The sequence below is a fragment of the Zootoca vivipara genome, chromosome 3 (genome assembly GCF_963506605.1).
Source record: "Zootoca vivipara chromosome 3, rZooViv1.1, whole genome shotgun sequence".
Taxonomy (NCBI): domain Eukaryota; kingdom Metazoa; phylum Chordata; class Lepidosauria; order Squamata; family Lacertidae; genus Zootoca; species Zootoca vivipara.
Genome location: NC_083278.1, coordinates 105,537,011 through 105,609,099, shown reverse-complemented (window position 1 = coordinate 105,609,099; position 72,089 = coordinate 105,537,011). Strand labels below are relative to the sequence as shown.

Sequence of the window (72,089 nt, the reverse complement as noted above, 5' to 3'; positions counted from 1 at the left end):
CAAGTGCTGTCACAACTAGAACCAGAAAACATCAATCTCTCCATTCTCCACACAGTGAGCTGTGAGGACTGCAGCTTGTGACACCTTGGCAGCAAAGTGCTATCTGGGTCTGGTTTCTTCAGTAGCACCTTAAAGACCAACTAAGTTTTTATTTTGGTATGAGCTTTTGTGTGCATGCACACGAAAGCTCATACCAAAATAAAAAACTTAGTTGGTCTTTAAGGTGCTACTGAAGGATTTTTTAATTTTTGCTTCGACTCAGACCAACACGGCTACCTACCTGTAACTGGGTCTGGTTTGTCACTGCCCACTCATGTCAGTCATTGGATTCTCCAATACAGGAAGGGATCTCGAAAGACTTCCTGTTTGGTTTGGGACCTCACCTAAGCAACAAGTTATTCCTGGCTGCTGTGTGTTCTCTGGCTCTCGCGCTGTGAGGCCACAGTCACTTTTATATCACTGTGATACCACTTTAAACAGCCATAGCTTCCCTCTTGGAAGTGTACAGTAGTTTGTTCAGGGTGCTGAGAATTGTTAGGACACCCCATTCCTCCCCCAAACCAGCAATGGTCAGAGTGGCTTAGCAATCGCTTCACAGGCTATATAGCTCACTTGGTAAAGCACGGCACTCCTCATCTCAGGGTCACGGGTTTGAGCCCCACGTTGGACAAAAAGATTCCTGCATTGCAGGGGGTTGGACGAGATGCTCATCAGCCAAAAGCAGAAACTAGATGTGATATGGGTACAGGAGACATGTATTAGAAAAATAGCCAGAAAGTATTTGGTAAATAAAGCCTTGGGACAGGAGATTGTATCCTCTGATTTTTTTTAAAAAAAGGAGTGGTGTTTTATATTAAACCGCGATTTGAGCCTTAAGCTAATCTTGAAGTATGAAGAAAGAAAGTTGCTGGCCAGAGAAATTACAGTAAAAAGGTAAAGGGGCCCCTGACCATCAGGTCCAGTCGTGTCCGACTCTGGGGTTGCGGCGCTCATCTCGCTCTATAGGCCGAGGGAGCCGGCGTTTGTCCGCAGACAGCTTCCAGGTCATGTGGCCAGCATGACAAAGCTGCTTCTGGTGAACCAGAGCAGCACACGGAAACGCCGTTTACCTTCCCACTGGAGCGGTACCTATTTATCTACTTGCACTTTGATGTGCTTTCGAACTGCTAGGTGGGCAGGAGCTGGGACTGAACAACGGGAGCTCACCCCATTGCAGGGTTTCGAACCGCCGACCTTCTGATCAGCAAGCCCTAGACTCTGTGGTTTAACCCACAGCGCCACCTGGGTCCCATTACAGTAGCTGGAGTTAAATCAGTGATTGTGGGAATATATGCCCCTAATGAGAAAAAAGGCATAAAATTATATTTTCATTAGATATACTTGCCATTTCCTGGTCCAAATGTTTATGAATGAGGAGAGGGAGAATAAGGTACAGCACCTTGAGCTTCTTGGAGAAAAGGGTGGGGAATAAATAAATAACTTTCCAGAATTAGGCTTGAAGCCAGATGTCTTGGCTGAGCAGAGAATCGAAGCTGGTTGCCACTGTTTTTACATTTTCATGAAATTATTTGGGTCTTTTATATGTTGGCATGCAAAGAGCACTGCATCAGTGCAGATGGCATTGGGGGTAGCTGCACAGCTTCCACCAGCATCGCTCCTCCCACAGAGCTTAGTCCTTATTAATATTTCAGGGCTGGAGCGAGAATGATAGGACCCCACAGGCAAAGTTCTTGGGTGTGAGTCAACAGTTTGCGAGGCAAGGGGGGCGATGAAGGGGAATTGTAGCATCCTGCCAGCAAAAGTAGTGAGTCAGCAGCACCATATTTGAGGCAAGAGTCTTGGAGGGAAGCAGAAACTGGACGCTCTGGGATTTTGCAAACACCTAGTCTCTGGGAATGAGTCAGCAATTTGAGGCAAGACGATGTTGAGAATTCATTGGGTGAATCGAGTCTTTCCTGTGTTTTGGCTCCATCAGGAACAGCCCCATCATGCTAGGAACTCTGGCTAAACCTACAGTATCTGCAAGTCCACATTGCCTCCCTTCAGCCGAGAGAGAGAGAGAGAGAGAGAGAGAGAGAGAGAGAGAGAGAGAGAGAGAGAGAGAGAGAGAATATGAGTTTGCAATCATTGCGATTCACTGACTGAACTCTACCAGTTCCATGGCAGGGCAGAGTTAAAACGCTCTGGTGACATGACAACCTTTCATTATTCACTGCTGATGTTTGCAAAATGCTGGGAAACAAAGTGCCCGCTGAATGTTGCTCAGGAATGGTCATGATGGAGAAGCTGTGCTAGCAGCTATAGCGGAAACTTCTGTGTCAATCAATTTGCCCCTGTCAATCAAGATCAGGGGTCAGCGATCTTTTTCAGCAGGGGTCCGGTCCACTGTCCCTCAGACCTTGTGGGGGGCTGGACTATATTCTGGGGGGGGGGGATGAACGAATTCCTATCCCCCCACAAATAACCCAGAGATGCATTTAAAATAAAAGGACACATTCTACTCATGTAAAAACACGCCGATTCCCGGACCGTCTACGGGCCAGATTTAGAAGGTGATTGGGCTGGATCTGGCCCCCGGGCCTTGTTTGCCTACCCATGATCAAGATGAAGTGCTAAGTATGGTACACATGCCCCTTGGAGGCCAACGATGCCTCCCTTTTCCCCAAGCAACAGGAGTTAACTGGGCAACTCTTATTTGTGTCTCTAACATCAGAACAGATTTCAGAGTGCGCTGTGGCTCAGTAGGTTTGCAGGACATGCGAGTCATATTTAGAAGTGCTCCTGTTCCCATTATGAATCTTGAGTTAATTTAGCTCACTTTATGCAAACTAGGAATTGCATGAATGGTTTTGAAAGAGTAAAACGGCAGGCAGGGGTGATGGTGGAGGTTAGGGCTGCCATGTTTTGAAGAGCAAAAAGAGAACACGATTGCCAACTTTTACATATCCGTGGAAAAGGAGAACATACGGCAACCCTGGAGGTGGTGGTAGGGCACCCAGGTTTGCAGTCTGTTAGTAGCCAAGGAGGTGAACACATTAACAGGATGGGAGGGTGAAATATACTTGGAGTCGAGAGTGAAGTTCATGCTCTTTATTCAGCTTGTAGTAGCAATAGAGGAAGAAGAGAAGAACCATTCTTTCCCCAAAAACGTCTGCTTATATACATTATTTACACAATGGGCCTTGCGTGATTGGCTACTTCAGGGCTGCACCTGTGGGCCAATCAGGTTGCAGATTGACTTCTGCTAGCAGCCTGATCGGCTGCTCCTGCAGGCCAATCAGGTTGCGGATTGACTTCTGCCAGCAGCCTGATTGGCTGCTCCTGCAGGCCAATCAGGTTGCTGATTCACTTCCACCTGGAGCTGGATTGGGTGGCTCCTGCGGACCAATCAGACTGCTGCATTCTGGATCCTATTGTTCTAGGATTCAGCTCAGCACATACCGGTAACAGATGGGGACACCTACTCCACCCTATTTCAGGAAATGACCAGTCGCATGAGTCACTTCTTCAACACTGAGATAGGATAGAGTGACAGGGCACGACATTTTTCTGTTCAAGAACTATGCCTTGTTTGGGGCCATGGATGATGACGGTGGCCCTTTGCATTGTGGTGTTTAGCTGGTCCCACGGAAAGGAGTTGGTGCTTCTTTTGATTTTGGGGTGGGGTCAGTGGCAAAGCTGCATGCTCCGGCACTGGGGGCGGAGAGCAGGTGGGGCGTGGCACGCTGACCGTGGGGGCGTTGCAGGCATCTTGAGGGTGTGGCGCGCTGTCCGCGGTGGTGTGGCATGTGTTCTGGGGGCGTGGTGCCCGGCATGGTGGGGGTGCATGGCGCATGTCTGGGGGGCGGCCATGATGGTATCCCCTCCCCAATGGTGCCAGGGCGGTGCGCTCCCCTGCGCCCCCCCATTCCTCTGCCAGTGGGTGGGGTGGATCTGCATCTCTTGTCTAGCTGCATCAAACCATTTATTTATTACTTATTTAAGTAGGTATATCTTGCCTTTCTCCCGAGCTGGGGTTCAAGGCAGCTTCCTACATTTAAGAACATACAAAGTACAGTAGTGAAAATAAACAAGTTAAAAGCAATAGTTAAAATACATCAAAACACATTTGGAACCAGCCATTAAAATATAGCAACAGTCCAGTGAACAACAACAATGACCTGGCTGAAAGGAAGACCTTAGCCTGCTGGCAGAAGGATAAAAGGGAGACCATCTCACCTCCCATGTGAGGGAATTGTGCAATTTGGGAGCAGCCACAGAAAAGATTCTCTCTCATGTCACCACCACCTGTGCTTCTGATGTTGATGGGATCAAGAGAAGGTAGGTTTGCATATGGAGATACAATCTTCCAGGTAGCCTGGGTCCAAGCTGTGCTAACCCTCCAACTGTGTGTATTGTGGACCAGACTCCAGGACTTTTCTGCATTTTGGTGGTTTGGCAAGGAAATAAATTCCCACAGATGGGGATCATTCAAGAGGACCTTCCACCTTCAGGCAGAAATCACTCAGAAGAAAACCACAGACAGAAACAATAAGAAGCTGCCTTATATTGTGTCAGTTCAACGGTCCATCTAGCTCAGTATTGTCTGCACTGACAGGCAACAGCTCTCTGGGGATTGCACTTGGGACCTTCTGCCATTGACCCATAGGTCTTCTTCCCTAGATAGAGAAGCGTCCTAGCAGTTGCTGCCTGATGAAATGGACACAAGGCTTAGGAGTGGGGGGGGGGAGATCCTCCAAATAGGTTAGGAAGCACAGTGTTAATTCTGCTTAAGGGCAGCACGGAATCCAAGTTGCTCATTAAGTTCTGTATGATGCTATGATCTGTTCCATCTCTAAGCTATAAGATTAGATAGGTTTCAGAGTGAAATGGCTGGACGATCCAATTGTGTTTATAATTGGGAAGGCCAAACAGGGATCAAAAGGTATGCGTATATTCTAAACCCATGTAACAAAGCAGGACCATTTGCTGAGGAATAATTTATCCCAGCATTGCTTCGGCCATAGCTGAAATCATTACTGCAAACCCACAGCACATGAATCACATAACTCCAAGGAATGTACATCACAGACTCTTTGAGAAAGGCTTCTGGTTGTAATGAGCTCCTCTGGAAAAAGGGCTTCTGGGTGTTCTAAGGCTTGTTTGCCAGTGGGATCTAGCTGTATGAATTTTCCTTTGCTCAGCTGCTTGTAAACCAGAGCCCATTCCATGTTTTGTTTGACAACTCAGACGTAATCTCAATAGCAGGTATCCTAGATCCATTATCGTAGAACAGCAGATATCCTAGATCCAATTCAATTGGGGTTTAGGCCTGCTTTTGGCACTGAAACTGCCAACAGCATGCACTGAAACTGAGCCCAACATCGCACATGTGACATCACACACACACACAAGGCACACATGTGATGTCATGTATGTGACACTGCCCCCCCCAAAAAAATCTGGGAGACAACTCGATGCCTCTGGTGAGGATGTACTGCAACATTCTGTGGCAGGTCTCACTTTTACATTCCTGAAACTGAATTTGTGTGTGCATGTTATTAAATACACCATATTAAATAAACAAGCCATTTCATAATACAAACATAAAACAGTTTTAATACAGCACAATCAAACACATATTCTCTCAGTTGTTTACAAAATGGGCTTGTGAGAATAAATAATCCACACCATCTTCTGATATCTTTAATAATCTTTTCACATGCACTGTTTACATTTATCTATATCCCTATTCTCAAATATTTCTAACAATAGAAATGCATTTCTAACAATGCATGAGTCTCGTGGCCTCTTCCAATGCTACAATTCTGTGATTCTACGATTCTTTAGTTGCTTTGTGGATATTTTTCCAAGCTCTGGCATATAATAACCTTGCAACAGTTAAGACAGGCCGGACCTGGAACTTGCATGATTGTTGCTGGGGTCTAATGGCCTCCACAGTCACTTACAGAGCCATTGTTAAAACCATGTTTATGGAAGACAATCTTACTCGGATACAAGTGATCGCCAAAGAAGAAGAAGAAGAAGAATCTTGACATGGTTTCATAAGCAGATCAGAGGTTATAATGGAATTTCCACTTGCAAACTTTCTCATATTATCTCAACCCTTTTGTTCAAGAACTGCTTCGCTTTGACTCACCCTCCTACCTCGGATGGAAACAATTTTTTTGCACAAAATATTTCTTTGCGGTTCAAGACAAAGCACAGCAGAGAGCCTTCCAAAACAATTGCTGAGAATCCCGTTAAGGCACGTCCAGAAAAGAACTGCCCACTTTTGCTGCAGTGGGCGATATCTTTTCATTCCGCATTTGCCCATAGAGAGCTGTAGGCGGCAATTCACGACAGACACATACATGGAAGTAAATCTCTTTGGGAAAACTAGCACGACATAATTCTGTTAAGGGCTGGGCTGGGATAGCTAACATAGGCAAGACAAGGTGGGGTGGAGGAAATGCAGGCTGTAGCTCAGCGGGTGCAGCATTTGTTTGTGTGCAGAAGGTCCCAGGTTCAACCTGTGACATTTCCAAGCAGGGGTGGAGGTAGGGGTGTGGGGTGGGGGCAGTCCGCCCCAGGTGTCACCACTGAGGGGGGTGACAAAACGCCAGATGGCACTCACTGCGGGGCCTGCAGTGTGCCTGAGCCATGCGTCTCTCCTGGGAGAGACACGGTGGCTTGGGCATGCACAGGATCCATGCTGCCCAAATGGTCTGCCTGCTGCCTGCTGCCCCCCCAACCCCCCCAGCTCTAGGGCGGCTGAGTGGGAGGAGGCAGGCAGACGGAGAGGCCCCACGGTGCACCCTGCCCCTATGGACGGCTCGCCCTGCCCCGAGTGGCTTCCTCCGCCGCTGTCTCCATGTAAGGCTGTGTGAGTGTCCCCCGTCTGAAATCCCAGAGAGCCACTTGCAGGCAGAGTAGATAAAACACAACAAGGCAGCCTTTCCTATACAAGAGTAAGAATTCTTTCAGCTAAAGCAAAGCGAGGTGCTGCCGCATCAGCCTGGCAGTGACTGTATAATAACAAAACAAGGAGAAATGGATTTCCAAGGCCTGATGAAAGCTTTATGGCTTTGTGGCTTTTGCAGTTCTTTATACAATGCATTCAGCTAATAACTTCTCTCTCCAAGACAGTAAAACATTTTTTTTGCAGCATCAATTCAAATGGTACATAATAATACCAATGCAGAGAAATGCTGTCTCCAACCTGTCTCATCCGCACTTGGTTTCTGTTTTGTTGTGTTTTTTCGGTGTGGGTATGTGTTTACCATCTTCTTCTTTGCTTCCTCCCCTGGAACTATTCCTCTTAGTGAACTGCCGTTGCGTCCCAGCCACCTGCTATCCCAGTATGATACCGTAGTACTTGGCAACTCCATCTGTAATGAAAGCTTGCCCAAAATGCCAGCTGATGGTCAAAGCCTAAAAAGTCCTACAGTGTGTGTGTGTGTGTCTGTGTAAACAGCACCTGATATAGACCTGATATAGAATCATAGAATCATAGAGTTGGAAGAGGCCACAAGGCATAGCTGCCAAGTTTTCCCTTTTCTCGCGAGGAAGCCTATTCAGCATAAGGGAAAATCCCTTAAAATAAGGGATAACTTGGCAGCTATGCCACAAGGGCCATCCAGTCCAACCCCCTGCCGAGCAGGAAACACCATCAAAGCATTCTTGACATATGCCTGTCAAGCCTCTGCTTAAAGACCTCCAAAGAAGGAGACTCCACCACATATTGATGAGCCCACTCAGGCCTCTAGTGCAGTGCTGCCAACTTTCCCTTTTTTTGTGGGAAATTCCCTTATTCAGCACCCTTACTTTCATATCTTTGACAGCCCCATAGGATTCCTTACCTTCAAATCCAGGAGTTGACAGTTATGCTCTAGTGACAGCTGTGGAATTCAATGCAGTAATTTCAATTAAAGCATCCACGACAGGTGACCATCCAACCTCCATGAAGGAGAGTTCACCACCTCCCAAGGGAGACCATTCCACAGTCAAACAGCCCTTACTGTCTGAAAGTTCTCCCTGACGTTGAGGAATCTCCTTTCCTGTAACTTGAAGCCATTGGTTTGGGTCCTACCCTCCAGAGCAGGAGAAAACAAGCTTGTTCCTGGGCCATGTTGAGAATGTGTTGGTGGGGGATGAGTGTTCAGACCCCTGGGCTCTCACTTGTGGGGTGCCTCAGGGCTCTGTCCTCTTTCCCCATGCTTTTTAACATCTACATGCAGCCGCTGGGAGAGATCATCACGGGGTTTGGGCTGGGTGTTCATAAGTATGCGGATGATACCCAGCTCTACCTCTCTTTCAAATCAGAACCAGTGAAAGCAGTGACGGTCCTGTGTGAGTGTCTGGAGGCGGTTGGAGGATGGATGGCAGCTAACAGATTGAGGTTGAATCCTGACAAGACAGAAGTACTGTTTGTGGGGGACAGGATGCGGGCAGGTGTGGAGGACTCCCTGGTCCTGAATGGGGTAACTGTGCCCCTGAAGGACCAGGTGCACGGCCTGGGAGTCATTCTGGACTCACAGCTGCCCATGGAGGCGCAGGTCAATTCTGTGTCCAGGGCAGCTGTCTATCAGCTCCATCTGGTATGCAGGCTGAGACCCTACCTGCCTGCAGACTCTCTCGCCAGAGTGGTGCATGCTCTAGTTATCTCCTGCTTGGACTACTGCAATGAGCTCTATGTGGGGCTACCTTTGAAGGTGACACGGAAACTACAACTAATACAGAATGCAGCAGCTAGACTGGTGATTGTGAGCGGCCGCCGAGACCACATAACACCGGTCTTGAAAGATTTACATTGGCTCCCAGTATGTTTCCGAGCACAATTCAAAGTGTTGGTGCTGACCTTTAAAGCCCTAAATGGCCTCGGTCCAGTATACCTGAAGGAGCATCTCTACTCCCATCATTCTGCCCGGACACTGAGGTCCAGCACCAAGGGCCTTCTGGCAGTTCCCTCGTTGCGAGAAGCCAAGTTGCGAGAAGCCATCCCACCCCTGTGGAATGCCCTCCCATCAGATATCAAAGAGAAAAACAGCTACCAGATTTTTAGAAGACATCTGAAAAACAGCTACCAGATTTTTAGAAGACATCTGAAGGCAGCCCTGTTTAGGGAGGCTTTTCGTTTAATAGATTATTTTATTTTATTTTTCTGTTGGAAGCTGCCCAGAGTGGCTGGGGAAACCCAGCCAGATGGGCGGGGTATAAATAATAAATTTTATTATTATTATTATTATTATTATTATTATTATTATTATTATTACTCCCTCTTCCACGTGACAGCCCTTGAGATATCTGAAGACAGCTATCATATACCACGGTGTGCTAAGTAACCAAAAGAGAAATAACTTAGATTCTCTGGTTTATTTATTTACTGTATTGATTGGATTAGAAATGTCTATATTGCCAACGTTGTGGAGGCGGGGGGGGGGGACACACTGTGGCAGTGAACGGCATAAAATGAAAATAAAACTGAATTCCTTAAACAAGTACAAAGTATGTCACAGATCAGTAGATCTGCTTAATACATCAGTGTAGCTGGATCACCCCTCAGGGTGTCTCTGCTGCAACTCCCACAAGTGAGGAGAGAGCACATAATGTAGTCCTTGCATAAATTCCCTGTTTATATAGCTGTTGCACAGCCTCTCAGCCCCAAGTAGTCCCCACTTTAGGTACTGTATTAATAATGCATTTAGTGCAATGTGATAAGGATCGGGAGCCAACCCCATTAGAGTATTTCGCAAAGCTCCCTGCGACGATTACCCGTTTTGTATTCCTGTCTGTTCCGGAGGTGCTGTTGCATAACATTTTCTTCCTGGCTTCCCTCTGTTCTAAAATTGCTTTTGTTCCCTCTGTGTTCGAGGGAAAGCTCTGCACTGCTTCTCTTTCCTTGAGGGATTCCTTCCCGTGCTGATTTATATTTTGCACAGTGCCGCTCTTTCGCTTAACTGCCTGGATCCTATATGCAAGCTGTAACTCCCACAAGGGAAGAAAAGGCAGAGGGTGCTTCTAGACTTGTCATTGTTTCCGAGTGAGATAACAGCAAGCTCGGGTTACGCAAGGATGGTCTGGCTCTCTTGCACAAGAAGTGCATCCCCACTCCCCCAAGACGAGACTATTTTTGTGAGAAGTAAAAGTCTGGGACAGTCTGTCAAATGTGTCACATCTGACAAATTTGTGAAACTATCGTACATTTAAAGCACTCTTATCCACTTTAAGAGTCATGGCTTCCCCCAAAGTTAGTCAAAATGCAGCGTTATAAATGTGTTATGACATGGTGACACCAGAGGGTGCTGTAGAGCTGAAATCACAACTCAATGATATTTTCAATTGTGAGCTTTACAACGGGTTTTTGCAGAGTGTATTCAGAGTGCGTTATATATATGTGTGTGTGTGTGTGTGTGTGTGTGTGTGTGTGTGTGTGTGTGTGTGTAGATCTAGCCTCACACTACAGTGGTACCTCGGGTTAAGGACTTAATTCGTTCCGGAGGTCCGTTCTTAACCTGAAGCACCACTTTAGCTAATGGGGCCTCCCGCTGCCGCTGCACCGCTACAGCACAATTTCTGTTCTCATCCCGAAGCAAAGTACTTAACCCGAGGGACTATTTCTGGGTTAGTGGAGTCTGTAACCTGAAGCGTATGTAACCCGAGGTACCACTGTAAAGAGAAAGAGGCATGATGGGTAGCACAGCTGGTAGAACATGAGACTCTTAATCTCAGGTTGTGAGTTCGAGCCTCACACTGGGCAGAAGATTCCCATTCCCTATATTGCAGGGGGTTGAAACAGAGAACCCTCGTGGTCCCTTTCAACTCTACAATTTTGTGAGGTGAGAGTTGTTAGGAGGCCTGTAACAAACTGCAGTTCCCATTATTCCTTGAGAGAAGCCTGACTCTTGAACTGAAACAAGAATGCTTTAAATATAGAATAGAATAGAATAGAATAGAATAGAATAGAATAGAATAGAATAGAATAGAATAGAATAGAATAATTTATTGGCCAAGTATCAACCATACTTGGAATTTTGCTTCGACTACATTGCAATGTAAAGAAAAAAACGTACCATATATATGGTGGAAGTGCTCTCCATGAAGGACCAAACCACACCAAGTCTAGGGAAGCTTCACATAACAATGCAGGGTGCATGGCTCAGACAACAATGCACTAATGTCTTTATTAGCTAAGCTTTGCAAGGATGCTGTCTGTGCAGATGCAGAATCTTCTTCTTTGCCTTTGTGGACTTCCAATTTCCCCTGCTCCATTTAAGCATGGGCTCTTAATCATTAAATGTGCATCTTTCATCAATATTAAACGCACATAAAAGATCCGAGGAACTAATTAAGGTGTGTACTAGAATGCACCCCATTCCCTAAGGACCCCAATGCTTCCTAGATATTATCCTGGTCATTTGTAGAACAGCCTTGTCATGTAGGCCTGTATGATTTATCTCCGTACTTTATATAGATTTGTGCAGTGCATTGGTATATATGCTGAAGCCCCGATCCAAAAAGTGTTCATGCAGCAGCCGGGGCGGTGCACACAGGATGCAGTAAACAAGCAAGGATCCTGCCAACGAGGATGGCCTGGCCATAAAGAAAAATCAGTTTTCGCCTCCAGGATTTTGTTTCTCATCTTGTGGGGCATCAAAGATACACATGGCAAAGTTATGAATGAAAATGGTACCTAGAAAAAGGGGGAACCTGGCTTAAGAAGTTACAAAAAGTAGCACTAAATGGAAAGAAAATGTGTCATTTCTTAAACTGAGGGAATCTGCAACGACAGTGCCAGCCTATAGACACCTATGCAGAAGTAAGGCCCATTAAGTTCAATGGGACTTACTCCCAGAAAAGTATGTCTTTAGATTGTCTTAGATTAGTTTTTGGAAGGATTATGCCTGTGGTTTATGGTGTTGTCAATTTAGAATTGCTAACAGGCATACCTAGAGTATTGGACTGGAATCTAGCAGGCCAGGGTTCAAATTTGCACTCAGCCATGAAGAAGTTCATTGGATGATCTTGGGCAGCCAATGCCTTTCAGCCTGTCCTACCTCACAGGGTTGTTGTGGAGGTAAAATGTGGAGGGGGAGAACTGTGTGGGCCACTTTGATCTCCTTGGAGAGGAAAGGTAGCGAATAAAAAAATAAATATTTGGTCATGAAAATATACCACGGTTTCAATGTCATTTATAAGTTATGGTTCTTGTCTGTAAACAATTTTAAAACAAACCAACCAACCCACAGTTTTTAAAACATCTCTCTCTCTCTCTCTCTCTCTCTCTCTCTCTCTCTCTCTCTCTCTCTCTCTCTTTCTCTTCTCTTCTCTTCTCTTCTCTTTCTCCTAATTGTCATCTTGCCCATGCAAAGAGAATCTTGAAATCCTCAACCAGAAAAGCATATTGTCGTGGGCTTGGTGACTGATTAACTGTGAGTGGGATTATCACTGTGGGTTTTCCAGAAAGCAGTACCTGGCTGGGCACTATTCTGGAATTCGACAAAATACCGTATTTACTCGAATCTAATGCTTAACCTTTTTTTGGCCAAATTATGCTGCAGAAATTAAGGTGCGCCTTAGATTTGACGGCACATTTACATTCATCAGCAAATACTTTTTGGGTTTCAAGGTTCTGAAAATTGAGGTGCACATTAGATTTGATGCTGCATTAGACTTGAGTAAATACGGTAGTATTAATATCCCTGACACTGGAATCTTATGCATCTCTACTCAGAAGCAAGTCCTGCTGCTTTTGATGGAACCCAGGAAACTGTGAGATGGGTACTAAGAGCAAAGGAAGAAGTTGCTGGACCAAACCAATGGTCCATCCAGCCCATACCTGCCAAGTCCTGGACTGCAGAATCTGGGACTGGCAGCCGCGTGACACCGGAAGTTGAGTAGACGCAACTTCCAGTGTCGCTTTGCCCATCTATGGGCACCAAAAATGGCCGCTGCCGACACCGGAAGTTGTGTCTACGCACTTCCGGACATGCATAGACGCGACTTTGGGCACCGGTACCAGCCATTTTCGGTGCCCATAGATGGGCAAAGCAGGGGGGGGAATGGCCGCCGGCAGGAGAATAACGGGAGAAAAAGTGCTACGGGGGACCGCCGGGAAACGGTATGAAAAAACGGGGGTTTCCCGGGGAAACGGGGTACTTGGCAGCTATGATCCAGCCCAGCATCCTGATCTCACAGTGGCCAGCCAGATAGATGTCCATGGGAACTCCAAAGGCAGGACCTAACAGAAGGAGCACTTTCTCCACTTCTGATTCCAAGCAGCTGGCATTCCAAGATATACTGCCTCCAACAAGGGAGGCAGAACATAAGTCATTTCTGAACACTACTTGGGTTATAGCTTTGGAGACCGTCATGATGAGTTCCTGCACTTGGAAAATCACCACTACATTTATGGTCCAGGTCAGGCTTCCCAAACTTGGGTCTCCAGCTCTTGTTGGACTACAACTCCCATCATCTCCTGGCCACTGGTCCTGCTAGCTAGGGATGATGGGAGTTGTAGTCTAAAAAACACCTGGAGACCCAAGTTCAGGGACCCAAGTTCAGGGATCGCACAGGTGCTTCATGGTTGCAGAGGGATTTGAACCTAGCTCTCTCCAGCCCAGTCCAGAATTCTGCTGTACTAGGCTGGCTCTCATATCTCCTCATAAAAGAGAAGCCTGATGCAGTTGTGGATGGGAACTGACAACCATTAGGTAGCATTAGGTAGTTTTTCCCCCAGCAGTCAAAGCAGAGCTTTAGTATTTACATCTGCCTCCTGTGGTTTATTTGATAAATTATTTATGCACAAAACCTTTATGTCTTTTTTGCTCCAGACCTTTAGCCGCAGAAGTGTGTGTGCGTGTTATTTTATTTCTTTTGAGTTACACGTTTTCTATTTTTTAAAAAAGAAGTGCCAAAGCAAATATCAAAACTGCTCCCTGTGGGTTGGCGAGAACAGTGAAACCTCATTCTTCTTCTAAAGAAACCTTCTGAACCGCTGGCAAGGAACCCTTTGAGCACAGGGCAAAAAAAGGGGGGGATAAAAATCCCTTCAGCTCGCTTTCTAGGCAACGTGATGAGTTAACCCTTCCGGCATATCTGAACGAAACCCATACAGTGGTTTTATATCCCAAAGTTTTAATGCCTGCCTGGGAATTATGTTTAATGCCCACCTGGGAATTTCAGTTTTCTCAGCATTCTAAAATGAACCTCAGTTCCCAGGAATCATTGTGGAAAGTCATGGCATGATTGGCACAGGGTGAGATTGGCAGTTGATGCTAATTCAGCACAGCTTGTCGCTGCAGACATGGAGGTGGGGTGCTGGGGTGGGAACTGTGGTCTTTGCAAGGGATGACAGCACCACAGAGAGGAAGGAGCACTAATAAATGTGCCCCACAGTGTGTCCACAATGTTACACAATATTCTGAACCTGTCCGATTTCAGGCATTGTCGATCACAGCTGGCTTAAGACATTCTGCCGCCTGAGGCAGAGCACTACATGACAACCTACGTCCACCCCAAACTGAGCGGCACCAGATCCAAGGCCAGGCCAGGACCACAAGTTTCAGGCCCAGTTCCCGTAGACCGGGGGGGGGGGGAAGAGACCTGTGGCCCTCCAGATGTTGTTGAACTCCAGTTCCCATAAGACTTCTTTCCATTTTGGGGCGAGTAGCATTCTTTCTGCTGTTGTTGTTTAGTCATTTAGTCGTGTCCGACTCTCCGTGACCCCATGGACCAGAGGACGCCAGTTGGACCAGAGCAACAGCTTCTGCTGTAGCAGCACACATAAATAAATTTCTGTACAATTTAGGTAGTTCTGTCCCTATAATTCCCAAAAGAAAAGCTTCTGGGTTATTCTGAACATCCTTTTCAATTCATTACATATCATTTCCCTGGGCACAAATTTCCAAGGGGGTGCAATCGGCGGCCCTTGCAACAGGCTCCCTCATCAACGCCAGAGCTGTGGGGAGGCAAGCCCTTCAGGGTTGGGGTGCCAGCCAGGTGCGGGCGGCTCGGTTCGGGGGTGGCTTAAACGACCCCCGCGGGCCACTTGTGGCCCATGGGCCTTAGGTTGCCTACCCCTGGGTTACAGGTAACCAGGCAGAGAGCATTCTCGGTGGTGGCGCCCGCCCTGTGGGAAGCCTTCCCATCAGACGTCAAGGAAATAAACAACTATCTGACTTTTAGAAGACATCTGAAGGCAGTCCTGCTTAGGGAAGATTTTAATGTTTGATGTCTTATTCTGTTTTTAACCTGTTGGGAGCCACCCAGAGTGGCTCTCTACTGCTGCCACAAGTTTACTTACCAATGGAAATCCATTTGTCATAGTAATGCTGGGTTCTTTTGTTTATTAGCAGGTAGTTTTGAGATGCAGAAGTGCTCGGTTCTTTGGAAGGCAATAACAAAATGTGCTCCCGCTCTTCCTCTGGGGGTGCTCCAGGGGAAGGAACTCTAGGTTATTACGAGCCTGCAAAGCACATCTTACAAGCAGCATGTGACGTGGCAGCCTGCTTTCCTGTTAATGGGAGTCACGCAGCTCAAATCCCTGCTTGGTGCTTTGGAAATTCAGGGGGTGGGAGTGCTAGTACTTTGATCGTAAAAGCACAAAGCGACATCAGCAAAGGGTACCCAAGAGAGCGAGGGTGCCAGCCCAGACCGAGGGAACCGCACAGCCCTGCCAATTGTCAAACTGGAAAAAAAATTTAAGCCCGCTGCTGCTAGAGGCAAATGCTCATTTTTCACCATAAAGCCAAATCTGAAGCAGACAAAACGATGGATCAAATATTAATTTAGCACTTTCAACAAAGCACACAAATCACTCATGCAATTTCCATTTGCTCGTTCATTTTCGAATGAAGTTAGTCTCCCCGGGTACTGATTGTGCTATGTTGGGACATTTTCATTAAATAGTTTGGCCACTTTTCTTTTCTTTGTTAGAATCTGAATAGGCTGAATGTTCTCAGATCAAATCAGAGTACAGGCCTATTCATAGGGCCTAATTCATCAATTGCGGGACCCAGGTGGCGCTGTGGTTAAACCACTGAGCCTAGGGCTTGCTGATCAGAAGGTCGGCAGTTCGAATCCCTGCGACGGGGTGAGCTCCCGTTGCTTGGTCCCAGCTCCTGCCAACCTAGCAGTTCGAAAGCACGTCAAAATGCAAGTACTGTAGATAAATAGGAACCGCTATAGCGGGAAGGTAAACGGCGTTTCCATGTGCTGCTCTGGTTTGCCAGAAGCGGCTTTGTCATGCTGGCCACATGACCTGGAAGCTATACGCCGGCTCCCTCGGCCAATAATGCGAGATGAGCGCGCAACCCCAGAGTCGGTCACGACTGGACCTAATGGTCAGGGGTCCCTTTACCTTTACCTTTAATTCATCAATGGAAGCCCTGCATCAAGACTTACGCTTGTGCAGTGGGGCTTCCACACACAAACACACTTCTCCCCTGTACCCCCTGCAGTCTGGAAATGGTCTCTGTGGACTCAGGAAAAACCCCAGAACAGTGTGCAGGGCAAGGAGAAGTGGGATTTCCCCCCCGCCTGGCAAGCTGCAATGCTTGCATAGATGGAACAATTGGAAAACACTGAATTTCACCCAAAGATTCTGGTCACCTCTTTAGGTCCAAATCTTTTCAGGGTGTTGATTAAACATTCATTCCAGGCAGCTCCACTGTAGTGAAAGAGGAGAAAACTGTTTCCCTGTTGAGGGCCACATTCCTTCAGGGTTAATCTGCTGAGGGCCACATACCAGCTTTCTGTAGGAGTTTGTATTACAAAGAGGTTTCTGTAATGGTTATTGCTAGCTTAAATGAATAATGGTGTCTGGTGGATATTAGCTAATAAATGCAGCCTGTCTGCTGGCAGAGAAGTGGGGAAGAGCTGTAGAGCATGCAGACAGTCAGTGTCATAGCATGGGTTGCCAGAACTCAGGGCCAAGCAGAGGGTGGGAGGGAAATGGATGGAGTATGCATGTGCATTCAACTGCCTAATGGTGTCCATGTCACCCAGAACATCACAGCCACAGAGATAAGAAAAAAAGAGTCATTCCATTGCCTGGAGAAGTCACTTCCTGGTTTGCATGGAAAAGCTGTTTTCAACGGAGCCCAGCAACAGAAGCACACAGCTGTATTGAGACAGCACCGGGTGCTGAAATTTTGCACCCCCTAATAATTTTGCACCCAGGGCAGCTGCCCCCGTTCACCCACCCACACTGCACCACTGGCTGAAAGAGACTCCTTCCTGAAACCCCGGAGAACTGCTGCCAATCAATGTCTAACACTTAGCAAGATAGACCAGTGGTCTGGCTCAGTATAAGGCATTTCCCAGTGTTCCTGGGAAAACACGTTGTAGCTTTAAGTGTAGCTGGCAAAAGATAATTGCATTGCTGGGAGTCAACTGACAAGAAGCAAACTGAGATAGCTGCAAAGGAAAGGTGTTATACTTTGGGAAACTGAACCTGCCTTCAACTAGCAATGCCTGCCTAGGTAACTGCCTGTTCCTCCATGCTTTGTGTTGCAAAGGTGGGTACCTTTTTTTTCCTTTCCAGCCCACAGATCCCGTTCCCTTGTGAGCTGCCTCCTGGGGGAGGGCATATGCCAGTGGTGGGCAGGGACAGAAAAAAAGTGGGTGGAGCAACAGGTGTGACTTTTGTGCCATAGGCTCCATTCTGGCCACTCAGAAATGAGAGGCTCCTACTCCTTCCTGCCACCATCCTCTATTGAGGCGAGTGTCACATCCTAGCCAGGCAAAAGTACCCAAGGAGAGTGCTGGGCAGGGGCAGGGAGGCGACATGGGAAAGGAGAGTCCTGGGGCCGTATCTGGTCTTCCTATCGCTGCTTGGCAGCCGTTCGGCGCTGAAATTGCCTTCTGCTATGTGCTCCTCGTTCATTTGGAAGAACACCAAACGGCAGCATGAAGTTCTAGGCGACTTTGCTTGCACATTTCCGCAAGCTTAATGGAACAGCAATTGTGTTGCAAATGTTGATTCATGCATAAAACGTATTTACAGGGCTGCAAAGGGCTTGCCCAGGGGAGGGGAGGGGGGAATCTTTGTCTGGAGCGGACTCTCCATTCCTCTTTATAGGCTCTCTTCTTATCAAGCCAAAATGTTTCCGTATCAAAAGACCTGATAGCTCAAAATGTGCCCTCTCTTCCTTCCAGGATGCTAACACAGCTGGAATAGTCTTTTTTAAAGTAACAGATCCATAGGTGATGCTTGCCTGCTTGACCTCAATTTCACCAAGCACAGAGAAGGCTGGGGTTTTTTTTTAATATAAAAAGACCACACAGCTAAAATACGCTGTTCTTTCAGTATCATCCCTTGGCTTAGTAACTGACTCTCCCCCCCACCCCTCCAAAAAGGACACTGTTCTGCTGTGCACAGACTTTGGCAGCAACTTGTTTTGCATCAAATGAATATAAGTGTTACCACCTTCAAATGTCTGCATAACAAGGTGATTCCGGCAGATCCACACCATCCATTTGCAGTACCACCAATGGACATTGAAAGCACATGACTTCTACCCAAAGAATCCAGAGAACTGTAGTTTTGCCCTCAGAGAGCCACATTTCCTGGCACCCTTAACATACTACAGTTCCCAGGATTCTTGGGCAGGGGTGTTGTGTGTATAAATGGGCATTAGATGGAGGAGAATTAATAATAATAATAATAATAATAATAATAATAATAATAATAATAACTGTTTCCCTCCTATCTTTCTGGGTTGTCCCAGCCACTCTGGGTGGATTCCAACAAATATAATAAAACATTTAAAAAGCTTCCCTATACAGGGCTGCCTTCAGATGTCTTTTAAAGGTTACATCTTGACATCTGATGGGAGGGTCTTCCACAGGGTGGGCGCCACTACCGAGAAGGCCCTCTGCCTGAGAAATTCTGCAAATTAAAAAAGAGGAAAGATATGCATTGGAGAATGAGATCTGCACACATATTTCAAGGTCATTCATGTGCTGGTTACCTCTTGGCTGGATTTCTCTTTTTTTGCTGCTGTTGGCATCCGTCAATGGAAGATTACACCTTCAAGGGTAAAGTCAAACCATTGGAGAGTTAAAGTACCAGCTGCGGCTGCAGAGACCAATACAGGATTAGTGCATTGCTTTCTATGTGGAGATATTTGGAAAATTCAGCTCCAAGTTGGATGCCTGCTTAAATCCAAATCCCTCCAAAAACTAAAGGAAATGTAACACAGAGGGGACCATAAGACCTCCTGGGGCAGGGTCTTCCACAACCTTGGTGCCACCACAGAGGAGTCCCTGTCTCTCACATTCCCAGCAGACTGAGCTCACATAAAGGGAGTGGAACATACCAAAGGGATCTCAATAACCAGGCAGGCTCACAAGGGTGGCAGTGATGGAAGTAATTATTTAGGTATTCTGGTCCCGTGCCATTCAGGGCTTTAAACTGAGCTGTGCCTAGACCTCCACATGGATAATCTATTCAAATAGTGCAGATTATCCAGCAATTCTACCTGCAACAGTCTACATTAGCCAGCTGATCATTTCCTGTATGGTTGGGTTTAATTCTCAGATTGTTAACTTTCCGATGCATTGTATGTATGTCCTTGTGAGCTGTACTGAGTGTTGTATAGCTGAAATGCGGGGTGAAGATCCTCTCAATAATGATAATGATTTAATAAAAGGGTTGCAGGCAGTGATGGTGAATTCCCAGAGAGGTGATACTGGTTCGAACCCTGAGAGCTCCTTAAAAATGGAAGGAGAGCCTGTGAGATCAGATCAAAAGTCTATCTAATCCAACATTCTGTTTTGGATATTGTTTAACAAGCTATGAGTTAACTACAGATGGCCCTGCAGATGATCAGAATAAGTCATGCGTGTTTCTCCACTGTTTGTTTTCCAGCTGCTCTTGCCTCGTGTTCAACCACTTCCCCTCTAGTAGGGTTGCCAGACTCAATAGTGGACAGGACTTCTGTGCCTTTAATTGCCCTGCTCTCTTTTGAGTCTGGAAACCTTAAAGAGGTTTCCTTTGTTTAATATCCAATCAAAGAGTCTGCTGGTTTCTCTTTAAGGTTTCCAGACTCAAAAGAGAGCAGGGCAATTAAAGGCACAGAAGTCCTGTCCACTGTTGAGTCTGGCAACCCTAGCCTCTAGTGAACCGGTTGAACAAACCATGGTTAAGTAAGGGCGTCGAGTTCCCACATAACACCAAGCCATGATGAAAACAAACGAATCAGATGCTTGTTTGTTGACAGCAAACAAACTGTAGTTAAGGTGCTCAGATGGGTTCACATATCACACCCAGCTGTGGTTTTAATAAACCATAGGTTAATAAACCATGGTTTGGTGTTATGTCACAGAGTCACTGGTTTATCTAGCTCAGTATGATGATTCAAACAGGAGCCTTTTCCTTACTGGGGATCGAACCTTCACCACTATCTGTGCAAAGCCTGTGGTCAACCTCTGAGCTACGGTCCTCCCTCTTTCACAGCCTATGATCCTTGATAGATCCCATTCTCTCCATCCTAGAACAAGATTACAGAATGCTATCAAAAGGGGAAAAGCTGCAAGAGAGGCAATTAATCTGCAATGTCTTAAAATGTCAGCTGGTTTGCTGTGCCTCTTGTTCTCCTGCCACTCCTTCAGCTGACAGCTTCCATGCAGAGTCTGGCTCAAGCTGCCGGTGGAGCAGCAGCCTTCTCTGCTGGATGGAGTGTCTTGCTGAAGACACAGCAGCCCTCCTTGCATGATGATGCTAGGTTGCAACAGCTTTGAGTTGCATGCAGCACAGTTGAAGGAGACAAGGGCAGAGAGAATTGGAAAAATCAGTGTTCAAGCTGAAATGTACCTGCCTGCAACAGAGCACATTGCTCGGGGTGTGGCTCGAAAAGAGGGGAGGGTGCCATGAAATCACTGCTGTAGCTGCTCTGTTCTCAAAGAATAGTGCACATTTTTACATTTGCTTCTCCAACAGGATGGGGAACCTCAGGTGCCCCCTGCCCTGATGACAACTGCCATCATCCCTAGCCATTGGTCTTACTGGCCAGCACTGATGGCAGTTGGAGTCCACAAGCACAAAGAGGGCGACAGGAACCCCACCTCTACTCTATGGTCATGTGGACCACAACCTTGTCTTAAAGCAAAATCTGAATTTTATGGCATGGGGAAAGCCACCCTGCCCCCCCCCAAACTGAGTGTGTTGTCAGCCTGTAACTCTTTTGAGAGTTGCTCCATTAGAAGAAAATTGGAATTGTAATGCCAGGAAATGGTACGTCTGTATCATTACACAAATTACTCAGATTATCTCCAGCATGAAAGGCATAAAGAGTAGCTGTGGATCCCCCGGTAATTCTGAAGGGCTGTTTCAAAGTAACTGATGTAAAGGAAGCGGCGAAAGCTTCTTTAATTAATGGTTGATAGCTGCCGGATAGTGCAGAACTAGAAGCGGATACTTTTGCTTTCAGTTTAGCAAACGGTAAGGGAGGTTTTTTCAACTAAGCAGGGAGGATGATGGAGGACAAAATTAGAATTAGTTGGTTCTGCCTGCCATTGGTTCTGGCACCACCTACTGTTGGCCTCCTTGTCTTCCACCCTAACAGTCCTAATCACAGTGGCAATACAGAGGAATGGAGGAAATGTGTGGTGCCTTTGTAGTTCTCTCCATTCTTGATGTCCCCGTGCCAGTGCTCACTCTCACTAAGTGAGCCATGGCAGGTGTGGGTGAAAATAGCCACTCTCAGAGTCACAGAATCAAAGAATCATAGAGTTGGAAGAGACCACAAGGGCCATCCACTCCAACCCCCTGCCAAGCAGGAAACACCATCAAAGCATTCTTGACATATGCCTGTCAAGCCTCTGCTTAAAGACCTCCAAAGAAGGATACTCCACCACACTCCACGGTAGCAAATTCCACTGCCAAACAGCTCTTACTGTCAGGAAGTTCTTCCTAATGTTTAGGTGGAATCTTCTTTCTTGTAGTTTGAATCCATTGCTCTGTGTCCGGTTCTCTGGAGCAGCAGAAAACAACCTTTCTCCCTCCTCTATATGACATCCTTTTATATATTTGAACATGGCTATCATATCACCCCTTAACCTTCTCTTCTCCAGGCTAAACATACCCAGCTCCCTAAGCCATTCCTCATTGTCCAAAGTGGAAGGACTCCATCGAAGGCCCATTGAAGATCTCCTGCATCCTTTAGATGGTATCCTATGTTAGTGCTGCTCAGAATAGACCTCTGGCTCTTACCTCTTCAAGCAAACCAACCCACTTAGAGACCTTCAGACAGAAGAGCCTCCAGCCGCAGCAGATTTTCTCAGCTTCCCAACCTTCTCCAGCCTTGTTCATAATGGCTTATGCTTGTGACCGCATTCTCCCTTATGAAAACGAGCCCGATTGCCAACATCTTCTGGCAGAGGCACTTTACAGTAATTACCAGGACTTTGAATTCAACCCAGCCACAGCCTGGAAGCCAGGGAAGCCACTATAAAAGAGGAGACATATGCTCCCCCCCCAAAAAAATAACATAGCTCAAGGCAGCACTACAGCTACTGCATTTTGTACCAAGTGAAGTTTTTAGTGCTTTTCAAAGGCAGTCCCTTGGAGAGCATGTTGCAGTAATCCAACTGTGATGTAACAAAAGCCTGTGTGAGCATCACAAGCTTTTTCGGAAATGGGTACATTTGGGGCCCTGTCCTGTTCCAGAATCTAGGAGCAAAGTTGGGTTCTGGAGCATTTTATAATTTCTTGCAGTGTGCAAAAGCATGTCTCATTTTAGTGCTCCCAGTGAGTATCATATGGTAGGGGAGCACCTCCTACTGCCTTCTCAATGAGCCGGAAGCTGCCCGTAGGCACGTTTAAATCTGCACCCTTAGAGTTCCTCGCTTTAAGACAGCAGGAGCAAACACATTTTAATTACAATCCACTCAATCTACTTCAATTGTGAGCAATGTCACATTTGGCAGCTCACATTTGATATTGCCCAGTGATGGGAAAATGTTGGTCCTGCAGAGGTTGGTGGGCTCCTCTCAGCCTCAGTCAGCAGGGCCCAAAAGTCAGGGATAATGGGAATCCTCCACATTTGGAGAATTCACCTCCCTTGATGTAACCAAAAGAGATCATTTCAATCTCCTGTAAATTATGGTGAAGGTTTGAAGTTCAGTAAATGTTAGACATTCACTGGCAGATGTTGAACATTCACTGGCAGACATTCCAGGCAAATGTCCAGAATACCTGAAGGCTCAAAAGGTATACTGGGCAATGTTGATGGTTGCCTGAAAGTGATTGGCAGCATTCACTTGGGTATGTCCAAAAATGGGAATACATATTTGGAAGCCTTCACAAATTCATCTGGGTTTACAGATGCTTACATGTGGATGGAGGCATTCACCAAATTATGGACCTCCAGATGTTGCAGGACTCCAATTCCCATCACCCATGACTATTGGCCATGTTGGCTGGACTGTTGAGTCCAACAACAGTTGGAGAGGCACATGTTACCCATTTTAACTGCCAAGCGACAGGAATCAAACACAACTGGATGGCTGGAGAGTCCAAGGGTGGGAACCCTTTTTTCATTCCAAGAGCCACATCCCCTCACATGCAACTTTCCAAGGGCCGTATGCTGGTGGTGGGTGGGGCCAGAGATAAAAGTGGGTGGGGCAATGGATGTCACTCTTATCTGCATTGCTTTTAAGCAGGCCTCAGGCAGCAAATCTGCATTTCTTTAGCAGTACATGATGTTCTGACCTGTTTTCAGATGGGTGGCATAATTAAATATCTTCTGGGTGCATTTCCTTTCTTTTCCATACATGTTGCTCCAAACAACCAAGCTAATAGCATTTATTATTCTATTAAAAATTGCCTTCATCAGTCCAGGCCTCCTTTTTAAAAAAGAGAGAAAATAAAATAAAATGGCCCTGTGTACATAAACTCAGGAAATTGGGTTTCTGGCAGAATTTCGTTTGATCTTTGTTTAATACATGCTTAAATAATAATAAGATAACTTATTAAGGATGCAAGACGGGGGGGGGGGGGGAATCCGTTGCAGAACTGAGATGCAACCTGATTGGCAATGAATATGTCCTAGTTAATTTCACATTTTTGCTGGGCTGAACGCTTTGGCCTCATTTATCCAAGCAGAAACCACCAAAACAATGTATTTTTTGCACAGCCGTTTGCCCTAAGATAAGTTGCACCTGTCGGCACAACCCCTTGAATCCACAAGTGAGGCCTAGTTTATGCCTGCAAGCAGAACGCAAGATTGTAGTGCATAATTTTAGAGTTCAGGTGTAGACCCCCCCCTTTTTAATTAAAAAAACCCCTCCTCTATGGAGAAACCTCCATGCAAGCGGAAAACTAGTGCAGCAGGGAGACACAAGGCAACAAGCAAACAAGCAAATATGCTCCTTTGCAGTCATAGTGGTGGTTTTGTTTTAATATTGCAGAGAATATATAAAGAGCCTTGCTGGATCAGGCCAAAGGCTCATTTATTATAGAATCATAGAGTTGGAAGAGACCACAAGGGCCATCCAGTCCAACCCCCTGCCAAGCAGGAAACACTATCAAAGCATTCTTGACAGATGGCTGTCAAGCTTCCGCTTAAAGACCTCCAAAGAAGGAGACTCCACCACACTCCTTGGTAGCAAATTCCACTGCCGAACAGCTCTTACTGTCAGGAAGTTCTTCCTAATGTTTAGGTGGAATCTTCTTTCTTGTAGTTTGAATCCATTGCTCCGTGTCCACGGAGCAGCAGAAAACAACCTTTCTCCCTCCTCTATATGACATCCTTTTATATATTTGAACATGGCTATCATATCACCCCTTAACCTTCTCTTCTCCAGGCTAAACATACCCAGCTCCCTAAGCCGTTCCTCATAAGGCATCGTTTCCAGGCCTTTGACCATTTTGGTTGTCCTCTTCTGGACACGTTCCAGCTTGTCAGGATCCTTCTTGAACTGTGGTGCCCAGAACTGGACACAGTACTCCAGGTGAGGTCTGACCAGAGCAGAATACAGTGGTACTATTACTTCCCTAGATCTAGATGCTATACTCCTATTGATGCAGCCCAGAATTGCATTGGCTTTTTTAGCTGCTGCATCACACTGCTGACTCATGTCAAGTTTGTGGTCTACCAAGACTCCTAGATCCTTTTCACATGTACTGCTCTCAAGCCAGGTGTCCCCCATCCTGTATTTGTGCCTTTCATTTTTTTGCCCAAGTGTAGTACCTTACATTTCTCCTTGTTAAAATTCATCTTGTTTGCTTTGGCATCTTGTTCCTGTGTGAAGCATGCAGGCAGAAGAGGTTATTCCACAGCTATTCCCCCACTTCCTTCTGTTGCATGTGCAAACCAGCCATGCTGAGAGGGGCAGAGGCAACAGTGCGCCATCATGCACTGTCCATCGTCTCCCTGGTGTCCATCTCCATCCACATTGTGATGGAAACCTTGCCAACTCTCATCAAGGCCAAATAGTGTCATTCCTTCTTGCCGATCCATTCTCTGCAGCGACCAGTGGCCAGGGACCGTTAACATCATTTTGAAACCCTGCTGTGGAACCTCCTAATCATGTTAAGAGACTAGCAATTCCTTGACTCTGGTATGACAGCTTTCACTCCTAACAGCTGCGCAGGCGGGCAGGAGATTTGGCAAATTACAGCTTCTCCCATCGTTCCCGCACGATGACAGGAGAAAGTGCATCTCTCCCATGACATTGCTGAAAGACAGAAATACCTTTCAAGGTGTTTAAGCACTGATCTGGCTTTATGTTTACCTCCCAGGACTGCCCAGTCTCTACCACAGAGATGTAAGATGGTAGGAAGTACAGTTTGAAGTAGAAAAGCAGCAAGTGGTTGAGAAGGTGCTTTACCCTCACCCTCCCTTCTTTTTCCTTGCAGCTGAGTGGGGATATAAATTTGGGTCTCCTTACTCCTAAGCACAAGGGATGCAGCTGGCGCTGTGGGTTAAACCACAGAGCCTAGGGCTTCCCAATCAGAAGATCGACGGTTCGAATCCGCGCGACGGGGTGAGCTCCCATTGCTAGGTCCCAGCTCCTGCCAACCTAGCAGTTCGAAAACACATCAAAGTTCAAGTAGATAAATAGGTACCGCTCCAGCGGGAAGGTAAACAGTGTTTCCGTGTGCTGCTCTGGTCCGCCAGAAACGGCTTTGTCATGCTGGCCACATGACCTGGAAGCTGTACGCCAGCTCCCTTGGCCAAGAACGTGAGATGAGCGCCGCAACCCCAGAGTCATCCGCGACTGGGCCTAATGGTCAGGGGCCCCTCTACCTTTACCTTACTCCTAAGCACAGCATCACACTGGCTCTATTCTCTCTCTCTCTCTCTCTCTCCCTCCCTCCCTCCCTCCCTCCCTCCATCCCTCCCTCCATCCCTCTCTCTCTCTCTCACACACACACACCTTTTCTCCCAGTTGCTTTCTGGAAGCATGTTTGCTCTGTCTAGTGGGAACACAGCTGGCTCTTCACTGTGCAGTATTGTTCCAGCCTGAAAACACAGTTTAAATAAATAAATAAATAAATAAATAAATAAATAAATAAATGCTGCAACTTTTAAAGTTATCTAGTGTATAGTGGCACTATTCAATCACAAGCAGGTGTAGTGGTTAGAGCAGGCACCCCCAAACTTCGCCCCCCCAGATGTTTTGGACTACAATTCCCATCTTCCCCGACCACTGGTCCTGTTAGCTAGGGATCATGGGAGTTGTAGGCCAAAACATCTGGAGGGCCACAGTTTGGGGATGCCTAGGTTAGAGTATCAGAGCAGGACTGAGATAATCCAGGTTCAAATCCTCATTCAGTCATGACCCTCACTGGGTGATCTTAGGTATCTCCCAGCCTAACCTGCCTCACAGGGTTGTTGTAAGGGTGAACTTGGGGGGGGGGGCAGTAAGAACAATGAATGCCACCTGGAGCTCCTTAGAGGAAAGGTGGCATATAAATAGATAAATAGATAAATGTCACTACTAAATCTTATGACACGAGTCCACTTTTACGATCGGCTCTCACACAAGAATGCCCTCAAGAGTCTGCATTGTTGCAGCAGCAAGAATACATAGTCATATGTTGACAAAGGTATTTTGCCGGGGGTGCAGATCAGACTGCTGAATAAAACAAGTTTCCAATGGAATATTCGTAAAATTGTGCCTGCTTTTATATACAGAAGAGACACAACTAGATCTTTCCACCAACCTGCATCTACTGAGACATGGCAGAGCAACAGTTCCTTGAAACCAAGAAGGATGTCTCAGTTCCATCCCTGCCCCCCCGCCCCCCGCCCCCCCTTGACACATAGGCTGGAGGGACACAAGAAGTTTGAAGAGCTGAGGGGTATATAATAGAGAGGCATTGGCTGAATGCCTTTGGTGCACACCTGTATTTATTTTCTCCCATTATTCTCACTGGTTGAAGAGGTCTGCAGTTGATTTGTTTGTTTTGGAAATGCAAAACCTCTTGCACAGAGAAGACAGTGGTGCTGCCTTCTTTAGGTCTGTGAAATAATAATAATAATAATAATAATAATAATAATAATAATAATAGAATTTATATCCTTTGCTTCCTTCCCCCTCTCCAGCCCCAATGAGTCTGTCTGTAACTAGAGCTATTTGGAGATAGGTGGGTTGGTATTGGCTGGGTGAATAAGGGGTGACTAAATCAGTTTTTGTATTTCTCTGCAAAGCTGCGCTAGATAGATGATAGATAGATAGATGACAGATAGATAGATAGATGGATGCATGTAGGCTTAATTGAACCGCTGTGCATCAATTTATGCACACCTGTTGTTCCATCAAATCAATGTACAGTATGTTTATATGCAAACATATATGACAGGTATTTTGGTATAGTGACCTGACATAAGGCACAGACGCCAAGTCATCGAGAATGATTTCAAAAACTGTCCTGGACTTTCGACGCAGTGAAAAGTGACGCTCCTCTGCCCATCTGCAGGATATGAAGATACCAGCCCTCTTCCAGAACCAAGCGGTTTTTGTTCTGTTCTGTTTTGGGGTTTTTTTTTTGTGGCAGATCCTTTTGCTGTTGCTTCTGGAAATAATCCCGGCCCTGGACAGCCGCCCTCCACCTCCCAAAAAAATAAATAAATGACAACCTCGTGCATCAGCATCAAAAAAACGCCTGTCTAGCACAAACAGCAGGTCCAACAAGGAAAGACAGAAATAATAAAAAGAAAGAGCTCTCCCGGTTGGTGGCGAAGGCGGGCACAACCGCCAGCTTCTGGCCAGCCCCATTTGCTTCGCATTGGGCGAGCCGGCGCGCTTTGCAAGACCCAGATCCGTCGCGAGAGAAACGAGGAAGGGAGGCAACGATCGTGGATCGACTCGCAAGCTGGAGCTGGAACAGCCTCCCCCCGCTCGCTCTGCCAGCCCTTTGAGCTCAACTACAGGCGGGGACTGAGAGAGGGAGCGAGACTGGAGTCGCGGGCGCACGCGGAGCTGCAGTGCGCTATCCGTAGTGCTGAACAGCCGCACTGCCTTTCCCAGCTATTCTCCCCACCGCCAGAGCTGGCAATTCGGATCAAGTAGTAGAGGTGAGGGCGACCCATCAGCACCTCCAGCCAGGTTTACCGGAAGCCACTTCAGGAACGTTTTGGGGGCTTAAAAAAAGAACCTGCACGTTCCGGGGAATCAGAAGTACTTTGAAAAAGAAGATGGTGCGTGTTTGCTCACGTCTGGGTTAAAGGAAGCGCTGGGCTGGAGGCTGCGTTTGCGGGCTCCGGGAACTGGGGGGTGGGGTGGGGTGGGGAGAGGAGAGAAGATGAATGGCCAAACTAAAGCTTCTGAAGTGGAAGCGGAACGAGAAGTACCCAGGGGTAGTTCTGTTTGAATAAACAGAAAGGTAAAGGGGGGGGAGTAAGCTTGGTAAAGTACCATTTGCTTTTGGCACACTATGTTGTGAATTAAGTGTGGGTTAATCTGGAAGTGTTGTATAGAGGGCAGGTGGGTCATGCATTAAGGAAGGGGTCCAGCTGGATGACCTCCTGGTCCTTTTCTAGCCCCTTTAATTTTAGTCTGTTTTCTTCTTTAAATGTCTTCGTTTTGAAGTGCATGCCCAATAGTTGCTTGGTTTGGGAGGGTGAAATCTCTCTGTGTGTAAGGAGCAAGTCAGGTTCTTGGAGTGATACCAGCATGCTAAACAAAAAGAAAAGTCACCCCACCCCACAAGCGAATGCTCTGTTGCACATGCCAAGCATTTCGCTGAACAAAAATCCATTTTGAGCATAAAGATCTACAAAGAGGGATGAGGGTTAGTGATCTGAGACCTAAATAAAGCTTTGCTGATATCTCATTGATATAGGTCTTTCCAGCCCATGGGAGATGCCCTCAAAGTTGAAGCAAGTGAGAAAGGGAGAGGCCGGTTGGATGGATCAAAGTGACTTAAATACAGATTGGTGGTATCTCAATAAATGCTGTCTGAATGTACACTCTTGCAGCCTCCAAGATTGTATTGAAGGCAGCTGGCCTCTGTTTTCCTGCCCTTGCTTCAAGTAGCTTTTCAGATACATCTGGCACACAAGAAGGCAACTTCCACAAAGAATCTAGGAGACCCAACAGAGAAGAACTATCTATGTTGGTCATGTGTCATTGAATGAGTTTTATCTCCAGGCCCCCTCAACTAAAAGGGAGCAAGGAGTGGAGTGAGGGAGGATGGCCATTTGTAAAGAGATCACATACTCCATTGGGAATCCTTCAGGAAGAAGACAACACCAGATTCTGCCGGCCTTACCTACCATACCTCACTATTACTGAAATGGATTGAATGCATTTTCTCACTGCTAGCCTTTGGTTCAGATAACAGCAGGAATACAAAGAATGTGGCCAAGTGGAGCTATCTGGGTTGGGAAAGTAAAGCCATTTCTTACGCCAGTGAAGTCAAGAGGTCAACGTTGAACTGCAAGAATGACAGAACCCCCAGCATGGCTCTAAAAAAATATGTGTGCCTAGGGTGATGTGGGGGAGCCCTGTGGAATACAGATAGGTGGAATTCTGTGTTGACATTGAACATGACAAGCCAAGATTAATGACTCAGAAAAGAAAGCCATCCAAAGAAGGACCCAAGTTTTCCTCTTGGACTCTTTAACTGGGTGGTAGCTCCATGCCGGTGTCTCCAATGAGGTGTTGGCCGCTGTCCATCACCTCTATGGTGCTGAAATTTGGATGATGTCTATCAGGAGATCTCAGGGCTGCTGCTGCGTGTCGCATTTCAACGAGGACAATGGTAGGTTTGTCCTCTTAGCGGTGCTCATCATAGCATACCTGACAGCTGGAGCCACCATCTTCTCAGCCATTGAGAGCCCATCTGAAGCAGAAGCTTTGCAGCGTTGGAACTGGACCCTGCAGAACTTCAGCCAGATCTTCAACATTAGCCTCCCTGAGCTACGGGCCTTTTTAAGAAGTTATGAGGCAGCCATGGCTGCCGGCATCAGAGCAGATGCCCTCCGACCAAGATGGGATTTCACAGGAGCTTTCTATTTTGTGGGCACAGTAGTGTCAACTATAGGTGAGTCTCTCTCTCTCTCTCTGTCAAATGTCTAGAGTCTACACCACATTCTTAAGAAGTAAAAGGGCAATAATGTTGTTCACCACGTCATTCATAGATTCATCCATCTAAACACAAAAACTAAAATGCTTCCTACTTAGAAATGTGTGTATGTGTGAAGTAACATTGTTCCAAAACAGAGAAGCCTAGTGGTCTGAGTAGTTTGCAAGCTGATGCCATTTTGTACAGTGTTGTATAAGTTATTTTCAAATTATTTATTTATTCTCTTTCTTTCTTCACCAGAAGGTCTCAGGGTGGCTTACAGCATATATAAGCATAATATTATTTGAACAACAACAAACATTGATAACCCCACCCATAAGCCCAAAAGAATAATTCCAAATGTTGTACACCTTTCTATCATTTTATGTTTGCATTCTCATCTTCCTTTCTCCGCTCGCCTGCTACTTATTTTGCCTGCCCCCCCCCATTTTGGTATCCCAATTCCTTTCTCTTTCCTCCCCCCTGGATCTGTCCCTTTTTGTCTCTGTATCCCACCCACCCACCCAAACACTCATTCATTCTATCCACCCTTCCTATTTCATCAACGCCCCCCTCCTTTCTCATTCAGGTTGAAGTCCAATGTGAAATTCGAAGAATTTCTGTCTTATTAACATCTACGCTAAGGGTGTTTTCACGCTATGTAAGATCACATGAAGTGTTACTGTGCTTGCCACTATAAATATGGGAGACCCAATTTAAATCTAAAGTGCATTCTGTGCAACATAGGTTTGCATTCAGATCACCATTTTCATATGATTATATAACCATCCTTTTGATACATTATCAGGTGTGAGCTTTGGATCAGTTTGAATGTAAGCACACATTTTGGGTTGGGTTCGCCCCCCCTCCTGTAGTCCTACCTGCATTGCCAGGAAGTGCAAATATTGTACAAGAGTGTATCTGAAGAAGTGTGCATGCACACGAAAGCTCATACCTATGACAAACTTAGTTGGTCTCTAAGGTGCTACAAGAGGTTCAACTGCACTTTGTAGTGTCACTTCTGAAACTGATCTGCAGTGAGGAGGAGGAGGAGGGCATGGGATGGAGTTAAGGACTAGGCATGGACGACATTTGCAAAGATTGCCAGTGATCATACATATGGTATTATTTTGTCGTTGACTTCATTTCCCCCCCCCCCGCCCAAAAATGGGAAAGTGTGGGTTGAGCAACGCACACGTGTGTGCCCCTTTCAGAAATCCAAACAAACACAAACAGCTGCGACACACTTTAATGAAGTAGATGGGGTGAAGTTCAGAAGTGATGTGTGTTTCTCTTTCTAGAAAGCTTTCCTAAGTTGCTATAGCAACTGGAGTTTGGAAAGTGTTTGGAAAGTCAGGATGCCTCTGTTAAACACACACACACCACCACCACCACCACCACTGCCACCACCTGCCTTCTCCCTACTGTGTAAGTAGTTGTCTATATATTGGATGTGGAGCAAATTCAAGGGGCAGATTGGGGACAAATGGTCAAATTCCTGCTTCTTGCCTCAGTCCTTATATCCACCCAGGCTGCAGACCTAGGCCCATGGGATTCCATAGGTCTGGAGTCGCAGTGTAATTCAATCAATTTGTGAGTAAGCCTTACTGCAGTGGGACTTACTTCTGAGTAGATATGCACAGGTCTACTCTATCACTGCTGCTAAAGTATTTCCTTATTTTCCCCATGCCTAAGTTGAAACCAGATTGAATTGTCCTGAAACTCTATATCCGCAGAACTCTATGCAAAGAGATATTCTGGATTTCTCCACAGCCATTAGATATTCCCCTCCCTCCCTTCCCTTGCACTGATCCGCATAATTTATCTTACGATTGCCTCGGTGTGAAATCGAATTAAAAATGCATACTTCAAAGCAAGAAGTGAGTAAATAGCATCTGTTAAAAAAAATAGGATTCGGACTACTTTTGCAAGAACCTTTGTTTGCTTGTCATTTTTAGCCCGAGGACAGCCGTTTGCTCTCTCTGGTGTGTGGTTGTGTGTACGAGTTCTGAAATTTTGTGCAAGAAAACATGTGGAAAATTGATCTATAGATCAATTAGGATGCAGAGGCTAAATCAGATTTAGGGTCTGTGCACGTCACATTTGCTCAGCGTTCGCCCTGGGCTTTGCTAGTGTAACACAGGCATGCTTTTATGTCATGTCACCTGAAGATACATTTAACTATGTCTACGCTTCTCTGCAGAAGAGGGGCAGACAGGTGGAAAGGGGAGAAAATGGGGGAGGATGGGATTGCAGGGAGAGAAAGACGGGTGCGCACCCAATTTCAACGCCAGCCATGCTCACCCCAGCCCTAATTCCACCCACTTTGGGCATGCATTCTCTGTGTGTCCAACCCTCCAAGGGAATGTGGCCATAGCTCCAGAGAGCTTCTGCCTTGCACGCAGAAAGCCCCGACATCTCCAGGTAAATCTGCAAAGGACTCCCATCAGAAAACCTTGCAGAGTCAGTGTTGATACCGGGCTAGATGGACCCGTAGTCTAACTTGAGTTAAGGCAGATTCCTATGTTTCTACTACTACAACAAAAATGGTTCCTCCCCACACCCACCCACCCACAACCCCCTGGATAGGGAATGACTAAAAACGTTCCATTAATGGGCCCTGCAGGTCAGTCGAGGGTGAAGGGGTTTGATGAATGGCATTCTGAGGGCTGGTGGCTACTGTCTGCCGGCAACATCCCACCTGGAGAGAACAAGTTGCAATGATTCAATTGCAGCCCATGAAGAAGACATGTGTGAGGGTTTGTGTATGCAAATGTGTGTGTTTGCTGCTGGTTCGGGAGCTCCAAGAGCATGATATTTGCTTTTGAGATAAACTGATACTGCTTTAAAAACTAGCAGTCTCCATTGACATCTGATTCTCTCTCTCTCTCTCTCTCTCTCTCTCTCTCTCTCTCTCTATATATATATATATATATATATATATATATGACCAGTATATTCCTCTCATAAGCAAACAGGATCCATAAAAAGGTTGTCCTCCTGAGATATCCTATTGCTCAAGGAAGGGCTATGAAGCACTAGGTTAGGCCTGCTGAGAGATACCATCTGTCTCAACAAAGACTGCCCTTCCTTTCCTCTGCTGATTTAAGTCTAGCTCCTGCTTTGTAGTAGGTGTATAACTAACAGCAGCTGCAAAGATGCTGGTGGACGCTCGCTCATGGGATCACAGTATGTTGGTCCTGCAGATGGCTGCACTAGTCACCAATACACCCCTGGACACAATTCAAAGTTTTGGTGGTTACCTTTAAAGCCCTAGATGGCTTCAGTCCAGAGTACTTTATAGATTGCTTCCTACGCTCACCATGCTATCTTTTCCCTAAGAATGGAAAGAGAGGCCCTTCACTGTGTCTAGGATGGAAGGCAGGCAGGCTGGGACAAGAGACAGGGCCTTCTCAGTGGCTGCACCCAAATTATGGAGCACCTCGTCCCCTCACGTGCAGCCAGACCCTCTCCCTCACTGTTTTTCACCAGCTACTAAAGGCCTTTTTATTCTGATCAGTTTTTTGGGGGTTTTTTATGGGACAGAAAAATGCTTTTGTGATTTTTTTCAAAGAACTATTGATCCTGTTTCTTTTCTTTTCCGGGGAACAATGGGAACTGCAGTTCTGGGTAGGTAGGCAGAAATCTATAGCAGAGGGTGGTTAGCACCCTGCACTAAGGTACAAGGCCCAGGATTCCAGAGGGTACAATCCATGCAAGTTAAACTAGAACAAAATCAGTATTGATGTGTGGTGTAGACACACCTTCATGCTATCCCATGTTCTCTCTTCCTTAGTTCATTTTCCTACTGTTCCAGAGGCTAACGCTGTTTGGTGCCACTGGTGCAAGCCATCTCATGTCAGGGGCAAAGCCAGTTCATGGCTCCTCAGCATTTGAAGAGCAATGGCTTGCATTGCTCAGAGCAACCTAGATAAAGCGCAGGGTTCAAAGGACATTCTGTAACGCTGCACTTATAAGTAAGGATGTTGGAATTTATTGGTTTAATTTCATTTTAAGGGCTCGGGGCGAATTTAATGAATAAGGACGGATATGGATGTGAGGTGAAAGCAGGTTACATTCCCCTGGAACTCCTTTGACAGCAAGACTCCCGTTGTGTTCTTGAAACAGGGAATAAAAAGGTGGCTTTTTTGCTACTCACAGCGACTAGTACTTTGATTGTGAGTAATACTCATACTTCTTGCGATATCTCAGAAAGGCAGCGTCCTACACTGATGCTTTTTCTCATATGCATCTGGGAGCAATTTGACTATTGATGCACTTAACCAGTCAAAAGGTGGGTAATCCACCAATTTAAAACTATTTAAACAGATGACAGCCCCGATCATAATAAATACTTACTTTCAGTAATTGTGCCCACTCAACCTACTGTTTTGGTCCAAGCGGTTTGCAAGAAATATTAAAATGACCAATAAAGAAAACAGCGAAAAGCAACTAAAATTAATTAAAATTAACCACAAAAGAGGTCAAAACACAACCACACATGCCTGAATAGAACCACAGATTGTAGAGCTGGAAGGGACCCTTAGGGTCATCCAGTCCAACCCCCTGCAATGCCTAAATTAAAATGTTGCAAGGAGGCACCAGGAAGAATACAGCACACAGGCACCCACCTGATGTCAACAGATGGAGAGTTCCAAAATGTAGGTGCTGCCACACTGAAAGAACAATTTTGGAAGTGCAGAACAATACTTCTGCAGACCGAAGGCGTCGAGTGGGTGTATACGGGGTGAGTCGATCCCACAAGCAAACCGGCCCCCCATCTGTCGATGTGTTTTGTATGCCAATAGTGACACCTTGAACTTGGCTCAGTTGCAAATCAGCAACCCAAGCAGATCTCGGCTCTGCAGCATTCTGCACGAATTGCTGCTTCTGGAACTGGTTCAAGGGAAGCCCCACGTAGAGTGCACTGCAGTATTGTAACTTTGAAGTCACCAGTGCCTGAACTGTTGAAAATCAGGTGCCGAGAACACTGGAAGGAGCTGCTGGCTTTGTGTCCTGCTTGCGTCTAGCCATTGCTGTGAACGAGATGGAATCTCATCCTCACCCAGTAAGGCAGTTTTTGCGCTCTTAATGTTTCCCTGAGAAACAGGGAAGGCAGACCAGCATGAAAATGGAATGAAACACTATGCCAGTGATCCATCTCCCTTGAAAGTTCTGTCTTTTTCCGTAAGTGGCGCAGTTTTGCAATATACTTCCCCCCTCCCCCGCGGTTGAAATTGCTGCTCTGTTTGAACTGCTGCTGTTACAAATAGCAAAATTTCAGTTAACGCACAATCAATGCCACATTGAGTGAACACCTCATTTGGTAGTTTCAAAAATGCTTTTTAGCTTTATTGGGGCATTTTCCGGGTGATGTATTCCTTTGGGAAAGCCACAAATGGCGTTGAAAGCTGAAGAGGTGGTTTAAATTCATTTTGTGTCTCTTATCTTCCTTTTAAAAATTGTGAGGGTGCAAAGAAAACATGCCCATTAAGAACAAAAAAAGCATCATCTTCCTCTGACTGTATGTTTCAATCATATCCTCTGGTGCCTTCAGTCTAGCACTGCTGAGTGATTTACTTTATAAAATAATTACATGTTGTTATTATGATTGCCTTTTGAGTATGGCATTCAAACTGTGGCCCTAGCCAAATTATGTATACAAAGCAGTATTATTCCAGTTTAAACAGTTATTGCTTCCCTCCCCCCAATAATTCTGGGAAGTGTAGTTTGTGAAGGGTCCTTAGAGGCCTATTCCCCCCAAAGAGCTACAATTCCCAGAGTGGTTTAGCAATAAATCCCTCTTCCCGGGGAATTCTGGGAACTGTAGTTCTGTAAAGGGAACATGGTTCTCCTAATAACACTCAGCACCCATAGCAAACTATAGTTCCCATTATTCTTTGGGGGAAGCCATGACTGTTCAAAGCGGTATAATGCTGCTTTAAAAGTACAAATGTGTATTACAGGAGTCCAAACTGAGGACAAATTTCTGCACCTTGTTCAGATCCCCAATTTTTTACAGGAAGGACGGTTCAGACATGTTCATCACTTCATGAATGCAGCATCAGGAGACAATAGGGATGCCGAAGAACTCAGTTTCAATCCAAAATGAATTTATCCAGAACAAATTTCACAGATTAATCTGCGGATTGGAATGTAATTAACCTTTGGATTTTTGCACCTTTCCTAATTTTATAGTTACAAGTCTTGTCTCATAAAAAGTACCAAAATTTGAAAGTAGAGATAAAATACTTATGTAACTATTGGTATGGTTTTTTAAAGCCATAATGTGAAATTGACATGAACTGGTTACAGACTGAGCTGGCCACCTCTAGTGGCAACTTATATGTATTTTTGTATTCATTAAAATGTTATATCCCACAATTCTATACCACACAATGGGGGTCCTTGTGGCATCTCCCACCAAAGTATAAAAACAATTACAAATAAGATGACATTAAATTAAAACAGCAGCAGCAAATACGAAGAGGACAAAACTCAATTTTCCTTCTGAGCCAAAGGAACCTATGAATATTTTAAAAATAGAAGTCTTCCTCCTCCTCTAGAAATTTCTACACCACCCTGTTTACATACATATCAGCAGGGAGGAGGCCCCAGTGATGAGCCAGCAGAGATTTTAACAAGCAGGAATTTAAAAACTGTTGTGTCACTCAGCTTTTTCATCGTATCAGTTCACGTATCTGAATTTAGGACATTACAAGAAAACAGGGGGAAACGTCCTGATACAGGAGCCAATTTGGCAGTCCTGCCAGTGCATTTGCACCGCACCAACCTTCCTTCCCCCCACCTTCCCGGTAATCAACAGTGATCCACCTGCCAGGAAGCTAGTGTTGTGGCTCCACCCCATTTGGTGAACCATTGGGTGAACCCCATTTGGGTAGGTGGGGAAATGACCTGGAGGTTCTCCATTCCTGGTGTAAGCCATATACAGTATTAATGGTGCAAGTATATAAATAGGTACCACCCCGGCAGGAAGGTAAACGGCGTTTCCGTGTGCTGGTCTGGTTCGCCAGAAGCGGCTTAGTCATGCTTGCCACATGACCTGGAAGCTGTACGCCGGCTCCCTTGGCCAATAACGCGAGATGAGCGCCACAACCCCAGAGTCGTCTGCGACTGGACCTAGCGGTCAGGGGTCCCTTTACCTTTACCTAATATTAGGGAAAGACTCCAAGGGCGTTGGCTCCCTTGATTTTTCTTGGTCTAATTTTCAGCTTCGAGCTTCTGCTGGTTTTCGTCCGCAGTTCCATCTACCACTCCTAGCATCATTCTTGGATCTTGAAAGCATACTTGGCCTGGTTTTATTGGGAGCTAAGGAGGAGGTTTTGTAATTTACTTACAGGTTCTTCCTTAAGCCATTGTGGAGATTTTCTTCTTCTTCTGGTTTTACCAAGAGGAGGCTTAAATTCCTGCAAAGCCAGAGGCTGATTGAGGTTAACTTTACTAACTATGCTGAGGAGTTTAGTTTGGTTCCTGTGGCTGTTGTTCCCATTCTTGCACCTTGGTGCAATTCCCCTCCCCTTAACAATCTCTCATTTACTCTCTTAAGATCTTAGCAACTTTCCCTGTATTGTTCCTGCTTTGTGGGATTTATACCTTCATAATACAGTGGAACATTTCCACCGCTTTTGATCCTAGGATAGCTGGACTGCAGGGGGCAGTATTAAAAGTATTAAAAGAGATGCTGCAAGGAGAGTTGTTGTTTTTAGATACATTTCGTCTGTCATCTCCATATTATAATTGCTTCTTTAGTTTTGTTTTAATACAATGCATTGTTTATCACACCTTCATTGTTTTTAATGAATATTTATACCTTTTCACCATTTGCCTGCTATCTTAGCAAGTATTTGATTTCATTCCTTTGGAGTGGCTCCTGTTCTTTGGTCACTATCCAAATGCTTGCTGGAGCAAATTAATAGAGAGGGAATCGGGAACTCACTTTTAATCCTTCCGTACAGAGTAGCCACCAGCCGTCAAGGCCCATTAAGTGGGCTCTTCCGGTAACAAAGTTCAGCATGTTTCCAAAGAGAAGACTTGCAATAAAGTAATTGGAACCCTCTTTATGGAATCCCACCAGATTGCCTTCAGCTAGCAGCATTGTTATCCAATTCAGCTCATGACGCAGAGTCTCAAGATCGTGTTTTGACAAATTCAATGAAAAACAAAATAATAATAAATGATAGCTTTTTGCTGCACACGAGGGCTTCTGGAAGTGTTCTTAATCAATCACGCAGTTAATCACCAGGGAGCAAAAGAAAATGATGGATATAACTGTGTTGATTAATATTGCCATATTTTAAAACACTGAATAATTTATTTGCGCTTCAAGCTAGACACATTTATAGTGCAGATTACACTCTGGCAGCCTTGTCACGGCTAAAGGAAAGGATCACAATGACAGGGCTTGACATGCCAGTGCTAGGGCATGAACCCAGTTCTGTTGCCAGCACTGCGGCAGCAGTCGCGGCCAGTTTTGCACCAAATATCACCCACTCTCCCACCTCAAACTAATGAAAAAGTGGCATGCAAGGGAATTTAATGCTTGACAGTGCTATTGCAAGGACAAACTAGCTCTGTATTTACTTTGGACACTGGGTAGTGAATTGTTTTTATTGGTTCAAGGGCTGGATTTCTCCTTGATCCACGCTCCAGGGTCACAAGTTCCCTACCCATGCTCTATATTATGCATAGTGCTTAAATGTTACTGCACTACAACTCCCATCATCCCTAACCGTCGGCCAGGAGAGGAGAGTGCTCTTGTGTTCAGCTCCTATATGAGAGTTTCTCACAGGCCTCTGGTTGGCCACTGTGAGAACAGGATGCTGGACTACATGGGCTTGATGCAGCAGGCTCTCTCTCTTCGAATCATAGATTCATAAAATTGTAGAGTTCATAGAATCATAGAGTTGGAAGAGACAACAGGGGCCATCCACTCCAACCCCCTGCCAAGCAGGAAACACCATCAAAGCATTCTTGACATATGCCTGTCAGGCCTCTGCTTAAAGACCTCCAAAGAAGGAGACTCCACCACACTCCTTGGTAGTAAATTCCACTGTCGAACAGCTCTTACTGTCAGGAAGTTCTTCCTAATGTTTAGGTGGAATCTTCTTTCTTGTAGTTTGAATCCATTGCTCCATGTCCGCTTCTCTGGAGCAGCAGAAAACAACCTTTCTCCCTCCTCTATATGACATCCTTTTATATATTTGAACATGGCTATCATATCACCCCTTAACCTTCTCTTCTCCAGGCTAAACATACCCAGCTCCCTAAGCCGTTCCTCATAAGGCATCGTTTCCAGGCCTTTGACATGGGCCATCTAGTCCAACCGCCTGTGAAGCAGGAATCTTTCGCCCAACATGGGGCTTGAATCCGCAACCCTGAGATTAAGAGTCTCATGCTCTACTAACTGAGCTATCTCAGGTCAATGGCTCTTCCTACTTTCTTTTGGGGCTGTACTTCAGGAACATCTGAAGTGCCAAATGTTCCCCACACCAGCTCTATAGGTTGATTGTGGGAAGGTTTTGCTTGCACTCACCTAAAATCTCTTACGAGTCGACTTAATCAAAAACTTTAGCTAAGGGTGAAAAAAAGGGCAGTTACTCCATGAGCTGCCTTGCCTAGCATAACAGAATGGGGGGAATTAAGGCAATATTTGGACTGTACTGCTGATTCTTATATCTACGGTAGTTGTAGCACTTCAATATCTCTGTGCAGTGCTAATACTTATAGGTCCGTGATTGTTTTGGCCTTCAGCTAAGACCACAAACCTGAATGGTTTGGTATTTTCGGGAGGCTGAGCTGAGCTGAATGTTCTACATCAAACATTTTCAGTTTTAAAGAAAAAGTACTTGGGAGAGTGAATGTTTCATTGAAGGCCCCTCGTTTTTCATGGCTCTGACAGCAATAGCAGCTGCTCTCCCCAGTGTTGCTCAGTGTATCGCCTTGTTGTTTTTCATATACCTGTATTTGTACAGTGCAGATTGAGGCAGAAAGGGAGTTATCATCACTGGCTTCAGACACCGTCATGTGGTGGAGTCTCCTTCTTTGGAGGTCTTTAAGCAGAGGCCTTGGCCAGTAAAGCAAGATGAGCGCTGCAACCCCAGAGTCGTCCGTGACTGGACTTAACGGTCAGGGGTCCCTTTACCTTTAAGTCTCATGGAACTGTGTCCCGAGTTGCAAACAAACAGCACAATCTTATGCTTGTCTCCTCAGGAATGAGCCCTGCTGAGTTCCATGGGGTTAACTCACTAGTGAGTCTGTGTAACACTACAGCCTAAGTAAATAGATTTATTTGCAATGCTGCAAATGGGAGTGCACATTTGCAACACTCAAGGCTGCTCCTTGGCTTTCTGAATTGCAGCTCGTCATGTAGTTGCCTCTGAAAGGTAATACTGCTGAATATACATCTGTCTGGCCCGCATTGCTTTTCTTGTGTGGTGCTGCAGAATCATTATTGGAAGTCCTTCATAATGATTAAGTGAGGGGAGGCTCCACTGTTATGCCACTTCCTTGCCTAAAGAACAGAGTGCAGGAGTGGACCTTGGTAATATGGCATCCTGTGCAATGCCAAAATTAGACATCTACCCACCCACCCATTGCTCGCACTGCCTTCCTAAACCCCAGTAAGCGAGGTGCTGGGCTTTGGGAATCATAGAATCATAGAGTTGGAAAAGACCACTAGGGCCATCCAGTCCAACCCCCTGCCAAGCAGGAAACACCATCAAAGCAAAGAGGGCCAAGGGTAAGAGGGCCAAGGGCTCAGGCAGGGTCCTAGAGCCCCCCTGTTTCCTTCCCAAAGCTCGACAAGCACTAACTCAGGCATAGGCAAACTCGGCATTCCAGATGTTTTGGGACTACAACTCCCACTATCCCTAGCTAACAGGACCAGTGGTCAGGGATGATGGGAGTTGTAGTCCTGAAACTTCTGGAGAGCCGAGTTTGCCTATGCCTGCGCTAACTAGTCATTGGGAAAGAAACAGGAGGGCCCTCGGACCCTGTCAGAGCTCTTGTGCCTCCTTTCCAAAGCAAGTGATTACTAAGCTTTGGGAAAGAGGCGGGAAGGTGCCCCCTCAGCATGTGGGGGGGGGGAACCGGTCACAGTCTCCTAAATCTGCCTCTGCAGAGTGACAGGGATCCCGGACAAGCAGATGCTATTGAGCATTCTTGACAATTATTTCCAGCAGTAGCAGGATGAGAAGAAGCCATTCATTTGCCCTCACATCATGGTATGTGTTCACAAGGATTTTCTTCACGGGCTCTGACGGAAATCAGATACAGAGCAAAAAGAGCAACAGCCAAACCAAAATTCAATTCTGTTTGCTGCTCATCCATATGAGGTTCTTGGCATGCCAGCTGCTGTTATTGTCACTCTGTGATCAAAGGATCAGTCTGCTGGATGCTATTAGTCATGGCTACTTTTCTGGGGGGGGGGTCAAAACAAAGGAGGAGTTTAAATTCTGCTGGTGCAGTAAATATGGACATGGTTTGGTGCCAGCAGAGAGCAATTTGGAGCCCAGAATGAAAATGCAACTTCACATCCCATCTGCATCCAAAAGACACATCTAGACAGTGCAACAGGGCCTGCACAATATTATTATTAGATTCACGTAAGTTAGCCATGCAGGTGCCTGATCCTGTACTATGAAGATAGCTGCTTTCATTTGTATGCCACTTTCCCACACAAATGTGCCCTAAGTGGCTCTATCACAAAAATAGTCTATTTAGCTCAGTTTTGTCTGCACTGGCTGGCAGCAGCTCTCTAGTGTTTCAGACAGGGGGACATGCCCAACCCTACCTAGAGATGTTGCGGATTGAATCTGGGACCTTCTGCATTCAAAGCAGATGCTCTCAAGGCTTCATTACAACAACAGCCTACTGTCAATTCATTGCAAAATATAGTCATCCAAATAACTTTACTCTACCTCAGAGCTTTCCAAACCGTGTGTCGCGACACATTAGTGTGTCGGCTGCAGTGTGTAGGTGCGTCACACCAAGGGCGTACCCACCACGGGGCAAGTTAGGGCAGCTGCCCTACTCTAGAAGCCAGCTGCCCTTTCCCCTTTCCATAACCCATCGCACTTTCTCCTCTCCCCCTCCCACTATCGAGCTGCAAAAGCGGTGGGGTGTAAACGTAAGAGACGGAGGGAAACAGCGCACCCGGGGGATGGGGCGAGCTGCCCAGAGGGGCGACCAGTGCCGTGGGCAGGGGGGCAGGAGGGGGCAATTGCCCCCCCCAGAAGCAAAAGGCTAAGGGGCGCAGCGTGGCAGCCCCAGGCTCCGGCTCCCAGCGCAAAGCTCCAGAGGCGCGAGGGGAGCGTAAGCGGAGGAGCGCTAAGCGGGAGCGGGGAGTGTAAGTGGAGGAGGCAGCCACAGGCTCGCGTTCCCCGCGCACCTCTGGAGCTTCGCGCCGGGAACGGGAGCTTGGGGCCGCCTCCTCGGAAGACCTGGGAGGTGCGGAGGAGGCAGCCCCAGGCTTGCGTTCCCCGCGCGCCTCTGGAGCTTCGCGCCGGGAACAAGAGCCTGGGGCTGCCTCCTCAGAAGAGCTGGGAGGACGCAGGCCACGTAGCCCCGCCCATATTCCCACTGTGGCCCCTCCCCTCCCGCCCCTTGCCCCCGCCCCTTGCCCCCCCCTAATTTTGATCCTGGGTACGCCCCTGCGTCACACAAACGCTCCCTGCGTTCTTCCTGGGGCTGGAAAGAAGGGATGAGTTTAACCTCCGGTTTGCTGGTAAAACTGAATTACTGTCAAGGCTTCAGGGAAGCCTCCGTCTCACAGTGGGATGCCAAGAAACAGAAAAACAAGAAGAGTTCTTACCAGGTAGTTTATTCAATATTCACACAGAGAGATGAAGGAATGAAGTCTCTCTTAGTTAATGGTGTTGCTCCAAGTAAAGTCCCACCCTCTCAGTCCCTCCTATTCTACGTCACCCCTGCGCCGGCTGATCTGTGCTTTCTGCCTCTGAGTTTTCTGTTCTATTACTCTCAAGGCACGCCTTGTTCTGGGAGGGGCGGGGTCAGGAATGCTTTCAAGAGACACTGAGTCTTTTAGCTGTCTCTCCACTGGTGCTTCTTCTTCCTGCTGCTCTCCCAATATTTACCAGCTCCTCCCCTCTGCAGCCTCTGAACTATGACCTTCTGCAAACCACTGTTCTAACTCTATACTGTCCTCCTCTTCTCTGGAAGATGCAGGAAGGGGGTGTGTGGTTCCCATCGTCCCTCCTCAGTCCAGCCAACTGACATTGGCTGTGTTGTAAAATGAGGCACGTCTAAAAAGTGTGTCAGCAACATGAAATGTTTGGGAAGCTCTGCGCTAGCTGGATCAAAGTGATGATGGAGATGTTGCTTATGGGTGGACTGAACAAAATCTTCCAGCATATCTATCCTTGGCTGCAGCTGAATGCAGAAGGCAGCTCTGAGAAAAACAGGGATGCCATCAATCCACAGCATCCACTGGTATCTAGGCTGCACCACCGTTGTCAGTTTGATTTTAGAGAAAATAAAAATTGCAGGGCAGGATGATAAATGTGTTGTGAAAGCCACTAGGTTAGTTTCAAAGTCAGACGCAGCTGTTACTCAAGTTTACAGGTCCATAGTTCATGTTCCTCACTTGCAGAGCCAGGAAAAGGTGACCGTATCAGGACAGCAATCTCCAATTCTCCCCTGGCCTTAAGGCCAAACAAGATGTACTGGGACAGCCACAAGTAATCAAATGCCTACACTGTTCACTTATAAACCTTGGGGGTGAGATGGGCAACCATATTTCTATCAAGGGTAGGGATTGGCGAATGTGTCAACTTCAGTTTCTCTCGGTTTGGCACTTTCCCCCATCTCAAATTCAGTTCTCCATGTTTTCCCATCAGTTTGTAGTTTTTTAAAAAAGCTCTCCTGAAAATTGGTCAGCATTTTTGTGTGAATTTCCTCCTTTTCATATGCAATTTTCTCTAATACACACACTTCTTGAAAAGCCATTTCCCCTAATATAATGCACTTTTGTATGTTATCTTCACTACTAAATGTATTTATATGCACACTTTACCCTAGTATATGGATTTTTGCACGCATTACTTGGCTAGAGATCTGCATTGCAAAATTCAGAGACGCGTGAATTTTGTTTTGCTTCGCAAACCTTTCAGGAGGTGCAGAATAGGTAAATTTGCTTTTAACTGAATAGAATTTCTCCTGACACTTCAAATTAGGAGTCGAACCAAATAAGCTGAACCATTTCTGCCAGTGTGTACCTGCTTTCTTGGTTACTGAACATGCAACTCTTTGCCCTAACCTTTGAAAATGGATTTGGGTGTCCTCCCTGTAATATATTGTATGGGTTTTGTTGACATCCATCTGTCTCGGGAGACAATAGAGGAGTGTGCCTTGGGCGGGTGAGGTCAAGCTGCTGGGCAGTTGCAGCACCTGCTGCTGCTGTCGAGACTGATATGGGAGAGACATGTTTTGTTGCAGCTGGGGCAGATAAAGACATCCAGTTGTGCCAATGCAGATCCCCCATGGCATTTCCTCTTTCTGCGTTGTTCCCAGCAGTCATTTCTCCTCTGGTGACTGCTGTGGATACACAACTTGACTGCCTGTATCCAGGCACTGTGGTTGTCTGCAAGGGATTTCCACATGGCAGGGTTGATGTTGCCAATCTTCATGTCATATTTGGAGACATCTTTATAACACAGAGTCTGCAAGGGATTATATGGATTATGGATTGGATTATGGATTGGGGGTTCTGGGTGGGCTTGTTTTTACTGTTTAAATTGTGTTTTTCTATGCTGTTTTATCTGTAATCTTCTGGGGAAGGGTGGGTAGGGATTACAAATATTACAACTACTACTACTACTAATAATAATAATAATAATAATGTGATGATGAAGCAATGGAGCACCATGTAACAAGTGAAGAGGCTAAGTTTAGCTTCCTTCACCTGTATGCTCCATTTCATGTAAATAATAATAATATAAATACTCTCCTACCTCCTGCCCCGGCCACTCATACACCATATACCAATTGGGCACCCACATAAAATATTTACTTTATTTCATATAATGTGTATACCACTTGATTGTTTGAAAAACAATAGCAACAACCCTAAAAGTGGTGTACAAAAAGAATAAAACAATGAATTTTTTTTTAAAAAAATAATAATTAATTTTTATTGAGTTTCATTTCTCATAAAGGTAAAGGTAAAGGGACCCCTGACAGTTAGGTCCAGTCACAAACGACTCTGGGGGTGCGGCGCTCATCTCGCTTTACAGGCCGAGGGAGCCAGTATTTGTCTGTTCCGCAGAGTTTTTCCGGGTCATGTGGCCAGCATGACTAAGCCGCTTCTGGCGCAATGGAACACTGACACCACAGCAGCGCATGGAAACGCCTTGCCGCCAGAGCGGTACCTATTAATCTACTTGCACTTTTGGGGGTGATTTCAAACTGCTAGGTTGGCAGGAGCTGGGACCAAGCAATGGAAGCTCACCCCATCACAGGGATTCGAACTGCCAACCCAGGCATCCCCAAACTTCGGCCCTCCAGATGTTTTGGACTACAATTCCCATCATCCCTGACCACTGGTCCTGTTAGCTAGGGATCATGGGAGTTGTAGGCCAAAACATCTGGAGGGCCACAGTTTGGGGGTGCCTGCGCCAACCTTTTGATCGGCAAGCCCAAAGCTAAGTGGTTTAGACCACAGCGCCACCCGTGTCCTATCTTTTCTCATAACAAATATCAAATAACATAACTAAACATACATTTTCCAATTTCCCCCCTCCCTATTGACTTCCGTCGACTACCATTTCTGGTTTATCACATCAAATAATAAATTCTGCTGTTTGCATACTGTAATATGTTGTCACATTGTTGTACTTGAATAAAACAACGAAATTAATAGTAAAACCAGTTTAAAGCAACTGTATCAATAGGCAGCGAGTTCCGAAGTTTGACTGCTGCCAAACTAAAATATCAATTTGCTTGAGTATAATTTGAGTATTATGTGGAGCCAGTTCCATCGATTGAGGTGGTCAAGTGGGATGTGGCAACTTCGCAGGCAAACGGGTCCCAAGCTTTATATAATCATAGTAACAGCTTGAATTTGGCTTGGCAGAAAATCAGCAATGAGCAAAGGTGTTACATATGGACAGGGTCGGCAATTGTGCTGCAGTATTCTGCACTAACGACAACTTCAAGCACGAGGGAAGTCGCACAAAGAGCGCATTGCAGCAAAAAACACATAGCTGCTCCATCATGTCTGATTTGACCCTTGGAATGAGCTCTGCCAACCCCAAGAAAACCTTTGCATTGCTTTCAAAGCCTGAACTCCTTCTTCTCGTAAGCGAAAGTCACTCCCACTGAAATGACTGCAAACATGCCTTCATTCAATTTAAAGAAAATCTGAGCGAGGTCTCCTTAGCTCATTATGGAAGCTTGACAGCATCCTTCTAGTGATTAATTCTGAGAAGCTGTTACAATTTCCATGGCTCTGCGTTCTAGGACAGTCACCTCCTCGCCTACACATATTCTCACTGACATCAAGGCTGGAGCTACCCATTCCCCACCTGGTCTTCCCCTTCTAATGCTAAATGCAGGAAATGCAGTGGACACAGTGTATCTTAACTTTAGTAAGGCTTTTGACAAAGTCCTCCATGATATTCTCGCGAGGAAGCCAGTAAAATGTGGGTTGAAGGAGGTAACTATAAAGCCTTGCTCGGGATAAGGCTGCTTCTTGTGCTCCTAAATGAAATAGGTACTCTAAGAGGAGGCTGGTGGTCCATTAGGCTTCCAACCAGTGAACTTCTTCCACCCACCGATGCTAAAATAAATGTAAAGATCTGGCAGGCGTCTCCCTTCTTCCCAGCAATACTCTGTGGAGGAAACGGATGACATCGAACAAGTGTTAGGAAGTTATGAATTACAGGATTATAAATCCATCATGAAGGATGATGGGGAACAGTTTGTCTTGTTTGATGAAAGGATTATAGCTCCATGGTTCAAAAGGAGAAGGAGAAGCATTTCCTCTCCTGCTATTCCCTTTAATCCACAAAATAACAAAATGACACCCACAAAAAAAAAACAACCCTAAAGACCCCCTATTATTGTCAATTTTAGGGCTCTATAAAGCCCACACAATCCTCCTCTCTTTTCCAAACACCGACCTATCCTCTGCTGTATTAGATATACATTTTTAAATGTGGGAGAGTGGTGTGTGTGTGTGTGTGGTGTGTTTTTTTAAAGCAATTTGCAAGGCATTGCCCGGAAAGCTGCAGACTGGGTTGGGTTTGCTTCGCACATCTTCTCCTAGACATCTCTGTGTTTGGAATGGTCCCACGTCCTGCAGGAAATGACAGTCTCAAACAAGACAAGCGCTCACTCATTCCGAAAGACATTAGAACAGCTCAATGGCAGGAAAAATGTTGATGTGATATTTAAAAAGTACTCTTGACATTTGAAGTGCTCGATTTTTTCCCCCTCCTTATGAAATTATATGTTTTGCTTAGTGCACTCCTGTTCGGAAGAGAGACTGGAGATGTGATATTTTTCTCTCTCTCTCCTGTGATGGCGAATTCTAACTGCAGGAAAGTTTTATGGGAATGTTAGGGATGTGGATTAGGATATATTATTAGATAGATCCTATCCAAGCTTGTGTTAGCAAGCTTCCAATATTAGCAGAGTGACATTCCCCTTTTGTGCGCAGCAAAGCATGTGCGTTAGATTCGCTAGAATCTCTATAACAATATTACACTTTATAGTTCAATATTACACTTCCTGGCAAAGGTCCCCTTTGTCCCTCTTAAAAGAAATACACAACACAGTGTTTATAAAATAAGATAGAGTTTACTTACAGTTTCATCCTGAGTTACAGCATAATCTCAGAAAGGCAGGCTTGCTTAGAAAAGTTACAAGTATATATACATCTAGAGACTACTTAGTAAAGTAAGACTCCATTTGGTCTCACTCTTGGCTGCAGGCCTAGAGTGAGAACCATGCTAACTAGAGATTCTCTTGAGATGTGTTCCCATCGAAGGAGGAAGTAGCTAAGAGAGAGAGTGATTGCAGGCTAGGGGCTTATCTAATCCAACTCATTTGCATGTCTGAGGGAACAGGAACTGACCTGTAGTCAGGTGTACCTCCAGGTGAGTTCCTGTTAGTGGACACTCTAGGAACTGTTGTGACTTGTCTGCCCCAGTGTTCCATCCCACAAACCCCTTCTCAGGCAATTCACAACATTCATTACATACAAAACAAAACATAAGCAACTTTATTCAACCACCCAAGAGTCCCAGCTTGACACGCAGGTTCTGGAAACTCTGTCTTGGCAGGGGTTTTGTTAGGATGTCTGCTGTCATCTCCGATGTGCAGCAGTACGACAGTTCGACAAGTCCATCTTGTATCATCTGGCGAACGTAGTGGTACCTGACCCCAATGTGTTTTGAGCATGCTAGGAACTTCTCATTCTGCGCCAGCTTTAGACAGCTTTGGTTGTCCTCCAGCAGGCTTATAGGTTCCTTTCTCTCCACGCCAAAGTCTGTTAGGAGTTGGTCCAGCCAGGAAATCTCTCTGCACGCTTCTGTAGCTGCAACATAAAGCTATACATTTCTGTTTATAACTGCCCCATGTGATAGCTCCGCCCCCATACATAAAGACATGCCCACTTGTGGATTTATAATCAGAATTATCACCCGCCCAGTCAGCATCAGTGTACCCAATGAGCTTAGGGTCACTGACAGCTGGTAACTTTAATTTACAATCCATTGTACCCTTAAGATATCGAACCACCCTCTTCACACCAACCCAATCATGCTCAGTGGGACTACTCACTTTCCTGCTGAGAATCCCTACTGCATTGGCTAAATCAGGTCTGCATGTGGTAACTAAATACAAAAGTTTACCAATTGCTGAACGATACTCTGTGTTGTTTGGCAGCAGCTTCGAATCCTCTTGGTTCTTTAAGAAGTCTGTAGCCATCGGGGTGTCGACGGGTTTTGCATCCTGCAATTGCATACTCTCCAACAGTTCAATTATCTTTTGCTTCTGATTAAGTAGAAATGAACCATCCTGTTCTCTTTCCACTTGAATCCCGAGGTAATACTCAACTGGTCCTAATTCCTTCACTTGCACTTCCTTGTTGAGGTGCTGGACTACATTTTTATAATCCCTGTCATTTGACGTTGCGATTAAAAGGTCGTCAACGAAGGCAAGAATATAAGAAAATTGTCCATTACTCTGCTTAGTGTACAAACACTTGTCAGCTTCACCTTGCTTGTACCCAAGTTTCACCAGCATTCCATGCAATTTCAAGTTCCAGGCTCTGGCTGCTTGTTTTAAACCATACAGTCCCTTTTGAAGCTTGCAAACCAAATGTGCCTCATTTGGCTTTATAAAACCTTTAGGCTGCTTCATGTAAATTTCTTCAGAAATTTCCCCATGCAAAAACGCAGTAGCTATATCGATGTGTTTCACCTCCATCCCTTTAGATGCTGCGATGCTTAAAAGTAATCTTACGCTACTGTATCTCACTGTCGGTGCAAAGACTTGGTCATAGTCGTGGCCATATTGCTGTGAAAAACCTTGTGCCACTAGTCTTGCTTTGTAACGTTGCACCTCCCCTTCTGAACCCCTTTTAACCTTGAACACCCATTTGCTCCCAATTGCTTTCTTACCAGCAGGTAATTCTGTGAGTGTCCAGGTCTTGTTCTTGTGCAGTGCGTCAATCTCCTCCTGCGCGGCTTTCCTCCAGAGACTGGCTTCGGTGGCTGGCATCTGCTCTACCTCTTCCCAAGTGGAAGGTTCTGGTGGAGACGCCGACCCTGCAAAGTAGGACAGTCGTAGTGGCGGAACGCCCTTGTTGGTTCTGGATGAGCATCTGACCTCTGGTTGTGCAACCGCATCAGCATCCTCATCCTCCTCCAACGCTGGCATGTCCACGTACAGCTCCTCCTCTTCGTCTCTGGTGCCGCCAGGGGTCTGGACCTCTGCGTCTTCTGGGGTGTCGCCTGTAGGGGGTGTTGTGACACTAGAAGGTATATTAGTTCCTTGTGCTAAAGGAAAACTTATAAACTCTTCATCTGGTGACTCTCTAGAACAGTCAATAACAGTGTTCTTTGTATCAAACTTTCCTAGTTCATCAAAATGAACCACATGGTATGGGTCTGCTCTGCCACTCTTTGGATCTAGAACTCTATATCCCTTTCCTCCAGGAGCATATCCAACCAGGATACCTGCTTTTGCTCTGGAGTCAAGCTTGTGTCTGCGCTCTTTGGGCACGTGGTAATAACAGACACTTCCAAACACACGTATGTGCTGCAGACTTGGGACTCTCCCGTGCCAAAGTTCAAATGGTGTGCGTTCTGCACCCTTTGTAGGCAATCTGTTTTGCAAATAAATCGCCGTATTCGCCGCTTCACCCCATAGCTTCTGTGACAAGTTGGCCTCTTTTAACATGCACCTTGTCATCTCCATAATAGACCTAAACTTTCTCTCAGCAATGGAGTTCTGTTGAGGCGTGTAAGCAACTGTAGTTACATGTGCTATGCCTTCTTGTGCCATGATGGCCTTCATCTGCCGTGAGCAAAACTCTCCACCATTATCCGAAATTAAGGTGGAAGGAGCTCTCTGGAATTTGTTCTTCACCATGTTTAAGTACAGTTTGAACAATTCCGGTGTCTGACTCTTTTCTTCTAGAAAATATCCAACACAATATCTTGAGAAGTCATCTATAAATATCAGAATGTACTTATTGTTTCCTAGGGAAGGTACATTCAGCGGACCACATAGGTCAGTATGAACAGTGTCCATGACTTTTGTGCTTCTCTTCTCTGTACAACGTGGGAAGGAAGGCTTGACTGCCTTTTCAGTTATGCAAGTTGTACAGTTTGGCATTGGTGTACTGCAATTCTTTACCTGTAGACCTTTTACCAGATTTTCCTTCTGCATTTTCAGGATAACGTTGGTGTCCCTGTGTCCAAGCCTTTTGTGCCAGAGTTCCAGATCTGGTTGATCCTTTCTGCTGGGTTGTGCAACCCTTGCAGACTCATTCTCTGAAATATCAATCTCATACACATCATTGATTAGTTTGGCTTGAATAAACACTTCACCATCTTTTATCACATTGCATTGTCCATTTTTAAATATAATTTCAAAACCTTTCTTGTCCAAGCTAGACACACTTATTAGATTACAGTTCAGCTTTGGTGCATACTTAACATTACTCACTGTAGTATCAAAAGACTCATTGTTCACTTTGAAATTCAAGTTCAAAGATCCTGCACCTATTGACTTTATAACATTTCCATCAGCAATTTCAATCTCAGACTGTTTATTATTGTCTATTTCATTGAAATATTCCCTTTTATAACAGAAGTGGCTGCTTGCTGCACTGTCCAGAAGCCACTTATTGCGCTTTCCTTCACAGCTCTGGAAAGCTACATTTCTTTCTTGCAATATCATTGCACGCCCATGACCCCCCTTCTTTTCGCCTTTTGGTGGAAAGGGGCGGGATTCATTCTTTGTAGATGCTCCATACTTGCGCTCAATATCCTTTAAGATTTGCGCTGCATCATCTCTGCTATTAATTGACGTTAGATGCTTATTGCGAAGTCCACTCAAAATTATGTGTCTCGCCTCGCTGTTCATGCGTTTCCAAGTTGCTATCTTTGCTAAATCCTCTTCTGTTTCGCCAGTAGGCATAGGATTTTCAATGGCATCCAAAACATTCCTTGCATCTAAAAATGCTATCAGGCGTTGTTTCCAAAATACGTAATTGTGGTCATCTAAAGCCATTAATCCTAGGTTAACTCCACTATCAAAATCTGCAAAAGCCATCTTGGAATCTCAAAATTCTAAAAATTTCTCAAAATTCTAAAATTTGCCAAAAATTCCAAAATCAAAATCTCTAAAAAATATCTCAAAATGCAAAATAATCTTCACTGCCTCTGAGTTCTCAGTGCTGTAAACTCTGAGGGAGGGGAGGGGTAGCTAATCCCCTAGGCACACTGGAGAACAATAGACCATGTGCTCACCAGGAAGTTCTAACTGAAAAAATCCTACTCAGTTCAAAATCACAATCCAAAGCAATCCTTCAAAAATACACAAAAATACGCAGTCCTGGGCCGTAATAACCCTTTATGGGAATGTTAGGGATGTGGATTAGGATATATTATTAGATAGATCCTATCCAAGCTTGTGTTAGCAAGCTTCCAATATTAGCAGAGTGACATTCCCCTTTTGTGCGCAGCAAAGCATGTGCGTTAGATTCGCTAGAATCTCTATAACAATATTACACTTTATAGTTCAATATTACACTTCCTGGCAAAGGTCCCCTTTGTCCCTCTTAAAAGAAATACACAACACAGTGTTTATAAAATAAGATAGAGTTTACTTACAGTTTCATCCTGAGTTACAGCATAATCTCAGAAAGGCAGGCTTGCTTAGAAAAGTTACAAGTATATATACATCTAGAGACTACTTAGTAAAGTAAGACTCCATTTGGTCTCACTCTTGGCTGCAGGCCTAGAGTGAGAACCATGCTAACTAGAGATTCTCTTGAGATGTGTTCCCATCGAAGGAGGAAGTAGCTAAGAGAGAGAGTGATTGCAGGCTAGGGGCTTATCTAATCCAACTCATTTGCATGTCTGAGGGAACAGGAACTGACCTGTAGTCAGGTGTACCTCCAGGTGAGTTCCTGTTAGTGGACACTCTAGGAACTGTTGTGACTTGTCTGCCCCAGTGTTCCATCCCACAAGTTTCATCTTTTTCCCTCCGTGGAGACAGGCTGGAATACACCTGCCAGGTCCTTTTAAAAAGCGCCGTTTGTATTAATTAATACAAACATTCGGAGCTAATGGTTTTCCAGCCAGGGACAAACAAACATGACATGATGCAAAGCAACATCAATATAATCTATTGTACCGCGTTTTATAGCAGTAGCAGATGGCATGGCAGGGTGGAGGCACCCTCCTCACCTGCTGACAGGTGAGTTACTGCTGCTTAGCAGGAGGAGGAGATGGAGGAGGGAGGCAGCCAGCAGGGAGAACGGCGCATGAACTGCTCTGGCTGATGCACTGGGCTGGTTAAGCAATCTATGGCTTTCTAAACTGTAGGGAGGGTGTTTTTATTTGTTACGATGGTCTGTATTTTTGTGATCCTTGGAGGACAGGCAGTATAGACACTTAATAAATCAATAAATAATTTTGCCCTGTGCCACCTTTTCCCCTTCCCAGTAAGCAGCCACATGCCAGGAGGTCAGGAAGTTAGGGACACACTGCCAGGAGGTCAGGGAAGTGCCACCCAGGTGCTACCACACCATCTGCTTCTGTTTCATAGTTTTGGTGTGAACTGCCCTGGGATAATTCATGACAAAGAAGAGCATGGCGATTATGAATATTATTTTTACAAAAATGCTTGAAATCGCATACGTAATCTACCCCAAGTGTGTTGGGGCAGGATCTTTGTCAGCAAGTCAGCTTCCTAATAGCAGGGGCTCAGCTTCCCTGTGTCCAGGCCGGCCTGCTAATGGCCGAGTCGTTAAGCAAACAAAAGGGGTCAGAGAGGTGGGTGATCAACAAAACAGAGGTTCCACACCAGCTGACAAATGGGTGAAGCCTCTCCCCGAGTTCAGAGTTGGGTCGAAGAACAAAGGCCAGGAGCAGAGTTTCAGGATTTGGAGTTTGCCCTGGTGTGCTCTAGGGGGAAAGGTTCAGTAACGTCTTAAGGGTATCCAGCGCCGTGGTGCAAGAATCCTCCGGTGACCCCCCCATGGCGGCAGTAGCACAAGGCTGAGGGGCGGAGATGGATGATGGCAGAGCCTGGACGGCACGCACCGCCTTGCAGGTAACTGGCCTGGGCGCAGAGCCCACCTCCCGCAGAGGGAGCTCCTCGGCCTCCCGCCCTGGACCGACCCCTCCTTGGCGCCTCCCTTCAGTGGCCGCTCCGTGACACGCGGCCATTGAGCTTCCTCCATGAAGCAGAATCAGCTAGACTCCTGCCTAGAGTGGCAGCAGACGTGTGGAGTCTCGCTGATGCTGCTTCATGGAGGAAGCTCAATGGCCGCCCGCTACTGCCGCCGTGGGGATGGGGGGCGCCGGCAGCAGCTGCTCCCAGACACCAGCTGTTCGGCACCCCTTCCACGCCCCTGGTGGCCAGGCGCCCCGGCGCCTTACGCCACCCAGCCCGGGCCTAGAGACGGCCCTGGAAAGGTTTTTCAGTGGGTAAGCTGTGACATAACTTGGCATCCGCCTAGTGCAAAGTTAGGAGTTATGTGAGTGGGAGAAACAAGGCAAGCTGCAGCCAGGATGTCTGCTTGGACCCAGGACTGTGACTATGAGAGAGGCAAGACCCTTTGGGAGTGTTGGGAGCCCCACCATATATCATAAAGGCAGCCCAGTCTCTGCTGTGCCTCATTTCCAAAGGAAACAAACCCTGAGTAAGTACCTGGAACTCCCTGGAATCTCACACTGCTGTGGAGATCAGGAGTGGCATGCAATAGTATTATTTTTAAAAATGCAAGATACAAAGTGAAAACACAATAATTCATAGCGTTTCTCAGGTCTTGCATTTCTATCATTTACATTCCAGTCATTCACCAAACATGTCCTTCTCTCTGCGAAATTAGCGTTCTGTAAACAGTCATTTCTTCTGCAAACTTCAGCCAGTTTGTCAGTCTGTCCCAACTCCAAATATTTCAACAACCATTCCCATTTGGTCCCCCCACCCCCACCCCCTGCTAATAATGAAATGAACAGGGATGAGAGGAGGGAAAATGAAGATGAACAGATAGAAAGAGGAAGACAGCAGAGAAGGAAGGATGACAATGAAGAACAATGAGGAAAATGCTATTCATTATCACCTTCTATGGGCGCCTCCAGACCATCACTGTTTTCTGGAAGGGATTCACGTGCCAGGAAAGTTAGCTTTGCACAATTAAAGTGAATCAATGCTCTCTGTCACAACAAACCCACTTTTTTAAAAAAAACAAACAAACCTGTTTCTTTGTTTTTTGCAGTTTTTGGGAAATGTACTGAAAAGTATGAAACAAACTAATGATTAATGAGAAGGTGCGTAAACACCCTGCAAGCAGATCAGGATGAATGCAAGATGAAGGCTCATTGTTGTGTAACTCCCCAGTAAACAAATCAGAATGAATATCAAATAGTCTGGCCATAGGATTTGTGACCATAAGATTTGATTATTGCAATGCACTTTATGTTGGGCTAACCTTGAGCCTGGTTAGCAAGCCCCAGCTGGTGCAAAATACTGGTGTCAGACTGTTGATGGAGACAGACTACCACCAGCACGTAACTCAAGTCTTCAAAAGCCTGTGCGGGCTGCCCATTCACTAGTGTGCCAGGTTCAAGAGTCTTGCATGACTTTACAACAACTTGGGTCCAAGATATTTCATAGAACACCTAATCCCTTATAGCCTTGCCTGATCACGGGGATTGTAGGCTGAGTCACTGTTAGTGGTTCCCTTTGACTTAGATGCATGGCTTGTAAACTACCAGGAGCCATGATGTGTTCAGTATTGCATGAGTCCAATTTTAGGAAAAACCCCACCCCAGACAGGTCCCCTCCCTGCTGAACCTGCAACGTCTGCCCACCCCCCACCCCGCCTTCTAGCAGGCATTTTAATTGAAGTCTGGTTTGTTTGTTTTTACTTTTAAACCAATTTTACCTTTTCTGTATTGTATTTCTTCTATAATGCTGCAAGATTAAGAGATATAGAAATTGTTTAAATAAAGACTGGACCCAGTCTAACCTCCGCACAAGATTTGAGCAAGCAAATCGGTATGACAGACCCCCCCCCAAGTGAACCCTCTTTTCAGAAGCCATTCCAGTTTCAAATTTGATCCTGGAATGTTTTGCTTTTTCTTAGGATTTCCTTATTTTCATCAGAGAAATGTTGGAAGGTATGGAGTTATGCAACCCCTGAGCCAAGGGCATACAGCCTTTAGAAGACACCTGAAGGCGGCCCTGTATAGGGAAGTTTTGTTTCATATATAATGTTTAATTGTGTTTTATATATGTTGGAAGCTGCTCAGAGTGGGTGGGGCATCCCAGTCAGAAATGTGGGATATTATTATTATTATTATTATTATTATTATTATTATTATTATTATCCCTATTTGTTGAAGGTTATGGTATACTATAAGTGCTCAAAAAGCATTTTGTCTTGAGGATTCCTATTTATTTCCCTCTCCCCTCCTCTCCCCTCCCCTCTTTCTTTTTAAGAAACAACCTCATTCCTTATCAAGCTCCCATGCCCAGTTGCAGATTAGAATAAACTCTGATTTAGGGCATACCTAAAACCTATTTGCTCCCTCACCCATTTCTTATCAATGGGGACAGCTCAGAATTGAAGTGTTGTACACTTCGTATTCGTTGCCCTCTTTGAAAATGTGCCCATAAATCTTCGCGTTCTGCTTGTGTCCGCTGCAAACGCTCCTATGAATCTTTCTTCTTATTTCCTCACTCCCTCATGAAAGCCTCTATAAATCTCACAGCGTGTCTCTGTCTCCTCGTGCGAGGCGGCTCTCCTGTCCTTAGCGTCACCCGCAGAGTCCTCCCTGAGGGTTCTCACACTAAACCGCAAGCATCCATTTTACTTAGCAGAATTTTGTCAAGCATTTTAAAGCCTCCTCAGGACCTATTCTGGCATGCAAACAAATCTCCAGCCATCAGGTTAGGTCAAGTTTGGCCTACAATGAGCCACAACAGAGAGAGCTAGGCCTTATCCAATAAAGATTCACGCAAGACACCCACCAACAAACAGAATAACCTGCTACCAAAGAGCATTAACTGAAAGTTTCCAACCAACCAGTATTTTACTGGCCTCACTGTAGCATTCCTAACTGGTGTTTGTGAGGTCAACACCAGCTGCTGATGGTGGTGGTGGTAGAATCTGCAAGCACACACCAATAAATACAGTGATTTTTAGAAAGGGGCAAGATTAGATGTGGATGCACAAAGCATTTTTAAAAAATCAAGAAATCTTGTACTCTGTTCCTTGCTGGAAGGAGGCATGAAAGACACCTTAGGGACTCCACTCCAGTTTTGTGTAGGGTTTACTCCTTAGCCTCTTCTTCTCCTGAAGATGTCCCACAAGTCAACAGGAATGGATTTTTCCTCAGGATTTACTTCTGAAACCTTTTCCCGAATGAGAATAGATTCAAGGAAGCAGTGGTTTGGGATCAGTGTTTTCCTTCTCCTAGATGGGCTACCTTCCCAGGCCGAGGAGCTCCATCTATTCCTCATTTCCCTCTACATCATGTGCAGAAACTGCTTTCCTAACAGTTGGGCCCATCATTTGCACAATCTTCTGCAGCCTCTCTTTGCATGCAGTGGAAAAGGCTCTGGATTAATCAGCAAAAGCTGTCTCATTCACAAGAAAACTCGGGATCATTTGCAACTTCAGTTTCTGCTTCTAGATGAATGTTAGATTTGGCCTCACCTTCCTTAATTACCGTAGTTTTCATTTGGCTCTGAAAGACCTGAAACCCTTGAGATTATTAACCAAGCAGTTATCTTCTCCAGTAGTCACAAAATAGGACGGGGATCTAGAATGCTAATAGCAGTATAATATGAAATTCAAACATGATATGCTAATAAGGTGCACATTGGCACAATATAAATTTTCCACTGCCTGTCTGCTTCTCCATTCCATGCCTGAAATTAAATCCACAGGTAGCTCCTCATATTACTAAGAATTGTAATTTTCACCCTGAAGAATAGATTTAGCGCTCAGATTTGCAAGGATGCATTTGCAAGATCCATTCAGTAGTCAAAGGGTTATAAGAAAAAAAGATATATGTGGCATAGCATTTTTAAGTCTCACACCTGTGTCACCCATTTCCAGCTCTGGAGAAAATTAATGGGTAATGGAGATACAGAATGGCTTTTATTCTTGTTCTCTGACCTCACCTGTCATGCTCCCCTCTCCGTACACTGATTCAGACCAGGAGTGGGAGGACAAGATGAAACTACAGAGCAGAGCCCTCTTGACAGATGTGCCCAGATCTACTGATGAGGTGGGAGACCCAGAATGTGTGGGAGATAGGACATCACCATCCTTTATTTTAAAGATGCCAATAGGAAGCCACTTAATATTGGTTTAGCAACCAATGCCCTGACTCTAAACTGTGGGTATATATTTATCTGATTCTTCTTCTTCTTCTTCTTTTTGCAAACTGTTTTATTGAAAAATTAAAAAACAATTACCAAACACAAAATGTTGTCTTCCAAGACAAATAAGTATACATATGTTGACTCTTGTATACAGCCATCCACATGACATTAAAAAACCCTCAAAAATAATTTACATTACGCATTTAGCTCACATCCACAATGTATACTTCAATCTAGACAATGTCCAGTGTCATCTTATCAATGACCTTTAAAGAGGCTTCCTGCAGTTTAGCCAAGACGGTATGCAACGGGTGTTTAGACCACATAGAGCTCAATTTGTGCTCATTGATTTGTTGGCCTAAGTCCGCTTCTCACAGCTCTCTAAGATTCTGCCCTTTGCTCATTATTAGGTCCAATAGTGTTTTATAAAATAGACTACCCTGTTTCTCATATTTTAAGACATACCCATAAAATAAGCCATGGCAGGATTTTTAAGCAATCCAGGAATATAAGCCATACCCCGAAAATAAGACATAGTGATAGGCGCAGCAGCAATGCCAGCTGCGGCAGGAGGAGGAGGAAAAAAATAAGACATCCCTTGAAAATAAGCCATAGTGTGTTTTTTTGAGGAAAAAATAAATATAAGACGTGTGGTAGTATCATGAAGCCCGTTAAATTAACGGGTGCTAGAATTAATTAGCGGGGTTCCCCCCCCCCCGGTGACTCACCCACCGCCACCACCTCAGCCCCTCACTCAGTCCCTTCCCCGCCCCAGCCAGCTGCCTCCTCAGCTTCCTCTCTCCCTCCCCATTTACCACCCTCTTTTTTCTACTCCTCTTTTCTCTCTCTCTGCCCTCGCTGGTCCCAGTTGCAGCAGCCCTTCCAACCCCCCCCCCCAAATCCACACACACTTCCAGGGACTAACTCCCCCTTCCCCCGTGGGTGCGCCCGCCTGCCTGCTCTCCTGCTTTCGCCCCTCAGTAACGGCTAAACGATCCTTCAGCCCAGGAGCCGCATCACTCGCGGCTCGCGCGTTCTCTCTATCCACACCCACCCACCTACCCTCCCTTTCCCTTTCGCCAGCACACACCTGCCTCCTCTCCTTCCCCTCTAACGGAGAAGAAACCAGGAGGAAAGAGAGAGATCCTTTCATAGTGCAGCAGAGGCAAGGGGAAGCCGCGCACTTTTGGGGGGGGGGTATGGTTGTGTATATGCAAGCATGTAATCTCTCTCACAGTCCTGGTTTATCCCGTCCAAAGTCTCTGCGCTCCAAGTCCCAACGGCTGTCTGTGGGGCACATGAGCTTCAAACATTGTTAGGGATTGAAGCTCTTTGTTTTATAAGTGAGTGAGCCAGGACCAGTGGTCAGGGATGATTGGAATTGTAGTCCCAAAACAGCTGGAGGGCCAAGCTTGGCCATGCCTGTTCTAGGTGATGTACATCAACTTAATCACAATGTTACAACACAAATGATATAATAAAACAGGAAATATATCAGCACCCAAAATACAAATACATCAAAAAGAGCTACAATTATCACATGGGGTGAAAAATAAAGGACTCAAATGCTATCAGAATAGAACTAAGTTAATAGTACTAGCCTAAAAATAAAACTTAACATTGCAATCTGTTAAAAGGCCTGGGTGAACAAAAAGATATTTCCTTGCTGCCCAAAATATGTCACTTCAGGCACTATGCTGATCTTTCTAGGAAGGTTCTTTAGGAAGAACCAAGAAGGCCCTCTCTCTTGTTTCTCACACTTCAGATGGAATGAGCATTTGTGGAAGACCTTCAGTTGGTGAGCAACATGAGGCATGGGAAGTTCCTTTAGATACTGAAGTTCTAAGCCATGTAGATGCTCAGGTGATGCTGAGATAGTGAAGTCACCAAGGAGGCATTATTCCTGAAATGTATCAGTTTCCAATGCACTATCGGTGATTTACCAAGTAGCTCAAGCACCCATCGAACCCAGCACACTGTTTCACAGTCTTCTCTTCTCATGAGGTGGCCAAAGTATTGGAGCCTCAGCTTCACGATCTGTCCTTCCAGTGAGCACTCAGGGCTGATTTCCTTAAGAATGGAGAAGTTTGATCTTCTTGCAGTCCATGGGACTCTCAAGAGTCTCCTCCAGCACCATAATTCAAAAGCATCAATTCTTCGGCAATCAGCCTTCTTGATGGTCCAGCTCTCACTTCCATACATCACTACTGGGAAAACCAAAGCTTTAACTTTAACGTCGGCAAGGTGATGTCTCTGCTTTTTAAGATGCTGTCTAGGTTTGTCATTGCTTTTCTCCCAAGAAGTTGGTGTCTTTTAATTTCGTGACTGCTGTCACCATCTGCAGTGATCATGGAACCCGAGAAAGTAAAATCTCTCACTGCCTCCATTTCTTCCCCTTCTATTTGCCAGGAGGTGGTGGGACCAGTGGCCATGATCTTAGTTTTTTTGATGTTGAGCTTCAGACCATATTTTGCGCTCTCCTCTTTCACCCTCATTAAAAGATTTTTTAATTTCTCCTCCATTAAAAGGTTCTTTAATAGGCCTCTCCAACTGTTGACCACCCCAAGAAGTAATATTCAGGGGTATACTGCCTCTGCTCATGGAGGCACCATTCAGCTCTCATGTCTAATAGCTCTTGAAAGCCATCCTTTATTTGTCTGATCCTCTCTAAATCCAAGCTGTTCAGTTTAATTAGTCACAGAAGGGCCAGGTCTGCTGCATTTATTTATGTGTTAACTGTAGCTTGGCCCCTGTTTTGTTTTTGTTTTTTCTCTTGGGTTTTCATGGGTTTTCATTTACTGCCATTTCTGCTTTCCGAGTGCGATTCCCCTCTGCTTTGATCTTGCAGTACTGCAAACCTTCCCTCGCATCCCCCGAGAGTCGGTAACGTTGTTTGGAAAAGTGAGAAAAACCAATCAGAACGAAAGGAAATGAAGGGAGAAGTGGCTATGCTCTCTCAGAGTTGTTATAAGGCAGGCCATTCTAGTAGTGCTGGTCTAATCTCCAAAGAGGCAATGTTGGTATGTTTGGTTGTTATGGAGATATTATGTTTACTCCGCTGTTATTGTAGAAAGAGCATTGAAAAGAGAACACTTGTTTCTCGATAAATCGGGAACTAGACACTGGGTGAAGTCCTGCAGATGGAAATCGAAGGCAAACAGCATATTTACTGTTGCGATCCATCTGTTAACTGGGGGCAGTTGTAATTTAATAATTGGAGGAGTTTACACAACGTCAGACCAATATTTCTTTCTAAAAGATCCTACCCGCGTGGTGTGGTTGCATGCTTCCTCTGCCTGATCTCAGAGATATTTTGTCCATAAATGCCATTTATGCGAACCTTTTAACAAAAATTCAGATTCCTAGTTGCCCTCTTGCTTTAAACAACCAGACCCATAAACTTTGCTAGTGAGTTGTTGCACTGAAGGGGGTTATTGATCACTCGCACAATCCACATTGATTTGCATGCTATACATTTCTGCATAATCTTAAGGAGGTGGCTACTACGGCTTTTGGGACACGGGTGGCACTGTGGGTTAAACCACTGAGCCTAGGGCTTGCCGATCAGAAGATCATCGGTTCGAATCCCCGCAACGGGGTGAGCTCCCATTGCTCGGTCCGTGCTCCTGCCAACCTAGCAGTTCGAAAGCACGTCAAAGTGCAAGTAGATAAATAGGGACCGCTACAGCGGGAAGGTAAACAGCATTTCCGGGTGCTGCTCTGGTTCGCCAGATGCGGATTAGTCATGCTGGCCACATGACCTGGAAGCTGTATGCCGGCTCCCTCGGCCAATAACGCGATATGAGCGCTGCAACCCCAGAGTCGGTCACGACTGGACCTAATGGTCAGGGGTCCCTTTACCTTTACCTTACTACAGCTTTAGCTTTCAGCTGCAGTATCTACCTGTAATTCTGCTGCCAGTTTTATGGAGCAGAGATCTTCCCAGCCGACAGCTGACCGGGCAAAATCATACCCCAGTTTTGCCCATTTTCTGTTTCTCTTCAGTCCCCCTGCCAAGAAGGGAAGATAATGATTCAGTTAGGAAGCTTCAGCAAGGACACACTTCTTTGGAAAATCCCTGGAGCTCAGCATACAAGCCCCAACATCAGCTCTGTCAACTGAAGAAAGAAAGAAAGAAAGAAAGAATTATGTGTCCCGCACCCAAACAAAACCTCAGCATTTTATCAACAAAATTGTTTGGGGAGATGGGTAACATTTTTAGTTGCCTAGCATGTGATGATCCCAGGGATGGAGTAATTCGCCTATGAGGAACAGTTGCAGAGTCTGGGACTTTTTAGTTTATCTTTTATCTTTTATCTAAAAGATGAGTGAGATCAGGCGCAAAACAGTAAGAACAGGGGCTTATGAAGAGAGGGTGTGGTCTGGAGAGAGTCCTAATGGCTGGGCAGAGAGGTCCAGAGGGTCACATTTGATTCCCAGACCTGAGATTCTCCACATGTTAGAGAGTCAGCCAGCAATAAATCTCATGGAGTATGTGAAGTTAATTCTTTATTAGCAGAAACCAGGTCAGTTCAGGGGAGCCAGGCCCTAAGGAACACAACTCTTCTCAATCTGTCTTGCCCCTATGAGGCAATTGCGGAGGCTGAAGGTCTCCGCCTTCCCACAGCTGCCTAAACCTCCTCTGGGTCTTTCCCCAGCAATATGAAAATATGCCAGCGCACCTGTCTTTGCTCCTCCCGCTTCATACTTCTCCTAGTCCTGGGAGACCAGAGGGAAGAGGAGCTGGTTGCATAGCTGCCAAGTACCCCGTTTTCCCCGGGAAACCCCCATTTTTACTTACCTTTTCCCGGTGGTCCCCCGTATCACTTCGTCTCCCTTTTTCTCCGTTGTTTTCTCCTTCCGGCGGCCATTTTTTTTCTTTCCGATTTGCCCTTCTATGGGCACCAAAAAGGGCCGCCGCCGGCTTCAAAAGTCGCATCTACGCATGTCCAGAAGTGCATAGATGCGACTTCCGGTGTCGGCGAGGCCATTTTTTGTGCCCATAGATGGGCGGAGGGACACCGGAAGTTTCGTCGACGCACTTCCTGACATGCGTACAAGTGACTTTCGAAGCTGGCGGCGGCCATTTTTGGTGCCCATAGAAGGGCAAAGCAACACCGGAAGTTACGTCGGTGCAACTTCCGGTGTCACACGGCTGCCAGTCCCGGATTCTGCAGTCCGGGACTTGGAAGGTAAGGCTGGTTGTAGCAGGATGGAGAGACACCCTGGCTTCTTCATCAGCCTGGCTCATATCTGCCTCTTGGGCTCCCCCCTCTCCAGCTTCCACTTCTGCTTCTGCTTCCGACTGTTATGGAAATTACGGGGGTGGGGCACATCTTTAAAGTTGTTAAATGTTACAAATATTATGCATAAATGTATCCTTTTTACTTGACAGCTCAGGGAAGTTACCTAGCTTTAAAAATCATATAAAATCAACTCCTTTGCCAGTTTCCTCCATTCCAACGCTACTTTGCCCTTGAAAAAGGGACTCCAGGAAGTGCCCAGAGGTGACAATTGCTGAGCTGATTGCTGGCCAAGGAAAGCCAAATCCCATCACCAGACTTGCCAAGGGGTCCAGACATGCAAAGGAAGTTCTATTGTACTTTGGGTGGTGGGACTTCAGAGGTGTTTGCCTATGCTAATCTTATACAGTGACACTTCGGGTTACAAACGCTTCAGGTTACAGACTCCGCTAACCCAGAAATAGTACCTCGGGTTAAGAGCTTTGCTTCAGGATGAGAACAGAAATCGTGCTCTGGCGGCGCGGCGACAGCGGGAGGCCCCATTAGCTAAAGTGGTGTCTCAGGTTAAGAACAGTTTCAGGTTAAGAACAGACCTCCGGAACAAATTAAGTTCTTAACCAGAGGTACCACTGTACCTGGGTCTTGCCCTGACATGTCTGCTTATGCTAATCTTGAACCAAGGACTTGTCTGGACATGTTTGCCAAGGTTGAACTAGTGTGGCCCCTGTCTGCCCCTCCCCTTTGGTGGCATGTCAGTGATGTAAAGATGATGTATCAATGATGCTGTGCGAACTGTATCCTGGGATGTGGTGGGAAGTTTCATGCTCTGGCACTGGGGGCGAAGAGCAGGTGGGGCGGGGTGGGACTGGCGCGCGTCCCGCAGGGGAGTGTCACATGTTATAGGGGTGTGGTGCGCCGCCCGCAGGTTCTGGGGGCGTGGCGTGCATTCTGGGGGCATGGACCACCCACAGGGGGTGGGGTGCCCAGCACGGGCGGGGGGCAGCTGCGATGGCACCCCACTGGGATCGCGCTGTGGGGGGGTGCTGTGCTCCCATCGCCCCCCCTTCTTATGCCCCTGCACCCCATCCTCGGGGTTTTCAATTCCTCTTTGAACCTGTTGCTCAATAAACTTTGGTCTACTACGCTATTTGCTCTGGTTGGTGGCTGGACTCCTTCTTTGTTCTGTAGGGACCCACGGGCTCTGCCCGGCAAGCTAGGTGGCTGAGCAGCCTTGCACCTGGATTTTTTCCGTAACATGACCTTCTATCTGCCACAGATTCCCTGCTCACTAAACCCTGTTACCTCTTTAGCTACCAACATTTACTCCCCCCTTTCCTCCCTCTGACCACTCATCACTGTCCCACCACCAATCCCCAGGATCTGAGCCGTCGTCCCTTGGGGGTTCCCCAGCTGATGCCTCCCACCATTCCTCCGTGTCCAGCCAGTCCATGACACCACCCCTGTGATTAACTACGGTATACAACCAATGAAAAGCTGCTTGAGGTGGATGAAATTGAGAGTTCGGATGAGGGAGAGTGCTTGGCCAGCCACAAATTCTTCACTCCAAATCCGTCCCCTGTTGCTACAGCTTCCCGTTATCTTATTTGCAAATGATTACAACATGCTCCTCCTCTTGCTCCAATTGTTCGCTCTATGCCTCCAAATTCTCTCATTATTTCTCTGATTCCTTGAGGCTGCGTACCAATTATTGTTAACCTACTGTGCTATTCTTTTAACATTGGGATTGCCAACAGGTCCGTGATTATGAATTGCTTGTGTTGCCACAACAAATTGGCTGTTTCTAGAATAAATCAATGAGTCGTGCCTAATTCTACATTGGGTCAGGTTGATCATTACTCCCAGAGGCTTGTGATGGTACCTTCACACTGCTGGGGGCGAGGACATGTTTTCAGGATGCTAAAAATAACTTCCCAGCAGTGGAAAATTCGTTGGGACAGTAAAGAAATATATTGTTAGATGCTGCTCCAATCTCCAAGCTATATGAGATCTCAGGGGTACTAAGTGTGCTTACCAGGGCCTGTTTTTCCTTTGGACAACAAGGCACAGTAGAGACTGTGGTGTCTTTATGATATATGGTTTATTTACACATAACCTGAGCCTAGGTGGAGGAGAATCCCAGCATTACATCCCAAGAGAGTCCTTCGTTTCTCTCATAGGTTTCTATGACTACTTAACTACCGTAGTTGGTCACTCCATATCAGCACTGTGTGTATTTGGGGCCAGGCAATAAAGTTGTGGGGGGAAACCCTGTCGTCACACCCACACCAAGAGTTGGGTATATTTGGTCTGGAGAAGAGAGAATTAGGAGATAATATGATAGACATCTTCAAATATTTGAAAGGTTGTCACATGGATGACAGAACAAGTTTGTTTTCTGATGCTCTAGTGAAAAGGTAGCCAACATGCCTGGATAGCGCAGTTGGTTAGAATGTGGTGCTAATAATGCCAAGGTTGCAGTTCTGATCCCTGTATGGGACAGCTGCATAGTCCTGCATTGCAGGGGGTTGGATGAGATGATCGTCAGTGTCCCTTCCAACTCTACAATTCTATGATCCTATGGTGCCTACCAGGTTCTACGGCAGGCATAGACAACCTTTGGCCCTCCAGATGTTTTGGCCTACAACTCCCATGATCCTTAGCTAACAAGACCAGTGGTCAGGGATGATGGGAATTGTAGTCCAAAACATCAGGGGAGCCAAAAGTTGCCTATGCCTGTTCTATGGTGTCTACCAGCTCCTGCCATCCCTGGCCATTGGTCATGTTTGCTGGGGCTGATGGTGAATTGTAGTCGAGCAGCATCTAGAGGCCACCATATTGGTTAATCTTGCTTTGGACCCAACCCAATCAATTTAAAGTACAAAATGGGATTTCAACTAAACATCAATAGCTCGGTGTCCAAGTTTCTTGAGGGCAGGGCAGGCTGCCTCAAAAGGTGGTGGGCTCTCCCTCATTAGAGATTTTAAAGCAGAAGCTAGATGCCAATCTTTGAGGGATCCTGTAGCCGTGGATTTCCTGCATCAGCGAAGGGTTGGACTAGGTGGCCTATGAAATACCTTTCACCTCTGTGTTTCTCTTCATATATTACAGGACCATTATGGGATCAAACCATATTGAAAATGTTCCTTTGCCACTAAACTAACATATGACCAGGGTGTCTGGAAATATATGTTGTTGTTGTTTAGTCGTTTAGTCGTGTCCGACTCTTCGTGACCCCATGGACCAGAGCACGCCAGGCACTCCTGTCTTCCACTGCCTCCCGCAGTTTGGTCAAACTCATGTTCGTAGCTTTGAGAACACTGTCCAACCATCTCGTCCTCTGTCGTCCCCTTCTCCTAGTGGAAATATATAGCAGTCACTAAATGCTATGGTCCATGGGGTCACGAAGAGTCGGACACGACTAAACGACTAAACAACAACAACAACAAAATGCCTATCATCTGGTATCGAAGGATGCAATAATTTATAATGGGACAACCCTGTTGCTGCTGTCATCACATTCCCAGGTGTATCTGATATGAGGAGTAAGACATGGTCGTTGACTAGCAAATTATTACTCCTGTGTAGTTGGCAGCTTTCTGTTTCAATTCCTTGAGTTCCAGCTTTGAGTATTAGGCTGCTTTTGCTCTACAATTTACTACTAAAGGAACTGAGAACATAATTGGCAACGTCCTATTTTCTGAAATGTCCTTGAGTTGTTTAGACACCACACAAAAAAAGAACTTGATTGGTGTGGAGGTCAAACAAGGGTGTAATTTTTCCCTCTGCGAGAGCTCTGAACCTCTACAGCTGTCTGAATCCCTGGTAGTGTGTTATCATACCCTCTTCTGTATGGGGGGGTTTGCTTTGCGTTTTGATTCATCTATCACCAGTGTGTTATTAAAGACTTCCCGCTCCTCCTCACAACAACCACACGCTAGCAAACAAGCCCTCAAATTAAGCCCTTGGATTGTCACTGAATAAAGTTCGTGCGGAGTTGTCAAATACACATATTCCTTAGTTCAAAGAGATGCTGCAGAACTGGGTTGTCTGTTCCATGCAGTTTTAACTGGCACCATAGAGTTTGGGAATGAAGGACTATTCTTCACTGTAAATGACATCTCCCAAAATAGAGAATAGCTGAGAACACTGTGGAGACTTGGATGAAGCAAGAGCTTCTGGACTGTCTCTGCATTCTGCTGCTTAAAACTCTTGAGGCTCTATGAACTACTTCAGATGTGGTTGCATCACACATAGTTTTTGGGCTTGGAAGTTCTGTCTCTTGAGCAAGCTACCGTAGATGGAACCCGCCAATGAACTAGGCTACTAACTGGTGCAGAGCAGAAATGGGTGTGGCAGTTTCATGATCAGCTTCATGCGAATTTGAAAGAAGGGCCTCTTGGTCAAATGGACTGCTTGATTCCTGGTGTGATCCCTGATTGGTTAGGACTGCCAGTTACACAAGAAGCATTGCTATCCCTCTGATGGATGTGCTTTGCCTTTAATGATGTCAGTACATAAACCTAATCAACTACCTGTTAATCATCATGACATCCTCGCGACTGGGACGTGATTCCTGATTGGCTGGCATCACTTAAGGCAGAATGTTGTTGTTTAGTCGTTTAGTCGTGTCCGACTCTTCGTGACCCCATGGACCATAGCACGCCAGGCACTCCTGTCTTCCACTGCCTCCCGCAGTTTGGTCAGACTCATGTTTGTAGCTTCGAGAACACTGTCCAACCATCTTGTCCTCTGTCGTCCCCTTCTCCTAGTGCCCTCAATCTTTCCCAACATCAGGGTCTTTTCCAAGGATTCTTCCCTTCTCATGAGGTGGCCAAAGTATTGGAGCCTCAGCTTCACGATCTGTCCTTCCAGTGAGCACTCAGGGCTGATTTCCTTAAGGCAGAATAATGAACCAGCAAAAGAACAACAGTAGGAAAGCAGAGGTTGCAAACCATTGCAAATAATCTCAGCAAATGAGAGATTACAAACCCCCGCCCTCTTCTTTTTCTTTTCTTTATTTGGTTGCAGTTGGATTCAACCTGCCACTGCTACTTTCAAGGAAAAACGTAAATCTAGAGAACATATGGCACAGCATTGTTGCCAACTATTTTATCCACTCGTGATATTTTTGTCTCAGGCTTGGTATCAGGTACCGTATTTTCTTTGTGTATATACTGTATTTTGAGCCAGTTTTACTTACCGGGAATTGCAAGTGGGCTGAGTGCTTTCTGGTTTCCCACCAGCATCTGGTTCACCAGGGTGAGAACAGGCTTCTAGATTTGATAGGCCACTGACCTGATCCAACAGGCTTTTTTATCTTCTTATAACTTGAGCCAACTTCCCACGAGGCAATTTTTTCCCCAAATTGGTTTTAGCTTTCCCAGTAGGTTCCAAAACACATTGGATTAGTAAACATCTATTTAGTCTCCCTCCGTTGCTTTCAGCTCCTGCTTCAAATTCCTTTTGGTGGTTTCCATGTTTGTTGCCTTTGGCCTGCCTCACACGGGACATTTTGAGTTACCATTAAAAAACAACAACACAACACTCCACCAGTTGCCAGTCATTTTGTTAATTCTTCTAATCTTACCACCAGAGGAGAAGGGAGGAAATTTCCAGCCTCTGGCACCAAACAATATTTATATAAACACTAGCTGGCCCTGCCACGCATTGCTGTGGCTCATTCTGTTAAATGGAGCCTCAGAGTCCCCCTTCAGACCCCCCTCATCTTCAGAGTCCCCCTGTTCCACGCGTGTTCTGTTTACACAGGTGCATCCCTGTGACTCCCCCTACCCTGTTCCGACCCATTACCTATCCCGCCCCCTCCTCCCCCCACCCCGGCTCATCCCTGTGATTGGGCCCACCCTGTCCCAACCCATGACCTATCCCACCCCCTCCTCCCCCCCGGCTCATCCCTGTGATTGGGGCCACCCTGTTCTGACCCATGACCTATCCTGCAAAGCTGAGCCGAGATACAGTGGAGAGTGAAGCTTTCCTAGGTGCAGTACTAGTGTAGCCGTCGCTAGAGGGTGCTGTTGTGGAATCTCTCCTGTGCTCCCAGCATGCACTTTTGTATGATTTGTGAGTTCTGAAACATGGGGTTTTGGGTTTTTTTACCTGGTGTAGGTGACACATCTGACACATCTGTTTTTGAAAATGGTATAGGGTCACTCGGGTAGTCACATTTGACTTTGTGTTCAAATTTCAACGCTATCGGTCAAGCGGTTTTGTTGAACATTGGAGATGAAGGAACATACCCAGATTACATTTATATATATCTATAATTCTCTCTTTGCTGCTGCAGGTTTCGGGATGTCCACACCGGCAACGGTCGCTGGCAAAGCCTTCCTCATTGTTTATGGTCTCTTTGGGTGTGCTGCAACAATCCTCTTCTTCAACCTCTTCCTGGAGCGCATCATCTCCCTGCTCGCTTTGGTGATGAAGGCTTGCCATGAGAGGCAGCTGAGGAGGAGCGGCCTTCTACCTCCAACCTGCCGAAGGGGCTCATCCATGTCCGACGTCGACAGCCTGATTGGGTGGAAGCCATCAGTCTATCACGTGATGCTGATCCTGGGAATCCTTGCCATTACTATTGCTTGCTGTGCCTCAGCCATGTACACCGCCGTGGAAGGGTGGAATTACATTGACTCCTTGTACTACTGTTTCGTCACCTTCAGCACCATCGGGTTTGGTGACCTGGTGAGCAGCCAAAACGCCGTTTACCGAAATCAGGGATTATACAGATTCGGAAACTTCATGTTTATATTGATGGGGGTCTGCTGCATCTACTCCCTTTTTAACGTCATCTCGATTGTAATCAAGCAGGTTTTAAATTGGATGCTCAGAAAGTTCCGGTGTCGGTGCTGCCCAGATTGCCATAAACCGACCGCTCGCCTTGGGCGCCGAAACGCCATCACACCGGGGTCCCGGTTCCGCCGGCACAACATCTCTATGGAGACGGACGGACAGTACGACAGCGACACGGAGGGGAGGCGGCTTTCGGGTGAGATGATCTCCATGAGGGATCTCACCGCCTCCAACAAAGTCTCCCTGGCCCTCCTGCAAAAGCAGTTGTCCGAGACGGCCAATGGCTACCCTCGGAACGTCTGCATAAACACAAGGCAAAATGGCTTCTCGGGAGGAGTGGGCGCTCTAGCTATCATGAACAATAGACTGGCAGAGACAAGTGACTCTAGGTAGAAATTTTGAAATTATCTTCTACAAAACAGAGGTGTTTTCTTATTCTTTATTTAATAAAACAATATTTTAAAAAAGCATCCAGTCGTTCTCAAGGGCAAGTTTTATGCAAAGTTTGCTTGAGAGGGTTGTTGTTGTTGTTTAAAAAAGAAAGCCTTCCTTATTATTATTATTATTATTATTATTATTATTATTATTATTATTATTATTATTTTATTTATACGGCGCCCATCTGGCTGGGTTGTTCCAGCCACTCTGGACAGCTCCCAACACAATATTAAAAACACAATAAAACATCAGCCATTAAAAACTTCCCTGAACAGATGTCTTCTAAAAGTTAAATAGTTGTTTATCTGTTTGACATCTGATGGGAGGGCACCACTGCTGTAGTATTTTTAGCCCCCCCCCCCTTTAAAAATTCTTCCACAGGTACCACCAGCAACTTATATTTACTGTAAACCACTTCAAGGTCTGTGGATAGCAGCAAACGGTCTATATGGATCAATAAATAAAATTGTCAGTGGCTGATCAAGCAGTTTACTAGCGGGAAATACCGGCTACTGTCTCAGGCAATGAATTTCCCACCCCTACTGACCGCAGCTGGGCAGTGGTGCTGCAGGGAAGCTTCAATCACCACCATGCAAACACCGCTCTGATTGGCCAGATTCCACCTATGTGGACTCAGGATGCTGATCAATGCCCAGACTAGTCAATCAACAAACACTTGCACAGTGGCAGAAGAACCTCAGTCAGCAGTAAGCAACCATGTGATTGCTGATTGGCTAGCCATTCCCTCTTGAAGAGCCCACTGCCTTCACCACTGCCTGTTAATTGCTACTGGTAAAGGCAGGGATCTCCTTTTCCCTTGATCTCCCCACAGCTGCAGTCAAGAGCTTGCTAGCCATTTCACTGGCCGCCACAGGGCCTCATAAAGATACAATGAGGTGCATTGCTGAGGAAAGGCAGTTTCTGTGGGTGGTATCCAACAGTTCCGCTACTGCAAGAAGTATTGGCTGCGCAATGGAACTTTC

General features: G+C 45.9%; 1 protein-coding gene across 1 annotated transcript; it reads left to right on the top strand.

Annotated features, from left to right (window-relative positions):
• The first annotated feature begins 28,377 nt into the window (after positions 1-28,377).
• Positions 28,378-71,061, top strand: KCNK12 (potassium two pore domain channel subfamily K member 12). Its single transcript, XM_035110671.2, has 3 exons — positions 28,378-28,631; positions 29,276-30,478; positions 70,166-71,061. Exons 2-3 carry the CDS (start codon positions 30,136-30,138, stop codon positions 71,059-71,061), a joined length of 1,239 nt encoding a protein of 412 aa, XP_034966562.1. The 5' UTR covers positions 28,378-28,631; positions 29,276-30,135.
• Positions 71,062-72,089: the final 1,028 nt, after the last annotated feature.

Coding starts and splice junctions, on each gene's coding strand:
- KCNK12 (XM_035110671.2), top strand. CDS start 30,136: ATGATGTCTATCAGGAGATCTCAGGGCTGCTGCTGCGTGTCGCATTTC. Junction 30,479..70,165: donor CACAGTAGTGTCAACTATAG/GTGAGTCTCTCT, acceptor TTGCTGCTGCAG/GTTTCGGGATGTCCACACCG.